The sequence below is a fragment of the Sapajus apella genome, unplaced genomic scaffold (genome assembly GCF_009761245.1).
Source record: "Sapajus apella isolate SASKATOON/1434 unplaced genomic scaffold, GSC_monkey_1.0 scaffold72, whole genome shotgun sequence".
Lineage (NCBI taxonomy): Eukaryota > Metazoa > Chordata > Mammalia > Primates > Cebidae > Sapajus > Sapajus apella.
This window is the reverse complement of record NW_022437012.1, coordinates 3,449,665-3,518,042: the sequence shown is the minus strand read 5'-3', so window position 1 is coordinate 3,518,042 and position 68,378 is coordinate 3,449,665. Positions and strand designations below refer to the sequence as shown.

Sequence of the window (68,378 nt, the reverse complement as noted above, 5' to 3'; positions counted from 1 at the left end):
TTGCTCTGTTGCCCAGGCTGGAGTGCAGTGGCACGTTCTTGGCTCACCACGACCTCCACCTTCCAGGTTCAAGTGATTCTCCTGCCTCAGCCTCCCAAGTAGCTGGGATTAAAGGTGTGCACCACTACACCCGGCTGATTTTTCTATTTTTAATAGAGACGGGGTTTCACCATGTTGGCCAGACTGGTCTTGAACTCCTAACCTACCTGCCTCACCCTTCCAAAGTGCTAGGATTGCAGGTGTGAGCCACCATGCCCGGCCAGCAGGAATCCTTAATAGCATACAAAAGACTCTATATTGGTAAGTGAAAAAAACCACAAAATTATCTTTAAAGTATGATTCCAATTCAGTTTAAAAACGCACAATCAAAACATGGAAGAAATATGTCCAAAAATTAAAAGTGGTTGCTTCTGTGTTGTAAAATTAAGGTGAAAATCAATCTTGATTTAATTCCCCTACATCCATCAACCTTTTCAAAAACTTTTGAGGATGCTCTAAACTGAATACCTATTTCACAACCAGGAAAGAAAATTACTCTGAGGTCATATCATTCTTTCTTCTTATTATTGTTTAATACTGCCACCAAATCTGAAAACAATATCTGGCTTTGGAGTGTCACGTTCTTAAAGGTTTTCCACCCCTTCAATTTCTAAAATGGAATTGAGAAAAAAAGAAATTACAATCATAAAGTGATCAAGACCTTTTATTCCATAAGAGATTTTCATTTCTTTCATTACCAAGATTGTTCTTTTCAGAGTAATCACCTTGGTAGACCACAACTTGGTAGACCACACATTTATTTATAAGATAAGCCAGTTTGGAATTCTGTTTCTGGAAAGACTCTGCAGGCAGTTCACAAAGCCACAAACACCAGACAGTATCAATCTTCACAGTGACACAAGGTATGTAACCCCTGCCATCTGTATAAGAAGTACATCTGATATTTCATTTGGGTGGCATATTAATACAAGAAACTATGCAACTATTAAAAACCAACTATATTAGTATAATATAATTTAGATGAAGTAAAAAGCATGCAAAACAACACAATAAATTATTTTCAGAAGAGAGAGAATGTGTACACAGGAACCTAGGCTTTGTTCCCCTCAGCTCAGGTAGGAAGGCTGGGGGTGGAGAGTGCAGCTGACAAGGTTCCAGAGCTCTGGCTCAGTGTTTTGTAAATGGTCAAAGGCTCCACTAACCTACGTGCTGGGAAAGTGGGCACACATGTGCAGACTCCCCGTGATTAAGACACCCTGTGAATGGGTACAAAGGCCCTCCCAGAGCTTCCCACACAAAGCTCAGAGGCTATTCTGTCTATGCAAAGCCATCATGGGGGTGGGGATAGTAACCTCAAGTTATCATCTCTATTCATCATCTACTCTTCAGAGCTATTCAAAGTTTACATCTGCCACTGGGATAAACTAAAAAGGGCTCTATGTTTGGCTATTTCTCCATTAAAACCGGAATTCAGAAGACAGAGCAGTAGTGTCAGGTTCTACCCGTGCATGCCGGTGTCCTGGCCCTGAGCAGGGAAGCACAGCCATCTGAGTCTAACTCCTAAGCAATCCCTGCAGACAAAAGCCTCAGGAGCAGCACTTTTGTGATTTAAATCTAAGAGCTGAGAATAAACAGGGCTCTGACAGAAGAATACAGCCAGGGAACTAACTTACTGAGAGGTCCACCACTGTCTTGATGGCCTTTTCTTTTCTCTTTATGAAGTCATCATCCTACAAGACAAAACAGAGAAATTAAAGAAATCCCATGGGAAAATTAAAACTCCAGTGAACCACTCAGAATCTGCCTTATAAATTGACTTCTCATCATTACTTTGCCTGAAGAAGTCTCAATTTTCTAACAAATTGGAATATATTATCCATAAGAAAACTAGGAACCCTGAAGATGGCTCCAACATAGATCCCTACACAGCCAGTAAGAAAAAGGGAGTCATAAGGAGTAGTGCTAAAACAAGAGTTCTCATTTCAAATCCTCTTAAGCACTGAAACCTCCGGTAAGTTACTTAACCTCTAAGCCTCAGTTTCTCTGTCTGTAAAACAGAGATAAAAACACCTATCTCAGGAGGCAGAAAGGATTAAAGAACAAAAGCCACAAGATGCGTTGAGACTGGCATGTAGTAAATACATGATGGCTATTAGCTATTACTGTGGTAATTATTATTATTATTAAATTGTTACTATAGAGATATTCTGGGCAAGTGGCCTCTCAAAAAAACTTTATACAAAAATCAACCATTGTTCTTAAGTTAATAAAACAAAGTTTTAGATCACATACTAAAAGTTTTAGATCAAATACTAAGTTAATAAAACAGTTTTAGATCAAACACTAAAACTCAGAGAAAATGATAAAATTATAGAGCTTTGCACTCAGTGGCTGTGAAAAGAGGCACTAATGATGCCAAGTAGGAGGTGGGATTATAGGGGAGCCTGAGGTTACTCGGCTCCTTGCAGGGGAGTCTCTAAGTGTGCACTCTGGTTCTCAGTGGAACAAGAAGAGAAAATCACAATACTGACCTCAGGGAGACTATAAGTCTTCTGGAACTGGGATACAGAGTAGGAGCGGATATAGTCACCCATCTCTTCTTTTGTTTCTATAGCTCGTTTCACCAGCCACTGGGGAAGAAAGTGAAAAGACCTGAGTTGCTAAGGAAAACATTCCACTGCAGTGAAGGCCAATTCAGACATGGCACAACTCATGAACTCAAATCAGCATAGCTGAGCTGAACAGGTGATAAGAAACTGTCACCACATTCTGTCCTATAGGAAAAGCAACCAGCTGGACATCCCAGATGTTAAGATCCAGTGGGACCTAGTGCTGAGTACTCATGCAGGAGCTTTAAAGCCTTAAGTAATATCGCTGAGCCTCAGTTTTCCTTTCTGTAAAAGTGTATCAGTTTCTTTCACCTCACAGAGCTACCATGGGAGCAAATGAAATCACAAGTAGAAGAGTGATTTGTAAATAAATGAAGCACAAAACAGAGTTATCTCCCAACTTCCTGGTCCTACTGGCAGATCTTCATATAAATCTTTTTCCTGTGCTCCTTACACCACAGACCAGGCAAAGGGGAGAGAACCACAGCAAATGCTAGTGTAACTTTCCATTTGACAGATGAAAACATGTCTAAAATACTCAGATTCAACAATGGTGCATACTGAGTACACAGCTAAAGGCATTGATTTATCCTGACATTCACAACATTCTCTCTTAATCTTCACAACTTTGGATAGTACTGGCTGAGTTTTACAGAAGCTGAAATGCCAGGAGACTATATAACTTACTCATGGATCCATAGCTAGCAAGCTGCAAAGCTGGGAGTCACAACTCAGAGACTATTCTACAAGGAAGATTGGACAAATGATTTTATGAAATGTTTCCCAGCTTTGTTAGGCTGATACACAGAAACAGCTGCTCTTCACTTCTCCCAATTTAAAACTCCAGTTATTATCATTAAAACACTACCCCACTAAAACCTGCAGAAGATCCAACTAGTCTGAGGGTAAGGTTGTAAAGTATAAAAAGAACCTTTGCTTTTCCTCCCCAGCTCTTCATTCATTCTCTTTATTACTGAAGAACATCACAGAGGGGTTCCACTCCCTCCTCAGAGAGAGCTACTACATCTCAAAAGCAGCTTTTGGATAGTAGTTGTGTTTCACCAAGCATAGCACACTTCGTGAGGGTTAGCCACCTAGGAAAGCAGGCACATGGCACATAACACAGTGCTGCATGGTGCTCCTGCAGGGATAGGAAGAGATGCTTGTTCATAAATCACAGCCAGCTCAAGTAAAGCACATGTTTAGGAAATAGCTGCACAGAACAGAGATGACTACAAATAACTCTATGAGGAATATTACTTGCTGTTAGTATCTTCCATATTTCTACCACTTCACACCCAAACAGTGACCTCTGGCACTAACTAAAATCCAGAACCAGATACAGACGATCAGAGAGCATTCAGAACAATTGTAGCCCCTCACCTATACTCCACCCCAGTACGATGGCCCAAGACAACTAAGGGCCAACTAAGGCCTTTAGGTCATTGCTTAACTCAACTTAGCTCTGCTTTCTTTTGAACTGGGAAACCCAGTTTCTGGCTTTTCACATCTGCTTCCCTTTCAGAGCTGCTTCCACTAATCCCAGATCTACCCTAAGTTACTGCTTGGCTGGATCCTGGAGATCATGATCCCACTAGGAAGGGAAAGCTTGTTGAGTCGTAACAGCTGTTTTGGAGTTTCCAGCATGAAAGTCTATACAGGGAAACTCTTGGACAGCCTAGCTCTGCCACAGGTTCCCTAGTACTCAAGAAAAATATCGACATTCACAGGACTCACATGTCCAACACAGGAGAAAAAAATATGACCTAGAACCACCAGGAACTAGAAGTTAGAGCTGTTTTCTGGCATTCAGATAACGTTACTACAGCTTTGCTAAAATGGCATGAACACGATCACACAAGAGAAGTAGGTCAATGGCTTCAACTGCCGGCCCATGATTATTCTTTCACTGGTGGTGGGGGCAGGGTGGGGGTGGGGGTGGGGGTGGAGGAGGATCAACAGGGAAAAACTACAAGCACATGGTGACTTTCATCATGTTAAACTTATTTAATTTGAGGAACTGCTTTTTTCTGAGCTTGATAATTAAATGGCCATTCTTTTAGGAAAAGATAAAAGAACATAGTAGTTATTTTTTTAAAAGTGTCCTTGCCTGGCAAACTACAGGTGGCAACCCAAGGCCAATTCATTCTTGCTTTAAAATTTTACAAGTCCATGAAATTAAGAAATTGTAACCACTAGCCTGGGGCCTCCCATCCAGACAAACCTTCTAGCTTTCCACTCACAAGGGAGAACATTCAGACCCTCAAAACACCTAAACTGACTGCAGAAGGTCACTTCCCATTCTTCTTCTTACAACCTGACTAGATTTTTTTGCCCCCCAAGTCCTAGTGTAGGATTAAAAAAAGGTCTAATCTCTAAAGATCCACGTTTTGAGGGAAAGGTAACAATGTCACAGTTTGATGATGTCGTAGGTTTCAATAATAATCAACACAGGGCCCCAACTTTCCACTTTCACAGAAACAATCAGGTAGTGTCCCCTTGTATCAGGAAAGACAAAAAGGCTAACATACAAATCAATTTTAAGGTAAAGTCTTGGCCTCAAATTTACAAATTTCATAGCAGTCGATTTGAAGTCTAGTGAAGGGGAAGATTCAACACGTAACAGTAGTAACAGAAACAAGTATATAGCACTTAGCACTTACTAAAACGGTCTTTCATCTACCTGCTTTAGACACAATCAACTTAATTCTCACCCTATCATGTAGGTGCTATTATTACTTCTATTTAACAGAGAGAAAGTTATTTACCCAAGGTCACATAGAGCTAGAAAGTGACAAATCTGAACCCAGGAAGTCTCCAGGGCCCATACTCTTGACCCCTACATTTCATAATCTTAACACAGAACTAGAAAACTTTTCTAACTTCTAGGGCTGTGTACCTTCCTTCTCAGTGGCTGCATGAATGGAGGAGTGGAAAAAGCACAGGCTTGGAGACACAGTTTAAACTGAAACCTTTGCTTGTCCACTCAATAGCTCTCTGCCCTTAAGCAAATCAATTACCTTCTCTCAGTCTCATTTTTCCCAAATGTAAGGAAATTACATTTCTCACTTTCCTCAAATGTAAGGGATTATAATAAATGCTTCAAAGAACTCTATTAGGATCAGACAGGAAGTAGTGTTCACACAGCTAGCAAAACATCTGAGTCCCTTTGCGCCTCCTCTTTCTGAGATGCCTAGAGAGGAAGCCCATATAGAATGGCACAGAATGCAGTTGTCCCAAGGAATCTGTGGGGTATTGGTTCCAAAACTCTCTAGATACTGATCCACAGATGCTCAAGTCCCTGATATAAAATGGTACAGTATTTGCATACAACCTAAACACATCCTCCCCTACATTTTAAATCATCTCTAGGTTATAATACCTAATACAACGTAAACAGTTGTTATACTGTATTTTTACATGTGTACTATTTTTTTTCCCAGCTTGTTAAATTTGTATTACTTTTTATTATTGTATTGTTATTTTTATTGTGTTTCTCCCCATCCCCAAACATTTTTGACGCATGGTTCACTGAATTTATGGATGTGGAACCATGAATATGAAGGGTCAACTGTTTGAGAGCTGTACAACATAAGCTACTTAATCATAGGGGTTTCGGAAACAGCTGGAGGCAAAGAGAAGTCTCCCTTTTAGGCATTTAGCCATACCGACTGAATATCTACACATTGTAAGACATTCTGGTAGGTACTGGAAACAAAACAAGCAAGACACCCATGCAGCCTTACTCTCATGCAGCTTTCAGTCTAATGAGAGAAGCAGATAAACAATCACACACATGGGTATACATGATTACAGACTGCAGTAAGGCAGATTCTGGTGAAGGAAGGGAATGTGGCCATAGGAATGCATACCATAAAGGAACATGCTGTGGATTAGGGGATGAGGGAAAGCTTTCTTGAAGAGGTTTGGTGGAACTGAGATCTGAAGGGTTGAATTAAGCCATATGAATTAAACAGGTAAGGAGAGAATGGAAGAGCATTCCAGCCCAAGGAACCAGCAAGGCAAACACACTGTGACAGGTGGAAGCATAATAAACCTGGGGAAATCTGAATGAACATCAGAGGGGGCTAGAACCAAAAGAACAAAGAAAAGCAAGGAATGAAATCAAGCTGGATAGGTCAAAAGGGAACACAGCATACCAGGCTGCAGAGTTGTCTTTACCAAAAGGGCAATGAATAGCCAGAGGAGAACATTCAAAGATCTTAACAGGTGACAGCAGGAAACTAGGGTATATGCAAAACCAGCAATCTTCTGAAGATGACTGCAAGGAACACTGCTATGTTCCACCATACCAAATCTATAACACAACCGTTAAATTCAGGATCCAGGACAGATGGGCCAATTACAGCACAAGCCAGGTCCATTATAGGAATTCTGATGTTTCAGAGGACAAGAAACCATACAGAAGCTCTCACCTGAACAACAGGAAATATGTGAATAAAATCCATCCCTTGAATCTGGTGGGGCTCCAGCTGATGTGGGCATTTCATCCTTGGCAGGACCGAGACAATTTTTTCTGATAGAGCTCTGTTCAGAAAAAGCAACAAGCAAAGAGTGAGACACACAAAGTAGCCATTATGGCATCTCTAAAGTCTGGGCAGCATTACAGAAGGATCTGGGCCTTCTCCATGCCAGGTTAATCCAGACCACGACAAGTTTCTCCTAGATGACAGCAAAATGAGAAAAATAAGCACAATTTAGTGGGGGGGGTGGGTTGTGTGTGTGTGTGTGTGTGTGTGTGTATGTGTGTCCATAAAACTGCTTTCATCCTTTATTCTATGATGTTTTTCTTCCTTTTTAGATATAAAATATTTTTTCTTTATGAAATGGTGATGTTAGAAGTAGTAACTATTTTTTTTAACATCCTTACGTAGTAAGGTAAAAAGTTATTAGTGCCCCGTATTCTTTTTACATTTCATTTTACTGAGCTACTCTTTCTAAAAGTTTGAAAAAAATATTCTAAATATCATTTAGGCAACAAATTACCAGACCTTACACCAGGTACCCAGAATACTAAGACGAAACATGGAGCCCCATTTCCAAAAGATATTTGGAGTTCTCTACTCTGGTACAAAAATATTTTTAAAATAAATAGAAATCTTTAATTTTTTGATACTCTAAAATAAATCCTAGAGTTGAAGAAATTGTGTAACCTCACCCTTATTTCCAAACAGAAGAGATATTTTCTGCGTCTCATGAGGGATACTGACCTTTCTCTAACACCTTGCCTCAGTCTTCTTCCTATGGAAGACGATAAGGCAGGACTGGAAAGGGAGGAACCAGGCTCCCTGAGGTCCCAGAGTGTTCTTCTCTGTAAGGCAGGTGGTAAGCATTCTCTCCTGCTAGGGAGGTTTCTCAGCTCAGCCTGAGCTGGGGCAGGACAGTTTATGGCAGCAGTGGCGGAGAGATTTGTATGCAAGTCTGTTTTATTGCAGCTTGAAGCCTCCTTCCTGAATCAGTTAGCATTTGATCTCTAGCTATGTGATTCCTGTTTCTTATACTATCTTAATTGGATCAGACTCAAGGGGAGAAAAATATATTATTCAGTAGTATGCCTAACCACAAAGCCACGGTATACAGCCTGGGAATGTTGAGAAGCAGTGACCAGGCATGGCCTTGTGGATATGTGGAGAAATAGAAGCTTCTGGCTCAGCCTACATGATAGGTTATATTGCCACACAAGAGCCTTTAAAAAAATCTTAGCCAGTCACAGGAGCTACTGTGGCCTTATAACCAAGTATAGTACTATGTTCTAATAGACAAAGGTCCAGGTTAAACAAGGGTCACTTAGAACTTCTAGGTGCTTCAAATCCAACAAGTTTTGGGTCTACCAAAGCGTTTCTTGTTCAAAGAAGTCTTGTCCACCTTTATCTTTCTGCATTTCAATAATCCTTCCCAGGAGGCAGATACCCCCAAGACCAACATCTGTCAGGCCTGGGTGAGAGTTATTATCTTACCTTTGTTTCCCTTAGTAGGTTTCACCCCTCAGTCTTAGTATTAATAGTAACTAGGTGACCTAGGAGCTAAAGTTAAGCAGCCCCACCAGGAAATGGTCATTAGAGAACACATTAAGAAACAGTGTCTGGTATCTGGAAAATAGCTTCACAAGTTGGGACCAAGGTTAAAACTGCTGAGAACAACAGTAACACCCCACTGATCATAAGACCAAATGTCAGGTCCAATGTGTTAATAGAAAAAAAAAATATGGAAGGGGGAAGATTAATACCTCACTGCACACATTCGTAGACGAGAGGGAATATCTACCTCCCAGGAGGGAAGCATATCAAAGAATTATTTGCTGCCTCTTCCCCGTCACCCTTCCTCCCCAACAGAAGCAGGCGTGAGGAGTGATTTATCCAAAAGTCCTAAGAGGGGCCAGGCCAGGTAGCTCATGTATGTAATCCCAGTGCTTTGGAAGGCCAAGGTGGGAGGTCACTTGAGGCCAGGTGTTTGAGACCAGCCTGGGCAACACATTGAGACCCTGTCTGTATAAAAAAATTTAAAAATTAGCCAGGCATGGTGGTGCACTCCTACAGTCCAAGCTACTCTAAAGTAGGAGGTGGGAAGATCACTTGAGCCTGAGTTTGAGGCTGCAGAGAGCTAAGATCATGCCACTGCACTCTAGGTTCTGCAACAAAGTAAAACTGCTCTTAAAATAAAACAAAACCAAAAGTCCTGAGAAGAAGAAGAAAACTGTCATGCAGCTCCCAGCCATTCCTGGTGCCCGTCCTTTCTGGGCAGCCTGTCTTTGGGATACACATATCTTTTCTGCCATAAGATGTGTTGCCTGCCCTACAGGAGAAGCCTGTGGTTGCAGGTCTGCTTGGGACTCACATGGGATAGGTTGGTAGTGAAGTACCAACAAACCCATTTGGCAACATATCCAAGGCACTCTCTCTGATAAGCTTTATTTTTTTAAATTTTGATCTCCATCAGACTCTCATGCTTATTTCTTAGTTTCCTTGAAACTTGTAAAATGAAGAAATGAGTGTTCAACTGGAACTGCTGCTTAAACTCCAAGCTTAGCAACTAAAAAAAGAGTATCAGTCCTGGTTTTGCTCAGTGCAGGTCTTAACTATCTATACAGGGGCACATGATCAATACAGCCTTTGCTTAGTTACATTTTGGTTCAGCAGGATGAGCGCTCCCTCTTGTGGTTACAGATATTTTGGTTTGTGTAGAGCTATCAATTGCCTAGAACCGTAGTAGCTTAAAAACAAGAGGCTAGGATCCACAACACCATCCAGCCTAACCCCCTGCCTTCAGACATAGCTGTCCCTGGCCACTCTACGGAGCCAGCCTACTCACCCAGTTCATAAAGGCCCAGAGAGTAGGCTATCACAGGTCATCCTAGGATTTACAACCCTCTTAAACCCGCCTCCCAGAAATTACTGCCAAGTCTGGATAGTCCTGGCAGTCAAGATAAGGACATAGAGGAAAATGCAGGCAAGCTGGGGGGCAGGGAAAGAAAGTGAGGAATACTTCCAGAAATCTAATAACCCCCATTCAGCTTCTCCCTGCAGCTCAAGGTGGATTCTTCAGATTTCCTAAAAAATCACAGAAAGTGACAACTGCAGAGGCAGGTTTCCTAGACTAAGATTTTAATACGCCCAGCTGTGATTAGTTTGATTCCTTTCATTTTTAAGAGTGTTCGGTACACTGTTTTCTTCTCCACTGCAAACAGTTTGAAAGACAGTGAATTAAACCTGGGTCTAAATTCAAGCTCCGCCACCAATTCTGAAACTTTTGGCAAGTAACTCGGTCCAGATCCAATACTCCGATCATAAAACTAGGTTTAATCCTGCTGTAGTGAAGGTAAAATAATAAAATACACATGCAAGTGCTTGTAACACAGGTGCCCAATAAATATTTGTTGTTGAAATAAACTCAGTTATAAATGTAAGATCTCATTATGGGCCTCCAGCCATAGGACCCTCTGTTAATGGGGCTTCAGAAGAGGATAGAGATGGAGGATAGGAGCTTATGGAACTCTCAGCAAAGAAGGATGACAGGGAACAAGGACTCAATTGGGCACATAAAGAAGACAGCTTGAGAGACAACCATGCCCTCAATAGGTAAGTGCACTCCTTGGATGTATGTCCAGCCCGCCCATCAAATTGACTAGATATACTGAGAAATTGCAAACATAGGGCTGTTTTAGTCTAAACCGCACCTAACCAGAAACTCTATGGGGGTGGGAAACTCCAAAAAAAAAAACACATTCCAAAGCCAAACGGAAGAGGCTTTTAGGTGACTCAGTACCCTGTAGCCATAACATGTCTTCTACAGATAATAAAGAATGAGCTCTGTGATGCACCGCTGAGTCTGGTGGGTCCTTAGCCACGTGAATCCATTTCCAGCTTTGTGCACAGTTACAGTTCATGGGTCTGCACTTAAGAGACACACATCAAGCACTTACCAGAGAAGGTAACACAACCTCAATCCTTTATCCAAACTCTTTGGGTTAGATGTGTTTCAGAATTCTGAATTTTTTACATTTAGTTCCTTAGAATACCTAAAGGATACATACTATATATTATGTAAGAACCCAGAAAAATCTAGAGCCACACTCTATAATAAAAAAAATATTTATTCGGCAAAACTTATGAATATTCACATAAGTGGGATCAATAAAGCTATAAATTCATTCAATTCAGGTCATATTTTGCTCCCAAATAAACTTTATATCTAAACTTTAAAAGAAGAAAAAGCAATTTTCAGCATCTTTTAAATTTCAGAAACATAGATGAAGAATGGAGAATACATATAAAAAATACTGTGTTCCATATCTATTAGAAATATAATGGAATGTTGCCACTGATGGGAGTCTACCATATCCCATAAGGATATCAAAATGAAAATAGGGCCTAACAACCACTGTAAAACTCAAGGGGGAATTTACAAAGAAAGCACATGTGGAATCCAAGAAATAGTAAAACCAGCATGGGAAAAAGTTAGTTCCCTTCTCCCTACCTTTAGGTTTTCCATAGAAAAACTTACATTTTTTGACCTATTGTAGAGTTTTCTTGAAAGAGCAAATCAACATCTACATCAAAGTTGCAAGTGGTGATACACCAAGTCATTCCTCCAACTACCTGCAAGACACAAAGAAAATATTTGTATTCTCTTTTTAGTTTGGGGAGAATGGAAGAAGTAGAAGGCAGGCAAATTATAAGTAGCTCGAATAGACTCAGTACACACACAAAATTATATATCTTGAGAGACAGAGAATGTGTCCTCCTTACCCCATCAACTATAATTAATCTAAAATGGCACCTCTGCAGAAAACTTTCTGCCGTGACAGAAATATTCTGTTATCTGCATGGACCAGTAGAGTAGCTACTAGCCACATGTGGCTGCTGAGCAGCTGAAATGTGGCTGGCATGACTGAGGAGCTGACATTGATTACTAAATGAACATAATGTACATAGATCCTCTTTACAGTCAAAAGGACAGACATTTATTCTGTGTTTTACAGACCAGAAACACAGGTAGCAAGGCTGACATTTTGTTGCCATACATCTTATTTTTCTTATCTACCTGAGATGAAAACCCCTGGCTCTACTTTTCCCTCAGGAATTCTCTGAGATGCAAATGACAGTAAGACTAAAAATCCATTTTAAAACAAAATTCTTTTCAGACACAGCTTGATATTAGAAAAAAACAACTATGAATCTTACCCCTGGCTGTTTTAGACTCTTATGAGTTGCCGGATAAAAATGTAGATTCCAGGGCCTGAACTCAGACCTACCTAATGAGAATTTCAATGAATGAGTCCTGGGTTCTGTATTATAAAATAACCCAGAGTGATTCTGTTATGCACAGCTGGGACTGTGACGCCCCTGGAGCACTCAGCACTGTCTTCCACAGCCTGCCCTGTCTGATTTGGATGTGTCCTTTCTGTACACAGTCTGCTGTGGAACTTTCTACAACATGCTATTTATTCTGTGGATGTTGATTTACTTGCCTCTCATCCCTATTCTACAGAAATTGGGCTCTTTGAGAACTGTGGCTTTGTTTTTTCTCTGTGTCCTATTACTATGATTTATGCATCATCATTCAAGGTTCTGCTGAATTAGAAGATTTCATTGCACAGCGATCTTTCTCACGTCCTAAATCAGAGCATTTACCATCTGCAGAATATCTGGCAACTGTCTGTGAGCATGCTGATTTGGGATAGCTCATTACTAACTGATTATTTTATTTTCTATAAGTTTTATAATCCCCACCCAAAACTGTAAATTCCTTGATAGAAGGAACTATTTATTTTGCTTCTTTGTATTTCCTAAAACTTTGTGCACATAAAAGGAACTGATGACATATTCACGATATATCATTTCTGTCTTTGAAAAGAAATTTGAACACTTTCATAATGAATGTGAATTAGGAAGAAATGGCAACACAGGCATGGAGGAAGTTAAAACATCATCTTTTCCTCCTTTCTTTGCCATGATTAACCACGTCATTCTGACAAAAACAGTCTAATGGTTAGAAAGATTTCCCCTTACCTTGTCAAAGGGTGACAAGCCTTTAATTCTTGCCCTGAAATACCCAGCTGCAACCAAGAGCTCCAGAATTTCAGTCAACTTGACATTTTGTTCTTCATCTTCTCTTGTTTCCACCTAAAACAAAAGGTCAAAGTTTGACTGGTAAAATCTATCTGAATAAAGGAACACCAGGTATATCCCCTGATGCCACAATCTCTTTGCCAAGGAGCAGATAACATGGGCTACATCACTGCAATAGATTCTCTGATAATTCAGCAAGCTTCACACAGAAGCATGAGTACAGTGTTGCCAGAGTCACAAACAGGTCCCCAACCCTCAATGGGCTGTTAGTCTTCATAGCTGAGGGAGACACATGCCCAGGTAGCATACACTACTCATCACATGCTGAAGGAATCCAGAAGAAGAAAGATTAGAGTAAAATACTTCCTTTTTCTCTAACCCATGGTTTACTTTGACAGTCTTCTCAAATAAATTATAACTCCTTAACAGACAGGAACAAAGTTTCATGATGTTTTCTAAAAAAAAAACTACACTTAAGGCCAGCGTGGTGGCTCATACCTGTAATCCCAGCATTTTGGGAGGCTGAGGTGGGTGGATCATTTGAGGTCAGGAATTTGAGACCAGCCTGGTCAACATAGTGAAGCCCTATCTCTACTAAAAATAAAAAACTTAGCCAGATGTGTGGCACATGCCTGCAGTCCCAGCTACTTAGGAGGCTGAGGCATAAGAATTGCTTGAACCCAGAAGGCAGAGATTGCAATGAGCTGAGATTGGGCCACTGCACTCCAGCCCGGGTGACACAGCAAGACCCTTTATCAAAAAACTATACTTCGCTGGGTGCAGTGGCTCAGGCCTGTAATCCCACCACTTTCGGAGGCCAAGGCGGGGCCGATCAGTTGAAGTCAGGAGTTTGAGACCAGCCTGGCCAACATGGCAAAACCCCATCTCTACTAAAAATAAAAAAATTAGCTGAGTGTGGTGGTGCATACCTGTAATCCCAGCTACTCAGGAGGCTTAAGCACAAGAATCACTTGAGCTCAGGAGGCAGAGGCTGCAGTGAGGCAAAACTGTGCCCTTGCACTCCAGCCTGGGCAACAGGGCAAGATTCTGTCTCCAAAAAACAAACAAAACATTTTATGCTCGTCCAGGTCCCAGAAGTTACTGAGAAGAGGCATAGAAATGAAGAAGGGAATTCAAATATGTATCCCTCTCTGCACTTTCTTTTTTGATCTCGAAAAATATATGAAAGGCTGCCAACCCAGATATACTAAACGGTGATTATTGCTACTTAATGGAATTGCCTTAAAAATAATAAATTCATCTAATATATTTAAATCAGTGTTTTGATTTAAAATTTTTAATTTATATCCTCCTTTTACCCCACAACTTTATCTAATACTTAAATCCATCTAAATAATCTAATACTCCTTCATCTATTTACTATCATGATGAACTACCTTGCCTCTCTTTCGTTGCTGCAAAAAATAAAAAACCATCTCTATACAAAGCACCAACAAGATACCCCGGTTCACATTCTCATACTCCTGACTACTCCCTTACCCAACAATGCCTGTTAAGTCTTCCTTTACTATGCATCTCACATTTATCCTCTCTTCCCTTGTACTCATACTTCATTCCAGGGCTCTTGCAAATGCTTTATCTTTCTTCCCTGTTAATTTGTTTTGCTTACCCCTTCCTAAATCACAGCTTTCATGTTAACCCTTTTTAGCTCACCCTCTCAGCCCTTATCAACAATCGGTCACACACACTGCCTCTTAGATAAACTCCAGATGTCTTAGTTTCACATTCAGATCTTTGGCCACCAATCTATCTTTTCAGCTTCATCCTTTAACTCCCCGCAAAACAACCAAGATGTTCATGGCTATGACATTGTCTAACTATTGAGAAATCACTGTCATATTCCAGCTCCCATTCAAAGCCATCTCTCACAAATCTAACCTGAAATGGTCACTCCTCTGCATTTCTATTTTATTTGTAGTCTATGCTGTATATATAATTAAATATCAACCTCTTCTAAGTGAGATATGTAGTGTTATGTACATGCTTCTCTTTCTAACTGGACTATTGGTTGGTTAAGGAGAGGACTGTATTATTATCAACTTGGGTTTACTCCTCTGTATCAAAATAGCATTAACTTCAAAGGACACACTTATTAATGATCTATTAATGCTTATGAAAAGTAAATGAACCTAAACCAGTCATGTATTAAAATGTTTTGGTAGTCACATCCTTGACAACAGAAAGTTTATTTTGATGTATAAACTGCCAGGAAAAGGAGTATACATATTAAAATACAGTTAATACAGAATTATTAAAGTGACTGATAATCCCCTGCAATAGAGTAGGAGTGGTGTGGGGGAGGTGACAGCACTGAGCTACATCCTTCTCTGAAATGAACCTGGTCCAGTCCTTTAAGGATCTTGAAGATTAGCATTCACTAGTTCCTAGTGGACATAAACATTTTCTTAAGTAATATAAATTATTCACACCTTCTATCCCTTCTGCAAAAAATCTGGGATGGTTGAGAAACATATGCAAGTGTAAGACTCTAAGGAAAGAGAAGCTAAAGCGCAGCTGTAGTTCAAAATGTTAGAGCAGAAAAAGAAAATGACGTAAGTACTTTCCTAAAACTTCTGGGGTGTGAAACAGGAACTCTTCATTTGTTCAGTCATTTACCATGAAAACATCACTTATCGTGAAAACACTTCCAAGAAGAGGACAAAAAACAAACAAAAATAGGAGGATCGACACTGCCTCAACACTTATCTAACGGCACTCACTGGCCACCCCACTACAGATGCATGGACCATGCTTCCATCCATTCACCCCTGGAATGGAGAAGTATACTTCTACAATATAATTTGTGAAGTAACTTTTTGGCACAAGACACCAAATGGGTATGTTTAACTCCAAATTCACTTACTAGTTCAACACAGAAACAAAATGGAAAAGGGCCACTGCCTGGCATGCATGGAATGAAAGAAGACCTTCTCTTGAAGACATAAAAAGCCACCAGCCTGGTTAATTACATCCAGATGTTAAAACTAAATTTCTGACAAAGATGAACAACAATGAGCTCTTAAACCAAGTCCAATAAATTTTCAATTTCCGTGCACTATAGTTCTTGTAAGCTGGAAGGCAGGGCCAAGTCTAGTTATCTTTGTAAAGGGTTAAAAAGAATGAATTTGGGCCAGGCAGTGGTTCATGTTTGTAATCCCAGCTACTGGGAAGGCTGAGGCACGAGAATTGCTTGAACCTGGGAGGCAAAGGTTGCAGTGAACTGAGATCACACCACTGCACTCGAGCCTGGGTGACAGAATGAGACTGTCTCAAAAAAAGGAAAAGAATGAATTTAATGAATTAACTAGTCTAGTGACAGCCTGATAACACAGACTATCCATATTTATATTTACAAGCTTCTGAACTAAAGGATAACAATTTGATTATATTCACCCTGACCTCATAATTGCCAGGAACTGTCTCAGGTTCTTCGAAAACAATTACCAATTAGACCTGGCCTCTTAGCAGTCAGTCAAAGTTTAAACAAATGACACACAGCAGCAGTTTGCCTTTTTTTTCTTCTTCAGAAGGACCTCCACTGATAGTGCTGTAGGATATTGGGTTGGAGGGATTTAAAGTAGAACCTGCGAGCCCAGAAAGGGGTCTACAGCAAAAAGCCAGGCAAAAACTTAATGAGAGCCTAGAATAAAGAAGCGGCAAAAAAGAAAACTTCAAATGTCACAGTGCAGATACTATTGTTCACTATCCTGAGTCACATCAAAGCAACATGCATGTAAGGTTTTAACTAATACAGGGGTTCTGACAACATTACGCTTGTTAGGCTTTCTTAAGACAACAAAATGGACTTGCATTCTGGGAGAACACACTGATAGACAAATCTGTCCTTTCACCACTATATTCCCAGCTTCTGGACACAGAACACAGTGATCTCTCAATTAGTGGATACTTGTGATATGAAAGAACTGAGGATTTGAGAGGAGTGCAGAGGAGCAAGATTGGTCACAGGCGGTTAAGTGTGAAGGGACCACTCACTACGTCAAGCAAGCAATCACTCTGCCCAATGCTTGCTCCAGAACCTTAGAAAAGGGGCACAGGTGCAGGGTGGATTCCATTTCTCTCCAGAATCCAGTAAACTAGACTAGGCTTTGAGTAAAATCAACTGAAAGGGACGACAGATGCAAACTACGTATGAAATGTTAAGTGACATCTGCAGCCAAAAGAAAATGAATGCATGTTCCTTGTATTCCCGGCAGACATGGGAATCCGGAAACCACTCATAACCCTCTCCCTAGTACTGAGTACTTAATAACAAACACCTCTGGAAAGGAACCCGGCCCTCTTCTGGAGAAGCTGCAACGTTTCCGCCCAGAGCTCCCCCGGCCACACAGCACCCCTGGAGTGCGTCCCACCCTGAACGCCGCGGCTCGCTGACCCTAAGGGACACTACCCTAGTGCGCGCAAGTCTCCCAAACTTCCTCCCGCCGCCCGGGCCCGGATCAACTCAAGGAGGGTGGCATTCCCTCCCGACAGCAAGGGAGGTGGCGCTGGCCGCCAGGACCCCGCAGGGTGGCGGTAGGCGTTCCAAGGTCACCGCCCTTCACACCACCCGAGGCCGGACCGCCTCGGAGCGCGGTCTCGTGACTCCTGCGTGCAGCAGCCTCGGCTCTCGGGGCCAGCCCTGCAGCGCTGGGTTGGGGAGCCTGTCCCGGACGAGGGGAGAGGTGGGAGCTCAGGGCCCCGCGGAGCGTGGGGCTGCGACAGGGCAGGTGTCGGGCTGGGAAGGCCACCTCCGCCCCCAGGAGACCCCGGAGCGGCTTGTTTGTCCCCTCCCGTCCGCTGCCCCCTGCCCACGCAGGGGCACCTGCTCCCCGACTCCGAGAAGAGGGTCGGCGCTTTCCCGAGGTGGATACACCTGAGGAAGGGGGCGGGGCGCCCCTAACGCACCCGGGGCCCGCTCTCCTCGCCGCCCCGCGGCTCGGCCCTCTCTTCAGCAACCCCGACCTGCCAGGGAAGGAGGCGTTCTTACCTCCGGGAAACCCTGGCCCTCCGGCCCCTTGGGTAACCCCATATTCCGACCCGGCTGCCGTACGGCGACAGCGAACCCCGCCAAGCGTCCGGAGGAAGCTGTCCCTGCAGCGAAGCTGCTACCGGGGTGGAGTGCAAAGCGGAAACTTCCTGCGGCGCTGCTGCTGCCGCCGGCCTGGAGCGCAGCAGCCGGGCGGAGCATGCGCGTTGGGGCCGCAGCGCGGCGCCACTGCGCCTGCGCCTCAGCAGCCCTGGGAGACGTGGGCTGGGCAGTGGGTCCTAGCGTTGTTCTGGACCTTTGGCCGGGTGCTCTGACGTTTCCTCCGAAGCGCCACAGGAGAGGGGTTCCTCCTGCATCTGGAGAACATTTTGCATTTCGGCGCCCTTCCCTTCTCGCTGGCATCGGATGCCCCAGGTGGGTCCCGTTTCTCCGTGAACCAGACTTGGAACACCCCCTCGCACAGGGTCCGAGTCCAAGCACAGATGAGCTTGAGAATTCCGAATCCATGCCCGGCTGTAGCCCTTATAAGCATACGCTTGGACAACCTTCTCCCTATACGGACCAGGAACGGACCCCCTGAGAAGGGGTTCTTCACGCTCGCAGCCCTCCCCAGCGTCCTGGCCAGTGCATCGCGTTCCCAGGCAACTTGGCTTAGGATTTTGCCTAGCACCCCGCCCCATTCAAGGTTTCTGGGTCCTCCTGGAGGAATGACATCTCAGAGAATGCGGACTCCTGTGTTCACGTCACTTTAGCGGCCGCGTCCCCTATTTGGTATACCCCTTGTCGGTCCCTGAGGGTGGCGGCTAGACAAAAGGTCACAGGCCCCCACGCCCACTCCATAACGGCTTCCTGGCTTTTTGTGTCTTTTAAGCGATGAGGAAACAGGTGACTTCCATGAAAACTTTTGCTGTAGAAGAGATCCTTCCCTCTGTATATGTGTGTGGGATGGAGAGTGTCAGACACTTAGCTCCTTGAGATCAAAAAGGTTTTGTTTGCTTTCCTCTCTTCTTTGCATCCCTAGCATCTTTAAAAGAGTAGGCAGGCACGGTGGCACATGCCTGTAATCCCAGCATTTTGGGGGCCGAGGTGAGAGGCTCACTTGAATCCAGGAGTTGGAGACCAACTTGGGCAACATAATGAGACCTCTATCTCTATAAAGTATAAGAAAAGTAACCCAGTGTCAGTGGTCCCAGCTAGCCGGTAGGCTGGGGTGGGAGCATCGCTTGAGCCAGGAAGGTTGAGGTTGCAGCGAGCTATGATGACACCACTGCACTCCAGCCTGGGTGACAGAGCAAGACTGTTTAAAAAAAAAAAAAAAAGTATGCAGTGATGTTTTCTTTTTGACTTTTTTGGCACCTTTTGTACTTCTGGAGTTTATCCTGACAGACAGAGGTTTGTCTGGAGCCAAAGCTCACAAGTAGTTGGAAGTGCCCTAAGAACATCATTTCATTCTTAAATATAACTAGCAGATATTACTCAAAGCTGTGCACGATCCCCGACCCCTGGTCGCCAATAATTTGAATAATTTAAATATGCAAGTTAAGGTGTTGAGATGGGAACCCTTCTGTGTGGTACATCTAGCTCTTACCCCTTGTGAAGCTAATAAAACTCAATTTCTATTCTCATAACTTCCCAAATGTGTTGTTTTTGTAGCTTTAGAACTGTCCTCCGCTGAAATGGTATAGGTTGAGGGGGAATGGAGGGTAATAATCATTTGTGGCCGCTATTGAGTAACCAGACAGATACTGATGCCTAGGAATGGGTAGCAAGATCTCACATAGCAGGCAAACCTAAACAGCTGTATGTAATAGCAGCCCGGAGTCTAGGGCTTGGAGAATAACAGGACTCGGACAGCCCACACCCCAAGTCCCCTGTTATAATGCTTTTGCAATGTTTTAAATAAGCATGTGTAGCTAACTTCCTCAGTAAGAGACTGTCCTATGTTACTATAGGTGTAGGGTGACAGTAACAGAGTTGAGGGCCATGGGGCATGCTTAGAAAAAAAAGAAAAAAACAGCTTAGTGAAACAGGCATGATAGCCATCAAGAAAGTTTGAGCAGGGCTAGGCAGTACCTGCTTGTAGTCCCTGCAACTCGGGAGGCTGAGGCAGGAAACTTGCTTGAGGCCAGGAGTTCTGGGCTTTAATAAGCTATGCCAGTCAGGTACCTGCACTAAGTTTGGCATCAATAAAGTGACTTCCGGGGAGGAAGTTTGCCTAAGGAGCAGTGAACTGGCCCAGGTCAGAAACAGCAGGTCAAAATTCCTGTGCTGGTCATTAGTAGGATCACGATCGTGATCCCACTGCACTTCAGCCTGGGCAATATAGCAAGACACTGTCTCTTAAAAAAAAAGTAAAAGAAAGTTTGAGCAGCCCATATTTGAGAGTGGAAACCCTTCACAGTCTTGAAGAAGACCTTGAACAGACAATACAGAGGAGACTTGTGAGGAAGCTCTCAGATAAATCCATCTCTCTCCCTTTCCCTTCACTCCAGGTACCCTCATACATTGCATCTCCCTAGTGTGATGTCTGAGGACCAGAAATCAGTCATTCTGTCTTTCTTCTGTACACTGAGTACAGAGTTGTGTGATGTTCTTCTAATTGCAAGATTTTTGGAGCCTCACAAATACTTTCCAGTTCCTAGATAAAGGAGTACCATAGTGATACAGTTTGGATATTTGTTTGCACCACCCAGATTAATCCTCAGTGTTGGAGGTGGGGCCTGATGGGAGGTGATTGGATCCCTCGGGTGGATTTCTCATGAATGGTTTGGCACCATCCCCTGGTGCTATCTTCGTGATACGTAGTAAGTCACTCATCATGAGATCTGGCTGTTTAAAAGTATAGCACCTTACCCTCTCTCTCTTGCTCTTGCTTTCGCCATGTGACGAGTCTGCTCCCCTTTCACCTTCTACCATGATTGTAAGCTTCCAGAAGCCTCCCCAGAAGCCAAGGAAATGCTGGCACCATGCTTTCTGAAAAGCCTGTAGAACTGTAAGTCAATTAAACCTCTTCTTTAAAAATTACCCAGTCTCAGGTATTTCTTTGTAGCAATGTGAGAATGGCCTAATTCACTTAGTAAAGAGCTTCCTGTTAGGCTTAGCTTTGTTCTGGAGGAAGTTTTCTATAAAGCCTCAATTATTCTGTCTCCAGGCTTCTCTCATTCCTTCTACTCTGGGCTCTTGCTATGACCAAAAAGGGGAATGATGAAATCGTAAAGCAAGAAGGGAAGTTAAAAAGACATGTAGTGCAACAGTGGGTGTTCAGTAAAGCAGAGTGACACAGCTTAGGTCACACAGCACATTTGAGGTAGTGCTGGAACTAGAGCCCCACGTTTCTCATTCCCCATGTTTTTTAACTCACCCATCCATCCATCCATCCATCCAACCTCCCATCTATCCATCCATCCATCCAACAAATATTGCAGAGTTACTTCTACATTAGTAGCTCTCAAATTTGGCTGTACATTGGAATCACCTGGAGTCTACCCTCAGCAATTCTGATTTAACTGGGCTGGGAGATGCATGAATATTGAATTTTTTACCTTGGAACATATTGTTTTATATACAGCACAGTAGTGAATAATGACTTCATTATGGGTTGGTTTATTTATAGATCACAGCAGCATACAAAATTCAAAATCCATAGACAAACTAAGAGCTCATAGGTTAAATGAGTTCTCCCTAAAAATTCTTAATGGCATGCTGGTCTATTCTTAAGCAGTACAATTTTATAATGCACCATCCTATATTTAGCATGTCACATTTCTACAGTAAAATAATGGAGGCACAAGCAGTGCAAACAGACTTAAACCCCTTCTACTTCCGAAGGTTTAAAAAAACACAGGGTGTACACACACAGACTTGGATGAGCTCTTTCAATACATTTTTCAAAAAAAATGATAGTTTTATCAAAAAATTTTAATGACTTCCATAGTTTATACAATCATGCTCTATTAGCTACATTTAGAAGAATTTGACAAGGACTAAACTACACAGTAGTGAATAAACAAGCTTGAGAATATCTGCTATATTCTCTGTCTCCAGGAGAAAATGATATTTACATTTTTGGGTAAAGTGATTTAATAATTAAACAATTCTGTTTTTTTGGTGGTGGGGAATAGGATTTTCAAACCTTCACAGGCTCCCAATGAACAGTCAATTTGAGAAGAGTTGCTCTGTGCCAGAAACTGTTCCTGGTGTTGGAGATATCGCGATCAACACACCAAATGGGATAATTACTCATAGAAATTAAACATTTAATTAATAAGATAATATCAGGGAGAAACAGGTGCTACTGAGGGGAGGGAAACAGTGTAGCTTGGGTGTGAAAGCTCACACCTGTAATCCCAGAGCTTTGGGAGGCCAATGCCAGCAGATTGCTTGAGCCCAGGAGTTGCAGACCAGCCTAGCAAACATGGCAAATATCTGTCTCTACAATTAAAACACACACACACACACAGACACACACACACACACAGTGTAATACAATAAAGAATAGCTAGAGTCAGAGTCGCTTTTAGATGAAGGGGCCAGGATTAGGCTTTCACTGTCATTTGAGAGGAGACTTAAATTCCAAAAAGGATGCCGTAGAAGAACCTCAGGGGAAAGCATTGCTGGCCAAAGGAGCATCTGAGGTGTTCTGCACACTTTCCCATTACCCTTCCAGTCCTGCTCCTAGTCCTCTTCTTGTTTGTTTCAGCATAAGGCTGACCAGTAAGGGCTTCAGCAGCAGGGCCTGGGGTATGAGGATCTGGGATGTGGATCTTGGGATGAAGGGATATCTGGGATGTGAGTCCTAGGGTTTGGGGAAACTGAGTTATAGGGTCTAGGGAGTAAGATTTCAATAGTAATTTGGCAAAATATATTAAGAACTTAAAAAATATCCTTTGATATGATGCTTCCACTTTTAGGGCTAATATAAGATCTTCATCACAATGTTACTGATAAGAAAAAAAACCTATAAACTGTATAAATAGCCCATAATAAGGGACTGGTTAAGTACATTACAGTCTGTCCATTTGATGCAACATCATATTGCCAGTGAAAATGTGTGCTTCAGCAGGCCATGAAAAAAACAGTGAGAGATGAGGCTGTATAAATATTAACAATGTCTGCCTGCCAAAAAACCATAAAAATATTTAAAAGGCAAACTGGAAAAATATTTGTTACCTGTGACAAGAATTCTTCCAAATGCGGAAGAAAAATTTAGTAGAAAAAATGAGCATAAGACTTGAATAGATAATTTCTAAAAGAATTGTCACTGAATGTCTAAAAGAAAAAAAAAAAAAAAAAACCTTATTCTGAAAAGTTAAAGTCTGGTATCTTTTTGTATGGAAAAAATAATGAATGTTTAAAGGACATTAAATGTTTAAAGGACAAATGTCAATAGCATTCCCTATTCAGTAAGTTTTTACAACAGTTATTGGAGGGCAGTTTGGCAAAGTTAATTTTTCACCAAATATTCATTCTGTGCCTCCTATGTGCCAGGCAAAGAGAAAGGTTCTCAATGGGGGTGAGGGTAGAGATTCAGCACCAAGGAGCAATTTAGAGTTTTCACAGAGCATGAGATATTGTCTTAGTGTCTTCAGGCTGCTATAACAAAATACTATGGAGTGGCTTGTAAACTATAAAAATTTATTTTCCTTACTTCTGGAGGCTGGAAAGGCCAAGGTTGAGGCACTTCCAAATATAATGTCTGGTGACGTTCCATTCTCATGGATGTATAGTTCCTCATTGTAATCTTACATGGTAGAAGGGTGAGAAGCCTCTCTCAGGCCTCTTTTATAAGGGCACTAATCCCATTTGTTATGGTAGAGTCTTAATCACCTCCCATCTTCTAATACTGTTACCTTGTGGGGGGTCAGGATTTCAACATATAAATTTTGGGGTTACCCAAACATTCAGACCACAGCAGACATATTACCAACATTTAGCACCCAATTTTTATGACCTAAAGTCATAAAATTGACTTTAGGTCATAAAAACTTCTTTGACCAGAGGAATGTGAGCAGATAGGAGATTGTGCCAATCCTGGGTGAGGTGTTAAGAATCATTCTATGTTCCCTCACTCTCCTCTGCTCATGCCATTCACCGGGAGAATGCATACTCAGGCAAACAGACCTCCCTGCACCTGGGCCCTCAAACCAGAAACACCAGTGAGAGAGCAGAGCAGACCGGAGCCCCGAGCCCAGCTGAGCACCGGGCCCATGAGGGAGATATCAATGTTTGTTGTGACCACTGAGGTTTGGAGACTGTTAAGCATCATTATCAGGCATAATCTAATAAACTGCACAAAGAACTGTTCCTCCAGACTTCATAAGTGCACCCAACCCTCTGCCTGAAAAACACTGGATACAGAAAAGAAGAAAATGGAGCTCTGGGATGAACATGCACAGTCAACAAATCATCACAGCACAAATGACACAATGCATGTTGAAATAAGTACGTTTAATAATGAGTTGAAAAGTATGATGAAAAAGAGGTACAGGAGGAACGGTTTTGAGTGGGAAGTCAATGAAAGTTTCTCCAGGGACACAGCATTTAAAACCTGAGATGAAAGAGGGTTAGATGAAAGAGTGAGATAAGGGCTTCCAACTGAGAGGGGGCCATGAACAGGGAGGAGCTTGCACCTGAGGGGCTGAAGCAGGAACACTAGATGCCAGCTGGATGGCCTAGTCCAAGCAGGACCTTGGGAGTCACCAGGAGGGGATTAGATTTTACCTAAGTACAATGAGAGCCATCAAATGGAGTTTTGTTGGTTTGTTTAAATCAAAATTTGTTTTGTAAACATATTAGTTTTACCACTAGTGTGATTTATCCTTGATCTATAGAAATGGAATTTGTGTTTCAAATGTCTCCAGTGACAGAACTACCCACATAGAATTCCTATGTGGGCATTCCCCATTCATGTTTTGGAGAAATGGTTAACACCACCAACTCAAGTACTATCGTTACACCGTCTAGAAATGAAAGGAAACAATTGACTTGGGAATTTCACTTCTAAATAGACTATATTTACATAAAATTATCCTTGGAATTATAGCTCCATTACGCTATCATGTGAAAACTAAATGAGAGAAAATGAAAATTACTTTAGAAGAGAGAATGATAAACACTGTTTTCTGGATTAATATGAGATACTTCCTATTAATAAGTAGCAATAAGAACACAACTTTCATTATCTTGAAATCAAATAAGATGAAAAGAATTTACTAAGATTAGCATATGTATTTGTGTGGATATATATATGGGAAAAACCTAAGTATATTTCCCTACTCTCTACTCACAATCACACAGTACTTCTGACACCAGTTGAGTGGGGGCTTTTCTCCACATGCCAATCAAGCAACTCTGCAGCAAACACCAGCTAGGTATCCTACTATTAGATTCAATTCTGATCCTGTTTACCTGGAGACAGCCAGGTAAAGTTGGGTTGAGGGCTCAGTCCTAGGAGCCTGACCCCATTTCACATGCCAATTACTAACTCAGATTTTGACCCGAGCTTCTGGCCCACTGACTGTAAACCAGGGTTCCCATGATTCCCTTCTTGGGTTGTGGCACTGGGTATTCTGGTGAGCTCTCCGTGTGATCCCCACATCAGGCATAAGACTTGATCCCTGAAACTTATGTCAGGTTGTCCAGCTTAGCAGTTTTTATTTTTGGTTGGAGAGTTGTAGCCAGATAATGAAGTAAATGATAGAAATTTAAGATCTTAAATTCCTATATAAATAATAAAATCCTAAATAAATAATAAAAACGACAACAATGAACAGGGATATGATCTAACAACATGTATACTATGGTTTTCTTCTGAAACATAATATTTCTCTCTATTGTCACCTCCGCTTTACTAAAAATAATCACAGTAACACCAATTTGTTTGTAAAATAAGCTTTCTCAAACTTGGTCTAATTATTTGTATAAGTACAGCAAGAATAACCATATAGGCTCCTTTTAAATTTGCTTTGCCAATAATTTTTACAAGAAATCTCAGACTGGACTTTTAAAAACCTCTTGATGCCAGGAAGTCAAGCCAAGGCAGACATCAGACTTTGCCCTTAAAGCCAGACATTCTCTGCATGTTTTCAAATGACATTCCAGTCAAGCCTTGGTAATATAGTCAGTGTTTTCAACTGTATCATGTTAAAGAGAACAGATTCTTGTTGAATTTATGCAAATAACCATATTGTCATAAATAAAAATAAGAATGCTCATGAATTATTTTCTGAGTTTTGGAGGAATCAGGTAGGGAACAAAAACAAATGTTTCAATTTTTGTTTACAAAAGTATGCATTAGCAAATTGCTATAAGCTATAGATAGCTTAAAAGAAAAAAGTTCCCTTAAGTCATGATAATAAAACATTAAAAAAATCAGAAATCTTTCCATTTTAAGAAACCATTAAGCCCCATTATTCTTTCTTGTCAGTTCATTCAGTCTCATGTAATAAATTTTTGTTCTGTTTGATCTTGGTTAGCAGTTTCATAAACCCATCAGTTTCTTCATTAGAGTTCTAGAAATTCTTACCCAGTCTAATGGTATCTAAAAAAATAAAAGATGAAAAACAAAAACTCTAAGTTATCAGACACCTGTGCTTGCCAGAGTTGTTTCTATCCTTTTTATGAACCTCCCTGAAGACATGCAAATATAACTCGATGAATATTAAATTGCATTTCTCATTTGACAAAGTTACTCATGTAATTTTATGAATCAAATAAGCTGCTTAATCTGTTTAGTATCTCTCTGTTGCATTTCCAGGGGCCCTCTGGACTGTCCAACAGCTGGCTCAAGGTCAAAAAGACTTAATTTTATAATTTGGTTTTAGGAAGTTTGTCAAAAATAAACTTTCAAAACAATAAAAAATAGGATCACAGGTCACTCTGAAATAATAATTATTCCTTCAACCAGAGTTTTAATTAAAAGAAGTTGCAAGGCTGGGGGAAGTGGCTCACACCTGTAATCCCAGCAATTTGGGAGGCCTAGGCAAAATGATTGCTCAAGTCAGAATTCGAGACCAGCCTAGGCAATATGGCAAAACCCTGTGATATTGTTTGGCTGTGTCCCTACCCAAATCTCATCTTGAATTCCCATGTGTATATGAGAGGGACCTGGTAGGAGGTAGTTGAATCACGGGGCAGGTCTTCCCTGTGCTGTTCTCATAATATTGAATAAGTCTCACAAATCTGAGGGTTTTAAAAAGGGGAGTTTCCCTGCACAAGTTCTCTTCTCTTGTCCTACTACCATGTGAGACGTACCTTTAACCTTCAGCCATGACTGTGAGACCTTCCCAGCCACGTGGAATTGTAAGTCCAACAAACGTCCTTCTTTTGTAAATTGCCCAGTCTCTTTATCAGCAGCGTGGAAACGGACTAATATACCCTGTCTCTACAAAGAAAACAACAACAAGAAAAAATTAGCCAGGCATGGCGGCTTGCTCCTGTAGTCGCAGCTTCTTGAAAGGCTGAAGTGGGAGGATGGCTTGAGTCTGGGAGAGAGAAGTTGCAGTGAGCTGAGATCATGCCACCACATTCCAGCCTGGGCAACAGAACCAGACCCTAAATGGAAAAACAAAACAACCAACCAAAAAGTTGCATGTGGAATTTTAATGTGGAATAGGACATATTTACTAACAAACATAAATACATTTTGTCTTTTTGTGCAATGTAAGAAGCCAAAAATAAACTTAAAACAGCAATTAATGTTTTAGTATTTTATCATAATTAGAAATGATTCAGACATTTCAAGTACAGGTTTCTGATAACTTAGAGGCTTTTTGTTTATTTTTAGATGCCATTGGACTGGGTAAGAATTTCCAGAACTCTAATGAAGAAACTGATGGGTTTATGAAACTGCTAACCAATATCAAACAGAACAAAAATTTTTTACATGAGACTGAATGAACTGACAAAAAAGAATAATGGGGCTTAATGGCTTCTTAAAATGGAAAGATTTCTGATTCTTTTAAAACAGTTAATCCTTTAACTCCATTTCCTTAAGTAATCAGAGACCTAATAAAGACAGTGTGTAGCATAGGAAATTATCTTGAGAAAACACAAAATCCCTCTTTCTGCTGCTTACTGATTCCCTCTTTCCTTGCTTCTATTTATTTCCTAAATCCATATTTTCAAACAATCGCTAAATCTCAAAATTAGACAAAATTACTTCTTTCCCAAAGAGAAAAAAGCATACCTTTATGCCTTCCTTATAAGTTTTCTCAATGAAAACACTCTCACTTTCCTACTTAGTATACAGTTGCTCTCTTTATTTTTAGTAGTTTTAATTATATATACTAATTATAATTTTTAATCCTTAGCAGTTGCAAATCAATTCTGTAGACAAGCACCATTTAATAATTTCTAGAAATATGTGCTTCCTGAAGGTACACTTTTTCTTTTTTTCTTTTTCTTTTAGAGATAGGGTCTCTGTTACACAAGCTGGGCTCAAATTCCTGGTCTCAAGTGATCCTCCTGCCTCGGCCTCCCAGGTAGCTGGGATTACAAGCATTTGCCATTCATTGTACCTGGCTAAAATACAATTTTTCTATGTGGAATAGGACATATTTACAAACAAGCCTAAATACATTTTGTCTTCTTATGCAATTTAAGAAGCCAAAAACAAACTTAAAACTTATGTGGAGCAATTAATGTTTTAGTATTTATCATACTTAGAAATGATTCAGACATTTCATGAGCATCTATTACTTAATTATAACACAACTTTAAGTTACTTAAAAAAGATTTTTGAAACCATGAAAATTTTATTCATAAACTTTTATCCTGTCTATATTCACCTAGTCTACTCATTCTTAACAATAATTCTTGAATTGCTCATTAAACAAGGCTAGCCATCATCTAAGTTATTTCCCTGTTAACTATTTTTATAGCATGCAAGTGTTAGGAAGCTGCTACCTAAGCACAAACTCTAAAGTTAAATACATGAATATTTTCCTGATCACAAGACACAGTTGCTTTTATTAAAACAATAGTAATAAACTAGTTCTATTTACCAATGATTTACTAAAATCACGTAAACTGAAAGGCATTCAAATATTTGGTCTAAATGCTTAGGTTTTCTTCAAGCAAATTAATCAGAGCGTTTTTCATATATTTTGGTAGAAAAATATCACATACACTTAATATATATAGACATATATATGTTATGAAGCAGATCTTACAGGTTTTTTAAAGATTCTTCTTGCCACGCATGGTGGCCCATGCCTGGGTAAACCAAACAGTATTGTAACTGGGGGAGCACATCCAACTCCCCATTCCAAAGAGGTTCTTAGCCTCACTAACCTCGAAGAATGGGGAAAGGGGCCCCGAAGGTGCAGTGAGTTTGGCATTCAAATAAATATTATGGACCCAAAGAGTTTTGTGGAAAAGCAATTTATTAGTCAGAGAGAGAGAAAGACAGCTCCCACGCTGTCATGGGAGGGGACCTAGAGAAAGAATCCATATAGGTAGAAGCAGCAGGAGTTTTAACCCTTGTTATTCCCTCCCCATTCATGTTCTTGTCCAATGAGAGGAATTCTTTCAAACTTCCTCTGATACTGGATTGGCTACTTGGTCCACAACTCTGAGTTACAGAGCCCCCTCCTCCCAGAGCTTTTGGTGGGTTTTCTTGGGACAAAGAAGCCCACCTGGCTTTCCTTACCTAGCCTGAGAGAGGGAAACCCAAAGAACTTCACATTTGAAACCCCTCTGGTTTCCAGATGGAGGCGTGGAGCCAGGAAACTCCTGCCTTTAAAACCACACCCCTCGCGGATCCTGGAAGAGAAGTCCCTCAGTACCCACTCTCAGCAGGAACATCCAACTGCTGTTGGGACGCGGGTGTCAATCGCTGTTTAACTACTTCCCACTGAATTGGGGCATGAAAGCGGCCCTGCAGTTGACGTTTCCTCTAGAGGGGAGTCTTCCAGGGGTGCAGGTTGATCCAGAAGTCCATGACAGAACTCACGAGCCAAGGAGTTCTTGGGGTTCCATTTGCAGGACCATTTGTAGCCTCATGGCCTTAATTCCAGAAGAAATGAATTTGACAAGAAGGTTAAAGATGAGAGGCCTGAAGACCAGCAATAGTAGAATGATTATAAACGGGCCTAGAAGAAGGTAGCGCCCGGTCAGCTAGTTAAACAAGCTCTGTGATCCTGTTTCTTGGAAGTCTTTAGCCCTGTGTTCGATTGATCCCTGAGTTCTTTAACTTTGGTTAAGGCAATACCTGATTGGCTTACAAAGTAGCATCATTCTTCTCCGAAAAAGAGACAGGTTCCTCCTTTCTCTGCTGTTAGCAGATCCAGGGCCCTTCTATTTTGAAGAGCCATGGCAGCTAGAGTTAAGCTGCTTCTGCAGAGAGAGCTGCCTCTGCAGAGAGAATTAGCAACCTTTTTCCATGTTATCATTTAGCTTCTGAGATAGCTTATAGTAAAACTGAGTAGAGGTAGTAATTCCTCCAATGCCAGTAATGAGTCCTTCTATTATTCCGCCACCCCCTACTATGAAAGGAATAATTGGGGTTCGAGTATGGTGTGGCCTTGTCAAGAGAAGACTCTGCACCTGAGAGTCGGTGTAAATTGTCATGGTGGGGGACAGGCACTAGGAAGGAGAGGAGAAGAGCTACTAGGCCAGTCCGTAAGGGCAACCACATAGAGTCTGGTCGCAAATAGTAAGGTTAAGAGTGATAGTCCTGTTAATGCCAGGATGTAAGTTAGACTCATGAGTAGTTACTTTCCTGGGGATCTTGTTGGAAGAGCAAAGGTAGATCCTCTAACGGCTTGCGGGTATACAAAGGGTCATTTCCTGGAACTTCAGGCTGTAGAGTGGAGGGCCTAAGATTTTCTTCAGGAGGTGTCCAAGGCTTCAGCCGAGTGTGATGAATCCACAAGTCAGTTCCCAGCACCTTAACTGCCATTGGGGTAGACGGAATAACTGAAAACGGTCCTTCCCAAGATGTGCCTAGAGAGGGAGAGAGTCTGAGGGGAGAGACTGAAGCACTAGGTCTCCAGAGCAGAACAACTCTTTCCCCTTTTCCCTAGGTTGTCCTTCAGGTAAGGTCTAAGAGCCTGTTGGTACTTCGCCAAGGAGGTTATATATTTTATTAGCTCTGCTGTTTCCTTGTCTAATTCAAGATCATTAGTAAGAAAGGGCCATCCATAAAGCATCTCATAAGGGCTGAGTCCTGTTTTCTGAAGAAAGTTTCGAGCCCTTAAGAGTGTTATTGGTAATACAGAAGGCCACAGGAGGTGGGTTTCTTGTGCCAGTTTCTTGAGGTGTCTCTGAAGAATTTCATTCAATTTCTCCACTTCCCCTGAGGACTAAGGCCTCTAAGCACAGTGGAGATGATACCGTATTCCTAACACTTGGGAAATTCCTTGGGTCACTGCAGCTTTGAAGGCAGGGCCGTTATCGCTTTGAAGACAGCGAGGGAGTCCGAATCTAGGGATTATTTCATTAATCAGGACTCTTATTACCTGTTTGGTTTTTTCTGTTCTACAGGGGAAAGCCTCGACCCAGTTTGTGTAGGTATCTACACATACTAACAGGTATTGATATCCCTGAGACTTAGGCATATGGGTAAAGCCCATTTGCCAGTCCTCACCTGGGTAATCACCAGTTCGCTGTTCCCCAGGAGGAACTTTGTGATGTGCCAAAGGATTATTTTTCTGGCATATTTCACATCCTTTGACTATTTGTTGGATAGCCTTGAAGAGACATTTTTCTATAAATGTAGATTTGGCCATTCAATGTATGTTCTCTATACCCATATGGAAGGTTTGATGCAGGGTTTTAAGTACTTCCCACTGGCTGGCAGCAGGTATGAGTACTTTTCCCTCCTCAGTAGCTAGCCATCCTGAAGGACAAATATTATGTCCCTGGGAGATTGCCCACTCTACCTCTTCTGGTGAGTACTGAGGTCTAGTTCCCTGGAGAGGGTTTTCCCATATTAAAGGTCCTTCTATAAAATCTTGTCTAGCTGCCCTTTTTGCCTCTAGGTCAGCTCGGCGATTTCCCTCTGCTTCTTTCTCATTTCCTTTCTGGTGACCTTGGCAGTGTAAGCCTGCTACCTCTTTGGGTTCTTGGACAGCTTGTAATAAGTTTAAAATTTCCTTATGATATTTAATGGGAGTTCCTGCCAAGGTAAGGAATTCCCTTTCCTTTCATATGGCAGCATGAGCATGGAGAACCAGGTAAGCACATTTGAAATCTGTATATATGTTTATTCTTTTTCCTTTTCCTAATTTTAGAGCTTGAGTGAGGGCTACTAGTTCTGCCAGCTGGGCACTAGTTCCAGGAGGAAGGGAATTACTTTGAAGCACTGTTTGATCACTGACTACTGCATATCCTGCCTTTCAAGCTCCATTTTCCATAGATGAACTTCCATGAGTGTACAGGTCAAGGTCAGGATTGGCTAGAGGAGTTTCTAAGAGATCCTCTCGAACTGCGTAGTTTTGGGCTATACCCTGCTGACAGTCATGTTCTTTGTCTACCCCTTCCTCAGGAAGAAGAGTAGCCGGACTGAGGGCTGCACATGTGCGCAGCTGAAGTACAGACCCCTTGAGCATTAAGGCCTGATATTTGAGTAAGCAGTTGTCAGACAGCCATGAGCCTCCTTTAGAGGCCAGAATTCCAGCTACATCATGTGAAGTCTATAAGTTAGAACTTTCCATTGCACTATTTTAACAGCTTCTGTGACCAGTATAGCCACCGTGGCTACGACCTGCAAGCGAAATGGCCAGCCTTTTGCTACTGCATCAATTTCCTTACTTAGGTATGCCACTGGTTATGGCGTGGTCCCCCAAGTCTGGGTGAGAACCCCCAGTGCCACTCCTGACTTTTCCATCACATATAGGGAGAAGTTGTTCCCTATAGGAAGGCTTAGAGCTGGAGCCTGCAGTAGTGCCTGCTTTAGGGTCTGAAAGGCTACCTCAACTATAGGATCCCATTGTATTGAATGGGTGTTAGCCTTTTGGGTTTCCTTAATCAGTGTATAGGGGTTTGGCTATTTCACCGTATCTGGGAATCCACAATCGGCAGAAACCAGTTATTCCTAAAAATCTCTGCAACTGTTTTAAGGTCTTTGGATGGTGGAAGACCAGTATGGATTGGAGATGTTCTCCATCAGAGGCCCAAGTGTCCTTAGACAAGACAAGTCCTAGGTATTTAACCTCTTGCCTACAAAGCTGGGCTTTTGATTTGGAAACCTTATATCCACAGGTGGCTAGAAAGTTTAGGAGGTCCTATGTGGACTGCTGACACTGGGCTTCTGAGTTAGCAGTTAAAAGTAAGTCATCCATACATTGAACAGCCAGGGTACCTGGATGTGAAAAATGACTAAGGTCCTGAGCTAGAGCCTGGCCAAATAGGTGGAGTCTATCTCAAAAGCCCTGGGGTAACACTGTCCAGGTGAGCTGAGATTTCTGGTCTAAAGGATCTTCAAAGTCTAACAGAAACTGTGAGTCAGGATGTAATGGAACACAGAAAAAGTTATCCTTAAGGTCCAGGACTGTAAACCATTGTGCCTCTCCTGGTATTTGAGAAAGCAAGGTGTATGGGTTGTATATGGCTGGGCATAAAGGGATCATAGCTTCACTAATAAGCCTGAGATCCTGTACCAGCCTCCATTGTCCATTAGGTTTTTGTACTCCTAAAATTGGAGTATTACAAGGGCTGTTACGGGACCATACTAGACCCTGAGCTTTTAGGTTCCTTACAATATCCTGTAGCCCCTTTTTGGCTTCCAGTCTTAGGGGATACTGTCTTTTGTAAGGAAAAGAGGTGGGATAGTTTAGTCTTATTCGAGTTGGGCAGGCATTCTTTTTTTTTTTTTTTTCATTTTTTTAAATTGCATTTTAGGTTTTGGGGTACATGTGAAGAACATGCAAGATTGTTGCGTAGGTACACATGTGGCAGTGTGATTTGCTGCCTTCCTCCCCTTCACCTATATCTGGCATTTCTCCCCATGCTATCTCTCCCCAACTCCCCACCCCCCACTGTCCCTCCCCAATTTCCCCCCAACAGACCCCAGTGTGTGATGCCCTCCCTGTGTCCATGTGTTCTCATTGTTCAACACCCACCTATGAGTGAGAACATGCAGTGTTTGATTTTCTGCTCTTGTGTCAGTTTGCTGAGAATGATGGTTTCCAGGTTCATCTATGTCCCTACAAAGGACACGAACTCATAATTTTTGATGGCTGCATAATATTCCGTGGTGTATATGTGCCACATTTTCCTGGGCAGGCATTCTTTGCCTGCCCAAATTGTCCCTCCATTGCCTGAACATTGGGATTAATCTTTAAATAATGGGCAGCAGAGAGGGATTTCCTTCCTGATGATGTTCATGTAGATAATGGCTCCTGCTGGGCTGACAGGTCCCACCCTAGTAAGGGAGTGGGACTTTCTGGCATGATGAGAAGACATGGGAAAAGAGCACATCTCCCCAGGTACAGCTTAGGGGCTGGGAGAAATATCGGGAGAATGCTTGTCCTAGGACTCCTCGGACAGTTACAGACTTGGAGGACAGACATCCAGGACAGGAAAGCAAAAGTGAGAAGGCCATGCCAGTGTCCAGGAGGAGATCGACTTCCTGGCCCTCTATAGTTAGCTTTACCTGGGGCTTGTTCAGGGTGATGGCTTGTGCTGGCACTTGCCCCGACCACCCTCAGTCCTGCTGTTGGGTCATCTGGTTAGCCACCTCAGGCCCTAGGAAGCTTCATCCCCCGGGACAGTGTGCCTTCCAGTGATCCCCTTGGCACAGTGGACAAGGACGAGGAGGTGGTCCATTCCCTGGGGATGATCTCTCTTAAAGTGTCCTGATAGGCCACAGTGGTAGGAAGCTGTGCCAGATTGGCAGCTAACCCAAGCCTTTCTCTCTTCCGAGCCCCTTGGGTCTGCCTGCCTGAAGGCCATGAGTAGGGCTGCGGCTTTCTCTTGTCCCTCCTGTCCCTTTCAACCTGTTCCTCCTGGTCTCTATTATAGAACACCAAGGTTGTGAGATTTAGTAATAATTCTAGACTCTGTTCTGGCCCCAGGGCCACCTTCTGGAGCTTCCTCCTAATGTCAGCTGCTGATTGCATAATAAATTTGTCTTTTAGTATTAGCTGACCCTCGATGGAGTCTAGTGACAGGGGAGTATACCTTCTTAAGACCTCCCAAATCCACTCAAGGAAGGCTGTTCCTTTCCTTGAGTTATGGTGGATAACAATGCATAATATGTGGGCTTTTTTCTAGTTCGCCTTAATCCCTCAAGTATGCAGGTCAACAAGTGCCTACAACTCCAGGCCCCATGTTCTGAATCAGGATCTCAGTGAGGGTCCATGGTAGGGACTGCTTGCTACCTGTAGGGAATCTATCCTTCTCTTCTGGCATCATTTGGTCATGTACTTGACTAAGGTACCAGGTGTCCCCAAACTCTTGAGCCACTGATAGAGCAGCCTCTCTCTCATTGCTGGCTAGGGTCTAGGCAATAACATGAACTCTTTCAAATCTAATTAGAAGGACTGACCCAGTCCCTGCAGAACATCTATGTACTTGTCCAGGTCATCTGAAAATTTTCCTAAGTCTGCCTTGATTTCTTTAAGTTAGAAAGTGAAAAGGGGGTACAGTATGTACTTTGGTTGGGCCAGATTCTCTTCTTACTGCCTGTAGGGGGCTGAGCTGGGGCATCCTAGTAGCCTGAGGTGACTTGGCTGCTTTGGCCTTCCCTGACTCCTCTTGGGTTATAGGAGCTGAGGAGGCCTGGTCAGCATCGGTGGAGGGGGAGCTACAGGGAGCCCTAAATATGGGGGTAGTTCTGAGGAGGGACCAGTAGGGCATAGATGATAAGCCTTACATAGCTGAGGATTATCTTTTAGAGAAAAGAAAACTTGCACATAGGGGACCTCAATCCATTTACCTTCCCTCTTACAGAACAGGTCTAATTGTAGAATGGTGTTATAATTTATGCTTCCCTTAGGAGGCCAGGTTTCTCCATTCAGCAGAGAGTATCGCAGCCACGGTGTTTGGCAGAAAACACTTCTTCTTCAAAGGTTCTGGGTCAAATTGGTCCCAGTTATCCAGGATACACTTTAAGGGTGATTTTGCCTTGGAAAGAGTAGCACCCATCTGAAATTGAACACTGGGATGCCCGCATCCCTGGTTATTCCTGGGAACTGCTGGCCCTGGTGTGTCCCCAGTTATAGCACCTTGTAGTTTCTTTGTGCCCTAGATATGTGATCATCTTCTGGCCCCCACCATGTGCTGGATTTAATCATGCTTACCGGCATCATGGGCACACCCTCACTGTCTAATGTCCTTATGGGCCACTATAAGGACATGGGGACTGCCGGGCTTAGTGGCCCTCTACTGTTGCATCCTTGAAGAACTAGGCCAGTGGGTCTTGGGTGATGGGTGCCAATATTCCCTAGCAAGAGTTCAATTAACATAGGCCTGACCATAAAACTTCCCTAGGAGGATAAACTCCTTGGGAGGGATGTCTAAGCACAACAATCTTAAAGAAGGTAATGGCTAGCTGCCTGGCCAGGGCTGGAACAATGCCCTCAGGACCCGGGCCTTCTCCCCCACCCCATTCTTCACTATAGGAATAAGCCCTAGGGTTGTGGGGCCTGTAATTAACTATTTGAGCCTCGGACCAGGCCAGACTATGGTATTCTAGATGGAGAAGTTCTGCCGTACAGAGAGCCAATCCTAGGCAAGAAAAATTATACATCATTGGATTCTGGCACCACTCAGTTGGATTGGGAAATTGTGGGTGACAAAAAAACACAATAGAATCTGGCTCTGTTAGGACATAACCTACCACTGTGAACTATGGGAACTGGTCTTGTGCATTTATCCTGTAGGAAGAGGTCTTCATAGGCATAAGCCTGAGGACACCACAGTCAAGGGTCCCTGAACTGCCACCCTAAGAGCCTCAAAGTCCTAGCAAGAAGGGTAATAGCCTCCTGTGTAGGAAATATCTTAGAGGAAAGAGCCAGGAAGAAATTTACCTTATGGAAATCTGGACCCAGGAGGTTGGGGTCTGAAAGGTTGGGTGTGGTTCGCATAGGCGGCTTTTTCTTAGGAGGTCTAAGTGGGCTGACCTCAACTGGACTGAACCAGGAGTTCAGGACCACCACCCTTTCCTCCAACCAGGCTGAACCGGGAGTTCCGAATGGCAGCTTGGTCCAGAGAAAGAAAGAACAGTAAGAAACGGAAGCTGGTTCAGGGCTGACCAACGCTCCCAGTCCCAAAGAGCCAAGATTAGAGAGTCCATTCCCAGAAAGCCTGACGCCCGTGTCTTTAGACCAACGGCCATGCTATTTGCAGTTAGATGGCTGACGGGCACCTGGTTTTTTACCTCCTTAACAAATCTAAAAGAAGGGAAAGGACAGATTAGCAAGCAAAAGGGGTCCAATATCACTCACCACTCCGAAGTCCAATGTTCTCCTGTCTGGCTCACCGAAAGATGTAACTGGGGGAGTGTATTCAACTGCCCATTCTGAAGAGGTTCTTAGCCTTGCTAATTCCAAAGAATGGGGAAAGGGACCCTGGAGGTGCGATGAGTTTGCCGTTCAAATAAACATCGTGGACCCAAAGAGTTTTGTGGAAAAGTGAATTATTAGACAGAGAGAGAGAGAGAGAGAAAGAAAGACAGCTCCTACGCTGTCGTGGGAGGGGACCCAGAGAAGGAATCCCTATAGGTAGGAACAGGTGGAGGTTTAACCCTTGAGTTATTTCCTCCCCATTCATGTTCTCGTCCAATGAGAGTTCTTTCAAACTTCCTCTGGAGTGATTGATCTTTGACACTGATACCAGATTGGCTACTTGGTCCACAACTCTGAGTTACAGAGGCCCCTCCTCCCAGAGCTTTCAGCGGGTTTTTTGGGACAAAGGTGCACACCTGGCTTTCCCCACTTAGCCTGTGCCTCCGGGAAACCCAGAGAAAGAACTTTACATTTGAAACCCCTTTGCTTCCCGGATGGAGGTGTGGAGCCGGGAAACTCCTGCCTTTGAAACCACACCCCTCTCGGACTGGGAAGAGAAGTCCCTCAGTTTCTAAGACAAGTGTCAATCAATTTACGAAGTTTATTTTGCAAAGGTTAAGGATGCAACCGCTGGGCATGGTGGCTCCTGCCTGTATGCCTAGGCAGGCGGATCATGAGGTCAGGAGTTCAAGACCAGCCTGACCAACATGGTGATACTTTGTCTCTACTAAAAATACAAAAATCAGCCAGGTGTGGTGGCGCAAACCTGTAGTCCCAGCCACTCAGGAGACTGAGACAGGAGAATTGCTTGAACCCAGGAGGTGGGGGTTGCAGTGAGCCAAGATCGCGCCACTGCACTCCAGTCTGGGTGACAGAGCTGAGACTCTGTCCCAAAAAATCAAACAAAAACAAACAAAAAGGATGCACCCATGATATAGCCTCAGAAGGTCCTAAAAACATTTGCCCAAGGTGGTTGGGACACAGCTTAGTTTTATATACTTTAGGATGACATGAGACATCAATCAATATATGTAAGGTGTACATTGATTAGGTCTGGAAAGGTGGGACAACTCAAAGTGGGGAGTGGGGCTTCCAGGTAGATTAAGGAACAAATGGTTGCATTATTTTGAGTTTTTGATTAGGTTTCCACTGAATCAAAAGAAGCAATCAGCTGTGCATTTGTCTCCTGTGAGCAGAGGGATGGCTTTGAGTTCTGTCTGTCCTTTGTCCACAAGGAATTTTTTTATGGACAAATTGTATGGGAAGTATGCAGCTTTTTTTTTTTTTTTTTTTTTTTTATCTTTGTAGCCATCTTATTTAGGAATAGAATGGGAGGCAGGTTTGCCCTTTGCAGTTCTCAGCCTGACTTTTCTCTTTGGCTTAGTGATTTTGGGGTCCTGAGATTTATTTTTTTTATACCTGTAATCTCAGCCATTTTGGAGGTTCAGGTTGGAGAATCGCTTGAGGCTGGGAGTTCAAAGCCAGCCTAGGCAACATAGTGAGGCCCCATCTCTACAAAAATAAAATTAGCTGGGCATGGTGGTGTGCTTCTGTAGTCCCCGCTACTCCAAGGCTGAAGTGAGAGACTTGCTTGAGCCTGGAAGTTCAAGGTTACGATTGTGCCACTGTACTCCAGCCTGGGTGACAGAGTGAGACATTGTTTCAAAAATAAATAATAAATGTTCTGCATTTTCCTGTTTTCAAAATCTCAATCTCCCCATTTTAGACTATCAATCTTGTGATTGCTTATTCCTTGCTCTAAACAATTGTTAGGTAGGTGGCCTTAAATTTGCATTTCCAAAGGCATGATATTTGTGTGAAACAAGGTGGAAAATTTATAGAACTTGTATGTCTAAATGGTGTTATTTGCTGAGATAAGGGCATAGTTAAAAGACTCAGTTAAGACAAGATGGCCAGGAAAAGTACCTTAAACAAGAGATTTGTTATATAAACTTCAAACCAACGTCTTTCCTATTGTGGTTTAGGTACAGAGAGGAAGATACCCTTACAAATGAAGATTTCATTTATAGATGTAAATTTTTTTTACAAAGATTTCAAAATAGCTAGCTAAATGAAGAAAGTTGTATTTTGGAGACCAAATTAGTTCAATGGGCAGTCTTTTCAATTTAGCTTATTTCTTAATTAGATTACTGACTTTAGGATGGAATTCTTTAATGAATAGGGCTAAACAAAAAGGTCAGCAGATTTAATTTTCTTATCAATCCCTTAAGCTTTTTATTTATTATTTTGTAAAAAGCCGTTCAAAATGTGGGAGATAAAGGTAAATGCAAGGCAATATACATCTATAGAAGGGTGTCTCCTGCATGCAAGGCAGAGGCAAGGGAGAGCGCCTTGAATAAAGGAGAGCAGCAGTTTTTACTCCCTAACATGGCCCTGTTCCTGTGTCCTCCCCTGTGGGCTGGGGTCAGATCACACAATCTAGGCTAACTCTGATTGGCTACTGTTGACATCATCAAGGGGCAAGGGTGGGCTTTTGAAGAGAAGGACAGTTACATAGGTGATGAGAAATGCTTGGGCGTGTTTGGTCACAGCAGAGATATGGAGGGCTGATAGATGAATGGGTAAGATTATTTTATAGAATAGAACAAAGAATCAAAAACCAAAACCCTTTGAAGAGAAGCTCTTTGTTCTTAACAACAAAAAGAAGCAATAAATTTTTTTTGAAATATTTTTAGAAGCTTCTGCACTATTGAAGGCACTATTAGAAGCTTATACCTACTGAAGGCATCCCTGGGTGGATCTAACCTGGGAGCCCTGTAGATCAGCTCTTTCAGAGCCAATCCCAGAAAACAGCCAAAAAAACCCAGAGACTCAAATAATGCCTTGAGAGCTGCAACAATTGAAGCAGCCTCATTGTCTGGAACGACACCTGAGGTTCATTGTCTTGTGGCCATGGAGATCAAGGATGCAGACACACAAAGAGTAAGGTTAAGAGGGAAAATTGAATAGGCAAAAGAAAGAGAATAGCTTTCTGCTACAGAGAGGCGTCCCGGAAAAATGGGTTGCCAATTCATGGTGAAATGCAGCGGTTTTTATAGATGAATTAATGGGGAGGCAATGTTTGATCTACATAAGACACAAAAAATCAGTTAGGACCAGGTATGTCATCTGCATAGGGTGCATATCTGCATAGGGTGCAAATCTCTGGCAGCCCCCACCCCAATCTTTTATTATGCAAGTGAGTTCTCTGTCTGAGCTTCTCCATGTTGCCCATTTCTTTCTTACTGTACATATGCTAACACAAATGGGAAAATGGAGCTTCCATGGCGGACATGCCTATCTCCCAGGTAGCCCTTTTCTATTGGTGCAGTTGCTGGCATTCCCCCGTGCAAGCTTCCAGCTTCCTTTTCTATGTTTTGCAGCTTGATCCTTCAGGCTGCTCTTTGTTAGAAAAGACATGATTTCTAGGGCTGCTTTTTGTTAAAAGGGAAGTTCTGCTGAGGACTCTGTCCTCATTTTCTGCCTAAATAATTCAGTCCTTCCTTCCTTCCTTCCTTCCTTCCTCCTTCCTTCTTCCTTCTTTTCTCTCTCTCCCTCCCCACCCCCCTTCTTTCTATTTTGAAATGGAGTTTACTCTTGTTGCCCAGGCTGGAGTGCAATGGTGCAATGTTGGCTCATTCCAACCTCTGCCTCCTGGGTTCAAGTGATTCTCCTGCCTCAGCCTCCCAAGTAGCTGAGATTACAGGTGCATGCCACCACGCCCAGCTAATTTTTGTATTTTTAGTAGAAATGGGGTTTCACTATGTTGGTCAGGCTGGTCTTAAACCCCTGACCTCAGGTAATCCACCTGCCTCAGCCTCCCAAAGTGCTGGGATTACAGGCGTGAGCCATCACACCTTGCCTCTAAATAATTTCTATCTCCTTTATCACAATCAGTCTAGCTGCAAATAAGGTGCAACTCACATTTCTGTCTGGCCATATTTTGCTAGCTGCAAATGGGATGCAGCTGCATTTCTGTCTAGCTATATTCTTGAGGCTCCTAGCCTTTTGATTAGCCACCTATATATACAGGCCTAGCGACCCATGTACTCCCAACAGATGAAAAGTGAAGCCAAGTTCTCAGGACAAGAAATGAGATTATCAGGAAAGCAAAAGCTACCCCTTCCATGGGCGTGGGTAGTTAGGCAGACAGGAGCAGGGCAGGAGAGGCCCCCCCTCCACCAGGAATGTCAGGCGACTATCAAGTAATGGTCAGGCAGTTGTTAAACTGTCTCGCTAACGTTATAATTGGTCACAGCTGGTGCCAGGGAAAGGCCATCTCCCAATAGATAGAAAACACCTGAAGCTGATGAGCAGCAGCTTCCCGATAAGGTCTTAGGAGTAGGGCGAGTGGGCCCAAGCATGCACACTAAAAGGCAAGATGGCAGAGTTTAACTGGTATATGACCCTCTTCTAGGAACACTTGACTGGTAAGGGGAAAATGCCTCAAATGAGCATGTGCAAATTCCGGCAAACACACTGTGTGTGCGTGTGCTCCCTCCCAGTCCTGGCAGGCCACTGCACATGTGGACAACCCACCCCAAGCGAAGAATCAGGGGAGAAGAAGCGCAAACCCTGGAATTATAGCAACATATAAACTCCAAGTCGAGGGGAGGCACTTAAATCTCTCAAGTTGCATGCCTGGCTTTTTTCCCAGTGTACTTTACTTCCTTTCATTTCTACTCTAAAACTTTTTAAATAAACTTTCACTCCTGCTGTGCCTTGTGCCCCTCAGGTAAATTCTTTCCTTTAAGGAGGCAGGAATGGAGTTGCTACAGACTTGTGTAGATTCACTGCTGCTGACACAATGTTGAACCAGGTGCAGTGTCTCTTGCCTGTAGTCCCAGCTATTCGGGAGGCCAAGGTGGGAGAATGGCTTCAGCCCAGGAGTTTGAGATCAACCTGAGCAACATAGAAAGACCTTATCTATATTAAAAAAAAATTTTAAAATTTAAAAAGTGTGGTATTGTTCATCAGGAGCATTCTATGTAATGGCCATTATAATTCTGAATTGTTTTTAGTGTTATTTTGTCACTGTTGTAAAATTTGCAGCTTTCAGAGCCATAATTCCCATACATGAAAGGCAGGTATAGCTGGAAGGCAGAGTAGTTAGAACTTTAGAAATTTAATACCATTTTTATATTGGATCTTGGGTCTCTTGGGGCTGAGATGGATTTAACCCTGACATCCTGATCTGCATGAAGAGAAGAAATAAAGAGGACCTTCAGTAATAACCACTTACTGCCATCAGTTACCTTAAAAACTGGCACCTTTTTTTTTTTTTTTTTTTTTTTTTGAGACGGAGTTTCGCTCTTGTTACCCAGGCTGGAGTGCAATGGTGCGATCTCGGCTCACCGCAACCTCCGCCTCCTGGGTTCAAGCAATTCTCCTGCCTCAGCCTCCCGAGTAGCTGGGACTACAGGCATGCGCCACCATGCCCAGCTAATTTTTGTATTTTTAGTAGAGACGGGGTTTCACCATGTTGACCAGGATGGTCTCGATCTCTTGACCTCATGATCCACCTGCCTCGGCCTCCCAAAGTGCTGGGATTACAAGCGTGAGCCACCACGCCCGGCAAAACTGGCACTTTTTGGCCAGTGACTTGTCCATCACTGTAATCCGAAAGACCACACATCCTACAATAACACAAACTAACCCTTGCTATCCCATGGTCGAATGTTCTCTCATAGTGCAAACTAACCTTTGATACCCCCTGAAAGCCAAAGGGATCAGGGCATCAAATGCAAAAGTGAGCAGAGCTCAGATCTGAGAGGGACTTAGGAGTCTTAGGGTTCCTTGGGCTCCTTGAGAAAGACAGAGGTCACCCCTCCTACTGCCCCCTGTTCAAAGGGGTTAGTAGTACCTTTTCTGTGTTCCTAATGGTGTCTCAGGTCATCAGCAGTCTCCTTCAGGTAACTTCATGGTCACCAGATCTGTCAAAAGACAAATGTAAACAAATTTAAAGATATCAATTGGCTTTATCGTGATTCTAGAATTGAGCAATACTTCATTCTGTAAAATAGAATAAGAGTTCCAATGAGCTGAACAGAGGTGGTTGGCTTTATAGCCAGAAAAAGGGGTCAAATAAAGCAGAAACAAAAAGCAAAAATTGGATTGGTCATTTCAAAGTTACTTTCTCTGTAAGGTGGGGACAGGGAAACAGCAATAAAAAGATAACTGATTAGTTAATATCGGGTTACTACATGTTACTCCTTGTTGCAGGGGTAAAACAGAGGGAGCTTTATTAGCATGCTGATTGAAGATTGAAACTGGCCTGTTTCGGGCATTACATTATCTCTCTGTATCCTGATTTCTTGGAAGGCCAGATGACAACTCAGTTTCCGTTCAGTAAGCATTGGTAATCGCCTTCTAATTTTTAGTCTGGTTTACTGGAGCCTAGTGTAGGAGTTTAGCCCAAAACAATGGCCTCCTATAGCTTTTTTTTTTTTCTAGCAATAGAGAGGAATAAATAGTCCTGCTGTGGTTCTGATTCTTCAGACATGTACTTATTACACGGTGGAATCACCTTAGGTGACTCACCGCTGTTACCAGGTTGTGTGGACAAAGGACAAAATGTAGTGCAAGAACAGGCACATTTCCTGTTGCTACTGGAAGATGTCATGGACCCTTGAATATCCTTTTCTTTTTTTTTTTTTTTTGGGACTAAGTCTCGCTCTGTCACCCAGGCTGGAGTGCATTGGCACGATCTCGGCTCACTGCAACCTCTGCCTCCTGTGTTCAAGCAAGTCTTTCTGCTTCAGCCTCCTGAGTAGCTGGGATTACAGGCATCCACCACCATGCCTGGCTAAATTTTGTATTTTTAGTAGACACAGGGTTTTGTCATGTTGGCCAAGCTAGTCTCTAACTCCTGACCTCAGGTGGTCCACCTGCCTTGGCCTCCCAAAGTGCTGGGATTACAGGCGTGAGCCATGGCACCCGCCTGCTATTGAAAATCCTTGATATAGAGAACTCCTGGGGGTAACACAGAAGGTCTACTGCTTAATAACTGCACATGTGGACAAGATGCCCATGATAGTGTTCATGGCAAGCATTATTTGAAATAGAAAAACACTAAATATGACCTAAAGATTCATCAAAAGAAGAATAGATATATATTATTTGTGATACCTTCATACAGTGGAATAATACACAGTTGTGAAAATGAACTAGAGTTTGTGTTTGAATATGGATAAACATGAAAAACTATAAATAGAAATTTGAGTTTTTAAAAAAGCAACATTCATAATGATTTGCCAAGTTTACAAACATTCATAATAATATCCACTGCTATGGATACATAAATGGGTAGCAAAAGTGTCAGCACATGCATGGAGTTATGGTCATGACCATGGTTTTCTCTGCAGAAAGAGAAGGGGAAGGAGCAGGAAGGGAGCAGAAAGGAGGAACTAAGAAAGTCACTATCTGTGATATTTTATTTCTTAGAGAAAAAAGATCTAAGGAAAAAAAAAGACATAATGTCTGATAAAAAGTAGATGATGAATACATAGGTAATTATATTATGCTTGTTTTCTGAATATTCTTAATTATTTTACAATAAAATATATTAAAAATAAAATAAAGAAACAGAACCACAAAAATGAGTTAGACACGAGGAAAGGATTTCAGAGGATGTAGAGTCCAGTTTGAAGAAACTTGGCTATGAATAAAAGGAAAGAAATAAGAAAATCGTTAGGGGTAGTATGATTTATAAACTGTTTGTTTTTTGGCTTTTTTCCCCTTTATTATTGCAAAGACTTAAGTATCTCATTAAATTACAGGGAAGAAGCCAGTTGAGATTTTTTTTTTCCAAATTTATAGGTCTTTTATTGCATCATTTAAATATCACGAGTAGGTCTGAGCTATGATAGGCATCTTGTTTCTGTAGCTGGCCAACTCTAAGGTCTTACTCATCAGCCTGCTGAACAGTTCCTTTTTCAGAGACATAGATACCATCCAAAAATTTCCGGATGTCCTTGTTTTTAACTGTTGCAGCTTGCTGAATCAAAGCCACTGAATTTGAAACAAGCTCAATGTCATTTCCTTCAAGGATTAATTCATCTTTCTGGGCTTGAGATACTAAACAAGCAACATGTGGTCTCATTCGAACCCTGTCGATGTATTTTTCACCCAAGAAATTTCGGATTTCAACAAGAGACCCATTCTCCTGGATAACGACGTTGATGGGGAAGTGAGCATACACAGACCTCATCTGGTAACGGAAGCCCAGCCTAACACCCTTGATCATGTTCTGTACATGACTACAAATAGTACAAACCATAGCCAGTTCCTTTCTGTTACCCCACCATTTGTCAACCCAGAGCCTCTTTTTATTTCTTTCCAAGAAGACTGAGTTCTACATTGATGTGATTGAAGTCCCTCCGCAGGGTTCCTCTGTGCGTCCCTTCAGAATGATGCCCACATTTTCTGGAATGTCGACAGTCTGATTGCTGAGAATGGTCTTCATTCTCGCAGTAAACGCAGCAAAGAAGGAACGTCTTTCCTCATTATGTACTTGTTTCCGAGATTTTTTTAAAGAAGGTTGAAACAAAGACTTGGACATCGGAGCCTTAGCTTTTAGAATCCTCCATCAAAGAAAAAAATACAAGTTTTTCTCCCCTACTAGATCATCAGTTCCTTGAGGAAGGATGAGGGCTCAATTTATTCTGTTTATCTGCATGCCTAGAGCCTGACCCAACCAAATAAGTGTACCATGCATGTATGTGTACACAGATGGATGAAGGCACGATGGATGGATGGGTGAGTGAATATGAATGATGGGTGGATGGATGGATGAAGGGATAATGGATGGATAGATGGATGGGTGAAGGAATGAATGATGGATGCAGGGATCAAGGATGAAAAGGTGTAGGCTAAGTATGGTAATATTAGCATAATGTGTGCATCAGAGTGGCCACTAGGTGGCAGATGTGACAGTCAATGATTATTCTTTCTGAGAAATTAGTTCAGATGGTTAGCTGCAAGGTAATGGACCACAGTTTTTCTTTTTTATTTGTTTTGTTTTCTTTCTTTCTTTTTTTTTTTTAATTGAGATAGGGTCCCACTCTGTCACTCACTTGGGAGTTCAGTGGCACAATCATGGCTCACTGCAGCTTCAATCTCCCAGGCTTCCAAGTAGCTGGGACCGTAAGTGTGCACCACCATGCTTGGCTAAAACTTTTCTCTTAGGTGAACTTATCTAAGTGGAATATGCCCACTATTGAAGTGGAAATTTGGACTTTCCTCCTATCTGTTGATTTCTCACTCAAATATCAGTAGGTCAACTTAGTTCTTTCCGGAGGAGTTTTTGGTCCAAAAATAAGAATAAATAAATAAGGCAGTTACACTGACTTGTGGTTCAAAAAGAGACTGAGCACATGTGGCCATCTTTCCACTCACCTGAAATACCACTGAAATGATGGAAAAAGCATGATTCTACAAGGACACAGAGAATGGAAAAGAAAACAAAAATGCTACTATAACCGATTTCTTAAATGGATTGTACTTGATAAGATACAAGCAGGAAACAACCTGGTCATCTTTAAATTTTCTGTCAGATTTCCTTTCTCCCACACCGGGATAACATCTTGTGCAGAGTCTAAGGCTTTTCTGGGCACTTTTGGAGACTGGAATAGTCTCATTTTGGGGTATTAAAAAGTCCACTCTCCTATAATCTTGAATGTATTATCTAATCTACATCTTCTCCCACTTCCTAGCTTGGGTTGATCCTGAATTCTGCCAGGTGGAAGTGGGGCTTCATGGTCTATTCTTTTTCTCTCCATCATAACCCTTCTTTCTGTCTTCACCAGCTGATGCTTCTACGACCTTCATAGTATTATGCCCAAGGAAAGCAGGAGTTTGAAGAGAAAAAGACAGTCCTATATTACTGGGCTGCTGTACCTGACATTGGTACCTCTGTGTGATAGGTACCCCAATGCTGACCCTTTCTGATGGGGGTGCTTTTGCATAGTTTTTTTGCTAACTCTCCCATAAGACTTTTGACTTCACACTGTTCTCCCCACACTTCACTTGGTGAAACCCTATGCAGCTGACCTCTCATGATTTCCCTTAATTCTCTTTACAAGTACTCTTGATGCAAGCTCATTCTGTTGGGCCAGAACTCTTGGGTGGAAACTCAAGCTCACTATTACTTTCCTGGTTTCCCATTTAGTTCTTAGGAAAACTCATGAATCTCTGTTCAATTCAATGACAGAAGTTTAGACCATTCCCATTGCAGTCCCTTCTTTGTTCTACACAAGCATCTCCAGGCAGTCTCAGGTGAATGAAAGGCACAAATCCTTCTGCCCCACCCCCATCTGACCCCCTAAATCCAGACGACATGGGTCTAGTTCTCCCAAGAATACTCTTACCCCACTCTTTGCTCAAGTAGAAGCACAGAGCAAGCCTACACATTTCTGCAGCTCAGCAGCAGCTGACTGGGGTCTGAGATGTTGGTCTCCACTCCTGGCAAGTAACTCAAGTCTCTTGAGTATGCACATGAATCCTCCCCTTGCTTGACCCAAGAGGTGGAGAGAAACTTCTACTTTAAATGTTCATATGCCTACATATGACACTCTTCAAAAAAAAAAACCTAACTCGCTGTAAGGAGTTTCTAGCCTTGTTATGGATTTTTCTTTCTTCACATATGGACAAAGTTTGGATGTAGGCTATGGGCACAAGACTTGTTTTACTGTAAATGCATGGTATGTTAGTACTTCATGAATGTCTAGCATCTTTTTTTTTTTTTTTTTTTAATACAGGCATACATGGCATTCTACGCTTTAAGCCTCAGCCACAACTCCAAATTTATTAAAAACCTCACTTAAAAGCTTGTTGTACTATAATTATAATTATTAATATAGTTAGTAATTATATTAGTTCATTCTCATGCTATGACGATATAGTTGCGACTGGTAATTTGTAAAGGAAAGAGGTTTAATTGACTCAGTTCCACGTGGCTGGGGAGACCTCAGGAATCTTACAATCATGGTGGAAGGGGAAGCAAACACATTGTTCACGTGGCAATGGCAAGAAGAATTGCTGATTGAAGTGGGGAAAAGCCCCTTATAAAACCATCAGATCTTGCAAGAACTCTCACTATCATGAGAACAGCGTGGAGATAACCACCCCCATGATTCAATTACTTCCCACTGGGTCCCTCCCACAACATGTCAGGATTATAGAAACTTTAATTCAAGATGAGATTTAGGTGGGGACATAGCGAAACCATATTAGTAATAATTAGAGAAAAAATAAGGGGCTCCTGGAAATTAAAAAATAATAGCTGAAATTTAAAAATTCAGTAGAAGAGTTGGAAGTAGAATAAAGAAAATGTCCAGAAGGTCAGACATCCTAATATAAAACAGTAGGGGAGAGGATTTTCAAAGAAATAATAAAGCAGTGTCATGATTGAAAAGATCCTCCAAATGCCATGGTTAAGAAATGGAAAAATGATCTACACAAAGCCACATTAGTATGACATTTCAGAACATTAGAGATAAAGAGAGGAAACTAAGATTTTACAGAAAGAATGACCAGGTCACATAACAAAGAAATGAGAATCAGAGTGTCATGATTTCTCAAGAGTAACACTGGAAGTTGGTACACAATGGAGCAATGCTTCAAAATTCTAGAAAAATTATTTTTAAACTCGAACTTATGCTCTAGGAAGCTGTTAATCAATGAGGAGGATATAGTAAAAATATATTTTTATTTATTTATTTATTTTTGAGACATGTTCTCTTGTTGCCCAGGCTGGAGTACAGTGGTACAATCACAGGTCACTGTAACCTTGAACTTCTGGGTTCAAGTGATCTTCCTACCTCTGCCTCCTAAATATCTAGGACTACAGGTGTGCACAACCATGATTGGCAAATTTTTCTTTTTCTTTTTGGTAGATCCAGGGTCTCACTATGTTGCCTGGGCCAGTCTTAAACTCCTGGTCTGTTTTGGCCTCCCAAGATGCCGAGATTATAGGCATGAGCCACCATGCCTGGCCAAAATATATTTAAATATGCATTTCTCTGGTATCACTGGTGATATCCGCCTTATCATTTCTGATTGCGTCTATTTGATTCTTTTCTCTTTTCTTCGTTAGTCTAGCCAGCAGTCTATCTATTTTTTTAATTTTTGCCAAAAACAAACAAGCTCCTGGATTTGTTAATTTTCTGAAGGGTTTTTCATGTCTCTATCTCCTTCAGTTCCCCTCTGATTTTGCTTATTTCTTGTCTTCTGCTAGCTTTGGGATTTGTTTGCTCTTGGTTCTCTAGTTTTTTTAGTTGTGATCTTAGGTAGTTGAAATGAGATCTTTTTAGCTTTTTGATGTAGGCATTTTAGTGCTATAAATTTCCCTCTTAACACTGCTTTAGCTGCATCCCAGAGATCCTGGTATGTTGTCTCCTTGTTCTCATTAGTTTCAAATAACTTCTTGATTTCTTAAAGTTCCAGGAGACATGTGTAGGATGTGCATTTTTGTTACAAAGGTAAACGTGTCATGGTGGTTTGCTGCATCCATCAACCTATCACCTTGGTATTAAGCCCTTCATGCATTAGCTATTTATCCTGATGTTCTTCCTCTCCCTACACCCAGCAGGTCTCAGTGTGTGTTGGTCCCCTCCCTGTGTCCATGTATTCTCATTAGAACTTCTTGATTTGTGTCTTAATTTTATTATTTGCCCAGTTGTCATTCAGGAACAGGTTGTTCAATTTCCACGTAGTTGTGTGGGTTTGAGTGAGTTTCTTAATCTTGAGATCTAATTTGATTGCTCTGTTATCTGAGAGACTGTTCTGATTTCAGTTCTTTTGAATTTGCTGAGGAGTGTTTTACTTCCAATTATGTGATCAATTTTAGAGTAAGTGTCATGTGATGATAAGAATAATGTATATTCTGTTGTTTAGGGGTGGAGAGTTCTGCAGATGTATAACAGATCCACTTGATCCAAAGCTGAGTTCAGGTCCTGAATATCTTTGTTAATTTTCTGTCTCAATCATCTGTCTAATATTATTAGTAGGTTGTTAAAGTCCTTCACTATTATTGAGATGGAGTCTAAGTCTCTTTGTAGGTCTCTTAAGAACTTGCTTTATGAATCTGGGTGCTCCTATATTGGGTGCACATATATTTAGGATAATTAACTCTACCTTGGGAAGAGCCTTTACCATCAAAATGTAGTTGCTATTTGCCTAAGCCATGTCTATTCTTTCTTGCTTCCTTTCCAGAATAACTTGATGGGCACAAAAACATACTCAGTTAAATTCTACATTTCTCATGCTTTCATGCAGACTAGGAACAGACATGTGACCCGTTCTGAAAAATAAAATGTAAGTGGATGACTTCTAAAAAACTCCTTCAAAAAAGGTTAAAGTTTAACATACGTATTGTTTGCCATTTTCCATTCTTGTCTTCCTGCCTGGAAAAGTGACATGAAGCTTGAGTAGGAGCAGCACCTTTTCCCATTTCTTTACAAATTCTCGTTGACTTGTATGTATTATTCTGAATTTCATTGACTTTCCACTTTTGAGGTCTGTTATCTAACCTTGAAACCCTTCCCTGCCTGAAGATAATACATTCTCTCTTTGATCAATGCTGTTGACTTAATGTGTCTTCTTGGTGTTTGCATCCCCAGTGCCTCAGCAGAGTAGGTTCTGAATTACAGGCCTTTGAATAAGTACATGAACCAAAGAGTGAACAAACATTATCCTCATCTATCAGCTTTCTAGACACCTCCGACTTCTTTCAAGTCTTTAGCACTTGATTCATTGTGTCTTTCTTCACCATCATTTGCTCACAACTTCCATGACTTCAACATCCACAAGATCCTTGTAACTCTTTGGCCTCTAAACTAAATGATTCCCAAGTTCTGTTTCTCCTTTCTTCCCTATTTTCCTCTCCTATAATTTTTGTTGCCTCTCACCAGGGAAATTGCAATATCTTCCGGTAATTCCCTCACCCTATGGCACTGCAACCAGATTTATCACCTGAACAACACAGCTTTCTGGCTTAAAACCCTATTTATTAAAAATTGTCAGTGCACTTTACATCTCTCCTTCACAATCCGATCCCAACACACCTCTCACAGCCAACCCAGACTTCTCATCTGTCCTCACACTCACTTGGAACTTTCCCAGCTCTTTGCAATTGTTTGCATATTTTCTCTTCCTCAAATTGCACTTGCATCCTCTCCAGCACACAGCCGTTCATCTCGCCCAATTGAAAAACCAACTCTCATGTCACTTTCTCCCATGAAGCATTCCCCAGTGATTTAAGCAGAATCAATCCCTGGAGCTGCTATGACTGCAAAAACACTTTCCAATTATGTCTATCATAGCATTTATTAGGACAGTTAATACCATACATGGCTACCTGCCCATGTAAACTCACTGAAGAAGCTCCCTTTCTATTACCTTCACAGACTTGGCACACGGTGCCTGGCACGTAGTACATTCTCAAAAATTGTTAGAGGAACTGAATTGAGATTCAAGGAGCTATCCCTGACTGTGAGTTAAGTCTACTGTCTTGTGGAAATAGACAAGGCAATGCATATCTACTCCCTTAGGAACACTGTCTCATAATTATTTTTAAAGTTTTCTATTTTATCAAAGAGCCTTAGAAACCGTTCCTTTTCAAAGCTCCACCAAAGTATTATTTTCCTAATTAATTATAGTAGAGGATAACTATTGCATAAATCAATTCCCAACTTAGTTTGATCGTGATCACTAATGAAATAGATTGGAGATCTGGAGACAGAAAGAGAATGTTTTCAGATGAATAATATATTTTATTTGTCAGCAGTCCTCAGGCTCAATTTATGGTGAAATTAACTGAAAGTGGATTGCAAATAATTGTCAGTTCATTGTCAGTCTGCATTTCCAAGGCCCTGAATAGATAGAATGACGAAAGGTAATTTCGTTTTTCTTCGTAATTGCTTCTGGATAATACCAGAGCCTTTGAAAGAGAGTGTGAGGCTGTGCATGTTGAAAATTGCAAAGAAAATGCAAAGCTTGACTTGAATACCAAAAATTCTCCGTATGTCAGATGTAGCAGAATTAACATTTCTAGGATTCTTTGCAGTCTATTCCACTAAAATTATCTACAACAGATACATGATTTTGGACTTAAGATATGAAAAACACTATTTTATGTGTCAACGATGATAGTTAGAATGGAGATCTGAGTCCCATTAGTTTTATAATAATTTCTGAAAGGGGTTAAAAAAAAAACAACACAATTTCTTTCACACAATATGAAGAGTCAGTGGGAGTGTTTTTAGCTACTTAAAATCACCAGAGAAGAAAGCAATCAATAGTCAATGAAGATGAATGAGCCTCTAAAGAACAGATGAAGAAAGTGAGCAGGTAATGGTGATGGAAGAAATAAGGCTTTGTGAAAGACAAAAATGAAAGAACAACCTCGGCTTTCTGTCATTTCTTTAATTTATTCTAAAAATGAATTAAGATAAAGGAGGCAAATCAGTAACTAGTAGAGATTACCTACTCACTGTGTTGTAAGTCTTCACATCAACATATCTTGGCTTGCAAATACTGTTCACCTCACAAAAGGGTCCCGTTGTTCAAATAAATTTGAGAATGTTGCATATAACATCCCCCTCTTAATGCACATTAACATAAGAAACTCTATGAGAAGTCCTGCAGTAGGAAAACTGTGTAACTTTGTCTGACCAAATATTTCCCAAGCATATTACACTGCAGTTACTAATCAGTGCCTCATGCAGCACTGTCTGAGCAATGGTCCACTGGAAGATCTGGCTGGCTGGTTCTGCAAAAGAGTCTTGGTCTAGATGTAGTCCATTCTTAGAGTTATGTCTGGGTGAGGTATATGGGCACTATCCTGTGTGTATGTCAGACACTGACTTCATGGCACTGTTGTCTTGAACAAAATAGATGGGAAAAATGAAGAGAGAAGTCATGATTTGTATTAGATTGTTTTTGTACTGCTATAAAGAAATACTTGAAACTGGGTAATTTATAAATAAAAGAGGTTTGATTGGCTCACAGTTATGCAGGCTGTAGAGGAAGCATGGTTGGGGATGCTTCAGGAAACTTAACAATCAAGGCAGAAGGTGAGAGGAGGCAGGCACATCTTCACATGGCCAGAGCAAGAGGAAGGGAGAGAGTGGGGAGGTGCTGCACACTTTTAAACAACCAGATTTCATGAGGACTGTACCAGGGGAACAGCACCAAAGGGGGAAATCTGTCCCCGTGGTCTAATCACCTCCCATCGGGCCCTAGCTCCAACACTGGGGATTACAATTTGACATGCGGTTTGGGTTGGGACACAAATCCAAAGCATATCATGATCTATATGAAATGAGTGTATGCCCTAAATGAAAATTGAAAAATAAAGTATTGCTTCAGAGACACACTCAGTTGCTAACTCAGTTAGTAAAAAAAGTACTTGAACATTCACTCTTCTGAAAGTAACCTATGACATGTCTCATGCTTGGAAGCCCCTCCATAGGTCTCAGAGATGAGTGCAATATCTTTATCGTGGGCTACAAGTGGGTGCCCACTCTGACCCATACCTGTTTCACACTACAGCCCCCAGTCACCTCCTGTGCCCAGCCTCTCTGGTGTTCTCTGAGATCCCACATGTCAGACCAGGCCCTCTTGTGGAACACTATAACTTAACTTTCTCCTTTCCTTTCCTTTCCTTTTTCTTTCTTTTTTTTCCCTCTTTCTTTCTTTCTCTCGCTCTCTCTCTCTTTCTTTCTTTCTTTCTTTATTCTTTTCTTTTTCTTTCTTTCTCTCTCTTTCTTTCTTTCTCTTTCTTCTTTCTTTTTCTTTTTCTTTCTTTCTTTTCTTTCCTTCTTTCTTTCCTTTCTCTCTCTCTTTTTCTCTTTCTCTTCCTTTCTCTTTCTCTCTTTCTCTTTTTCTTTCTTTCTTTCCCTCGTGATCCACCCACCTCTGCCTCCCAAAGTGCTGGGATTACAGGCGTGAACCACCGCGCCCGGCAGTGTTAATCCTTTTCTAGGCTAACACAATTTTTTCATTTTGTAGGTGAGGAATCAAGACCTGAAAAATAAAGTGAAGTTAATATTAAAGCAAATCCTCAAATTCAACCATAGTCATGCAGCTGCATGCCAGGAAATGAAAAAAACAAAAAAAGGCACCAGAAACTGGGAAGAGGTGGGGAAGAAATCTCCTACAGGTTTCAGAGGAGCATGGCTTGCTGACACCTTGATTCAGATTTCTGGCCTCCAGAGGTGTCAGAATACATTTCTGCTGTTTAAGCACTTAGTTTGTGGTACTCAAACGCCTAGTTAGTAGTTAGAGGTGTTCCTGCCACCACCATCTCCACCTCAACGATGCAGGTGACCTGCCAAGGAAGCCGGAGCATTTCCCAGCAGAGCTGAGCCATACCTGACCCGGAAGGCAAGGAGGTGAGGATGTCTGTGCGGGGGGCGCAGAGCTGTGGGTCTGGAAGCCCCTCTATAACACCAGAGTGAGCTAGCCACCAGTGACAATGTTCGGGGGCTGTGGTGGCACCTAGAACCCTACACCCACATTCAGAACATGGTGGAGGCTGCTTCCCTTTCCTGCTTTCCAAACTTCACCCAGATCTTCTTGTCATCCCAAGCAGAGCCACCCAGGGAAGGGGATTCTGCTAAACACAGTTTCCACTTAGCTAAGTTGCCACTGTACCAAACCACAGATCATTTCTGCAGAGAAGCTCTTTCATTGTCTTGTGTGGGGAGCACACACCAGGCTCCTGGTGCTCTGGTCAAAGATGAGACAGGATAGGGCTCTGACTGTGAGTATGTGTACCTTTACCAATCCTTCAGTTTGGGCACAGGACCTCATTCATGGCCTTGACTCTGCCACGTTCCAGAAGCAGGATTCTGGCCCTTTCGGAGTCTCCTGGGAATAAATTTCTGGTTGCTTATGAGAATCAGGGAGTTGGTAATGCAACTGTAAAGGATGGGAATGATCAGGGATGGGTCCAGTGGCTCTAACAGAGGCTTTCAGACTGTCTCCCTGTTTTCAGCTCTGTCTGCGCCTTACTCCTGCTCTCCAAGCTACCTGTGCCTTAGCCCTGAAGTTGTCAGAATTCTAAGCAATGAATCACTCTCTGCCACTACCCCCACTGGCTCCAAGGTGACTCTGCATTCTCCCCTCTGCAATGCCAGATACCAATTCTCCATCTTTTTTTTTTTCCCACTTTCAAAAATTCGTTGACATTTTCCACTTGCTGTTCAATTTTTGTCCATAGTGGTCTTTTCTCCCGTTCTCATTGTCCTTGCAGGTTAAATATATATTTTTAATTATTTTCCTCACACTTCAGCTGTGTCTCAGTAGGAAGTAGCAATCACTATGTATACCCAACCTACCATTTTAAACAAGACTTAAAATTTTTTTTCCATATGTTATTGGGGTACAGGTGGTGTTTGGTTACAATAAGTAAGTTCTTTACTGGTGATTTGTGAGATTTTGGTGCACTCATCACCTGAGCAGTACACATTGTACCCTATTTGTAGTCTTTTATTCCTTGCCCCCTCTCATCCTTCCCCCCAGTCTCCAAAATCCATTGTATCATTGTTATGCCTTTACATCCTCATAGCTTAGCTCCTACTTGTCAGAGAGAACATACAATGTTTGGTTTTCATTTCGTGAGTTACTTCACTTAGAATAATAGTCTCCAATCTCATCCAGGTTGCTGCAAATGCCGTTAATTCATTCCTTTTTATGGCTGAGTAGTATTGCACCATATATATATATACACACACACACACAAATATATGTATACATATATACACCACACACACACACACACACACACACACATATATCCACAGTTTACTTATCTACTTACTGATTTCTGGGCGTTTGGGTTGGGTCCACAATTTTGCAATTGCTAATTCTGCTGCTATAAACATGCGTGTGCAAGTATCTTTTTTTGTATAATGACTTTTTTCCTCTGGGTAGATACCCAGTAGTGGGATTGCTGGATCAAATGGTAGTTCTACTTTTAGTTCTTTAAGGAATCTCCACACTGTTTTCCATAGTGGCTTTACATTCCCACCAGCAGTATAGAATTGTTCCCTAATCACCACAACTACCTCAACATCTACTGTTTTTTGATTTTTTGATTACGGCCATTCTTGCAGGAATAAAGTGGTATTGCATTGTGGTTTTGATTTGCATTTCCCTGATCATCAGTGATGTTGAGCATTTTTTCATATGTTTTTTGGCCATTTGTATATCTTCTTTTGAGAATTGTCTATTCATGTCCTTACCCTACTTTTTGATGGTATTGTTTGTTTTTATTCTTACTGATTTGTTTGAGTTCGTTGTAGATTTTGGATATTAGTCTTTTGTCAGATGCACAAATTGTGAAGATTTTTTCTCACCCTGTGGGTTGTCTGTTTACTCTGCTGACTGTTCCTTTTGCTGTGCAAAAGTTCTTTAGTTTAATTAAGTCCCAGCTATTTATCTTTGTTTTTATCGAATTTGCCTTCGGGTTCTTGGACATGAAATCTTTGCCTAAGCCAATGTCTAGAAGAGTTTTTCCAATTTGGTCTTCTAGAATTTTTAGTTTCAGGTCTTAGATTTAAGTTCTTAATCATCTTAAGTTGATTTTTATATACAGTGAGAGAAGAAGATCCGGTTTCATTCTCCTACATGTGGCTAGCCAATTATCCCAGCACCATTTGTTGAAACAGGTGTCCTTTCCTCACTTTTATTTTTTGTTTGCTTTGTTGAAGATCAGTTGGCTGTAAGTATTTGGGTTCATTTCTGGGTTCTCTAATCTGTTCCATTGGTTTATGTGCTTATTTTTACACCAATACCATGCCGTTTTGTTGACTATAGCATTATAGTATAGTTTGAAATCAGGTAGTGTGATGCCGCCAGATTTGTTCTTTTTGCTTTGGCTATGTGGGCTCCTTTTTTGGTTCCAGATGAATTTTAGATTTTTTTTTTTTCTAAATTCATGAAGAATGATGTTGGTATTTTGATGGAGATTGCATTGAATTCGTAGATTGCTTTTGGCAGTATGGTCATTTTCACAATATCCCATCCATGAGCATAGGATGTGTTACCATTTGTTTGTGTCATTTATTATTTCTTTCAGCAGTGTTAAACACAAGACTTTTTCCACTTGTTTAACCCACAGCCCCTTGGCTTTGTTCCCAACAAAGTCCTGGTGCAAGTCTCCACTGACCTCTTAATTTCCCGGTCAGTAGACTCTTTCCAACCATCACTTTGCTTGAACTTTCTGTATACCAGGCCTTGCCCACACCCACACCCCTCTGCTCTTACCTGTTGGACACTGTCTCCTGTGCCATGTCTCCTGGAACCCCCTGATCACCCCCTCAGTTTTCTTTGTTGACTTTTCTTCCTTTGCTCTCTCCTTAAATGACATTCCCTATAGCTTAATCTTTGGATCTATTTGCATTCTCACCATGGTTTCAATGATCATATTTACAGAATGATTTCCAAACTTGTATCAGTCAGGACTCTTTGTTTCAAGTAACAGAAACTTGATTTTAGAAACAGAAACAGAAAGTTGCTTTGAATGCAGAAAGAAGGCCAAGACATTCCAAGAAACATGAATGATAGGAAAGCCTACCATATGCTCTCTTATGTTACTTCTCTGTGTTGGCCAACTACTTGTACTGAAAATGATGACACAGAAGGAAAGAGAATTGTAATTTTCTTGCTCATCAATAAGCCAAAGCTGAGCAGTGTTGGTAGAATGTGCACATATCAAGATAGTGAGCTGAAAACAGTCAAGTAACAGAAACCTGATTCAAATTTGATTAAAAAACAAAGGGGGAGTATATTAACTCATGTATGTAACTTAGGATTCAACTGAGATGCTCAAAATCTGTACTCCTTGAGGGGTTTGTTTTTTTGTTTTGTTTTTGAGTCGGAGTTTCGCTCTTGTTACCCAGGCTGGAGTACAATGGCGCAATCTCGGCTCACTGCAACCTCCGCCTCCTGGGTTCAGGCAGTTCTCCTGCCTCAGCCTCCTGAGTAGCTGGGATTACAGGCACGCGCCACCATGCCCAGCTAATTTTTTGTATTTTTAGTAGAGACAGGGTTTCACCATGTTGACCAGGATGGTCTTGATCTCTTGACCTCGTGATCCACCCGCCTCGGCCTCCCAAAGTGCTGGGATTACAGGCATGAGCCACCGCGCCCAGCCGAGGGGTTTGTTTTTGTCTGTGTATTTCAGCTCTGCTTTCTTCCATATTGGCCTCATTCTCAGGCAGTCCCTCTCTACCTGGTGACAAGTTCAGTGCTCTGTGATGTCATGTCTCATCATCCCAGAGGAAAAGGGTGTCTTTTTCCCCACAGCTGTAGCCAGGTTCCTGTGGAGAATAAGGCTTGTTAAGCCTGCTTGCATTCTGTGTCCTCCTCTGGGCCTGAGTGCAGAGAGTGAGAGTCCACTTCCCAGAACCATGGGGGCTGAATAGGATTACTGAACAGGGGCACCAAAGGAAGGATGGGTTGTGGAAGGGATGGAAAGGGGAAGGAGATATTACATTCATTTTGACAATCTGAGGAGGCCTGGATTCAGGACGCCAGGGCTGTCATCCTGGTTCTTTGGATTTCTTGTCTTTTGTCTATAAAATGAGAAAACTGGAATTCTAAGGTCCTCCGTTCACCATCATCTTTCTTTAATTCTACGAATAATGGACACATAAAGCAGAAGCTTTTGAAGGTGCCTCTGGGCACAGTCTAAGGGGCAGCAGAGCACAGTGGTTAGGAGTGTGAACTCTGGACACAGATCTGTCATTCTGCCTGTGTCCATCATCTCGGGGTCTGCTCAATGAATGTGGTCTCACAGGGCCCCAGGCTCAGAGAACCTCACACTTCTTACTTTAATGCTCTGTTGTCACTGTCTTGAAATTATTGATAATTTTATGTTTGAACTTATGCTTTGCAAGTGAATTCTGATGGGACATTGGAGCTTGCATGTGAGTAAAGAAGATAAGCACAATATGTTAATCAATAATAATAATGGGATGTCTGCTTTCCCTTGCTACCTCCTTACAGAGTACAGAACACCTTGTGAACACAATTCTGGTGGAACCACAATATGTGGGAGTTCAGTGAGACTCAAAGAGTAAAAAGGGAGCATGGCATATCTGCGTATCTACCACTGACTTTTTGCTTGAGACAGAATTTGCTTTGAATGCAGAAAGAAGGCCAGGGCATTCCAAGAAACATGAATGACAGGAAAGTCTATCATATGCTCTCTTATGTTACGTCTCTGTGTTGGCCAACTACTTGTACTGAAAATGATGACATATAAGGAAAGAGCATTGTAATTCCTTACTCATCAGTAAGCCGAAGATGAGCAGTGCTGGTAGAATGTGCACATATCAAGTGAGGTGAAAACAGTTGAGTTAGTTTTGTGAAGCATTTCTGCCATTCTGGTGACAGTGAAATATACACATGAGCTACAAAATAATGAATTATGAAATTTTGATTATTCTGCATGTGAGTTACACGCTCCTCTATTTGCATTTAAAACATATTGCACAATATAAAAATGAATGCTAAAATTCATACAATGACAAAATTAAATTTTTTCTTTACTTTAGATAACATTAAATGGCAAATTAAAAAATCGTAACAAGTTGAGAGAGAGACTGAGGAAGAAAGGAAAAAGCTTTATGTTTTAGTACCTTTAATGGCAATTCTTTCCCTACTTTTGGAACAAAAGGTCCCACATTTTCATTTTGCACTAAGCGCCACAAATTATTGGGCCTCCCACTGAATCAGCAATTGACTTTACTTCTTGGTGATTCTGTTTCCCTATTTGTAAAGTGGGCACAACCACAGTACTGTCTCCATTACTGGATTGTTGCAAGAATAAACAGCGCTTAGGATTCATTAGTTTCTCAATAAACATAAACTTTTATTATAAAAATGAGTTAGTATAAAACATATCTTTATGATTTGGAATATTCAATCTTTTGTTTGTTTGTTTTTGAGATGGGGCGGGGTGGGTTTCACTCCTGCTGCCCAGGCTGGAGTGCAATGGCATGATCATGGCTCACTGAAGCCTCGACTTTGGGGCTGAGGTGATTCTCCCACCTCAGCCTCCTGAGTAGCTGAGACGACAGGCATGCACCACCATGCCTGGCTAATTTTTTTTGTATTTTTAGTAGAGACCAGGCTTTCGCCACATTGCCTGGGCTAGTAGATTCTTACAACTTAAATTCCCCTCGATGATGACCTTTTGTAAACCAAACTTGATAGCTAACTCTCCTCTCTTATACTTTAACTACGTTGGAATAATTTGAAATTTTCACTGTAGTTTCATTAATAGGCTCACTTAATTTACTGCTTAAATGATGCCATTGGCCTTAGTCAGCAGAATATTTTATGTAGTCAGCAGCAGAACAAATAAAGTCAAGAAAAATCTTTTAGGAGGAGGATATTGTGGATCAATCTTTTTCAATTCAAATAAAAACAGGTAAGGATTAAGCTATTGTTTATGTGAAAAAGCAGGAAAGGACATTTTCTACTTCTCAACAACAGAGGGCGATGTAGCTAAGCAAATAGAGGACATTGTTCTCAGAGAAATTCTGTCTTCAAGTGCGAGGAAGCAAAGCTATAAACAACATATGGAAAACAATGAATATTTTAATTAGGTGTTAATAACTGAATATTGAATCTTTGTCTTCCACCTAACTCACAACAATGTTATGAAAGCTAATTAATAAGTGATTGTAAAGGAAATGATTAATTATTTACAGTAATAATTAGAATAGCTTACATGCTTGTAATTGTAAAATGATTTTAAAAGTAGACAGATGCAAAACAAGTTATTATTCTGTTGTTACAGGAATATTGCAGTGCCTCTTTCGGGATGATTCCTATTATCATTCTGCATTGTCTGGATTTTAGTAAATAGGCACCATCACACATTTTTTCCATCAAGTTTCATTTCGGCCATGGACTAGAAAATCGTGTATGTGTGTTTTTAAAGGATTTTCTGTCATACTTCTTTGAAAGTGTGTACATGGGATTAAGCATGAAGGCCTACCCATGTCGGGGGAACTTTTTGGAAAGTTATCAACCATAGAATGAACCAAAATAAAACACTGGACCAGAAGAATAAAGTCTCCCCCTAGAGTCTCGGTCTGTAGCGTCTGATTCTCATGTATAAAATCAAACTAAAAAGCAAGTGTATAATCGCAAACTTCTCCTCCTCCTCCTTCTCATTCCATATTTCAAATCTCTTTGAACTGTCTCATGTCTTCAGGATATAATGAAATCCCTTGCTCTGGAAGGAAGCCACAACAGATATATTTCAAGACCTTTCCCCTTCCTTTCTGCTGGTAGCAGAGCTAATGCAGTTTACTTATTAGATGAGTCACCATGGATACTGATACACTCAAGCCAAGTCTACCCTAGTGAGGGGAATTGGAGAACTGCGGCAATTATCTCATAATTTAAATAAACAAAGCTTCCCTCGTTTTTGTTTCGGTTACCTGGATTTTTCAAGTGAGTGTCTAATTTTAGTTTTGAATTATTAGATGTGGCTCTTGCCTCAACTCCCTTATTAGTTAGCAGAGCCCTGGACTGCTTTGTGGTGAAGTACTCTAAGAATGTGCACCTAAGGCAAATGTATTCTGTGCTTTCTATTTTATCATCCCAAGCATTTCTCCTTGACATTTGGAGAAACAACGTGAATAACTCAAGTCTGGGATGAAACATTTCTGGAAGGCAGACAATATTGAGATCTGGAAATGGTTGTTTGGAGAGACTAGATATTTCCAATCAGACAAAGACATTCATAATACCAAGTCCTTCTGGACAATATGGACCCCAAGTTGTTTTGTGTGAACCACATATTTCTTGGCTGGCCCTCGTCCAAGCCACAGCCTGTACTGAAACTTCCAGTTGGGAGTTTACGGCTGATCCTGGCTACCTCTCCTGATCCCGTCTTTCTCCTCAGACCATGTACCAACCTTGGCAATGTGAATTCCCCCGTCTTATTACCCCTCACTTAATGCAAGGGAACATTCTAGGGGGATAGAGGAGCTTTGCAAGTGTAAGGCATGGCTGTCATTTCTGGGTCCTAAAGTATCATAGTATTGTTATTTAATACCTATATTCAATGTCTTAATTATTCAGCACCTTTAAGCCACCATTGTTTGGCTTCAAATAGAACCTGGGTGATGGTAGTTGTGAAGGTGTGAACCCAGAATGACTGTGATCTGCATTTCTTTTCACACTGTGCATTTTTGAAGACTGACTCTCAACTTTCAGCTTTGCCACTGCCTGTGATATATCTTGCTCTGTGTGACTCAGCATCAAAGGCTTCTCTGGCAATCCCATCTAATTTCTTATCATTGGCCAGCAGGAGATAGCTATGTTGGCTGTTTGAAGGAGGATCTGTCTGATTGGACAGCAGGCTGTGGGTGGAAAGGCTAAATGTAGGTAGAACTGGATGTTGGCCACCTGATGGACCTGGGTTTGAATTCCATTTTTTCACTTCAGTCATGTGTATTATTTCTTACCTTTCGTGAACTTCAATTTTTATTTCTGTAAAACAGGGATAATAATACATATCTGGCAGAATAGCGATTAGAAATAACTTGTGTGAAGTCCTGGCAAGAAGCAAGAGGTGAATGCTGAATAATGGTAAGCATTGTTACGACTGCTCTTTATGCAACAGGAGCGAAGAGATTTCTATTCTATTGCTATTATGCCTCATTCTCCTTTCTCCACCGTTACAGAACTTTACCCCTCAGTACTTACTTTCTAAACGCATATTGTGAGCCCAGCACTGTAGAGAACACAAATAACATGTGCTGCTGTGACTCTGTCTTTAATGAATTACACTCTTGTGAAGAAAAGACAAAATGGATATGCATGAAACACAATAATAATAATGTCTAATATAGATTGAGAGTTTTACTCTGTGACATATTTGTGTTAACGCTTTACAAATTGTATCTCATATCAACATCACAATCATCCAGTAAACAAAACTATTGTGATCCCTATTTTGCAGAACAGAAAAACCTCAGAGAGGTTAGGAGTCCTCCCCAAGATCACACAGCTAATACTGGCAGATCAGGACTTAAACTTGCGCCACCTGACTCTGGAACCTGAGCCCTTAACCGTCCTGTTTAGTCATTCACATGGACAGTACAAAGTGGTACAAACAAAGGGTTATCAATTTGCAGCGACTGGACAGACCATAATAGGGTGGAATTTACCCAGAACATTTTTTTGGAGGGAGTGTAACTTCACCTGAGTCCCACAAAGCTTTCTTTAAAAGGGAATGGCTAGCAGTAAAATATAACAGTCACAGGAAGGTGAATTAGAAGTTCCCCTGAAACCACCTCTCCCTCATTTTTCTGCTTGGCTTAATGCCAGGGCCTGAATCTTCTCAAGTAATTCACGGTTGGTTCAGGTGTCTCCAGAATCCTGTGATCTCATTTCTCTTAATCATTTGGACACCATTGTTTAAGGAATCAAGGGATTTCTGTGCTGGAAGGAATGCCAAGAGTCCTGCCACGACCTCGAGGGAGAGGGTGGGAGCCGCCCAAGTGACACAGCTGACCCAGCTAGAAACTGAGTCTCTTGACTGCCATACTCATTCTCTTTCTGCGTTGCCACTTTGGGCCCCTGCCTTTGATGGCATCAAGGATGAGGGTATAGGTCTTACACATATTCTCTCAGTTCTGTTTCAAGTGCTTAGCTTACAGCTCTGTGCAATACTCATTTCCTCATTGGTACTTACCTTCTCTTTATCAAGGCAGTAAGAATTTCCCAAAAGACATTACTGGTCAGTCTGCATCTCCCTCATCAAAATGCTACTCTATTGTCTTTCTGAGAATCAAACACAATATGCTGGGGGCCCCTTCTCTCCTCTTGAGAAGTTGTGCTTCCCCCCAAACTGGAAGCAAAGCATGTTCCCAGTCAAAATCCTGAGCGTTTGATTAGATTTTAAACTTGGCTGTACACCCTCTTCCTGCCACCCAATGTGTTATGGGTTTGGCTGGAGTTTCTTTTGTTTTGAACTAATGTCTTTATTTGAAACAAAAATTCAGAGCCTGGTTCGACAAATGCATAAACAGGTATCCGATTTAGAGTGACTTCTTCGAGGAGGCAGCCTCTTGCCGGCTGTCAGTGGGTCCCTGCTGAGTTGTTTGATGCATTCACTGCATTTTATATTACTTAATGTGGCTTATATATCTGCCAATAAATCTGAAATACAGGTCACAGAATATGTAGCTCAAGGAAATCCATAAAAGTAGTACAGAGAGGCTTTACTAACTGCTTCAGATTGCCAAAAGCTGAGGTCATTTCCTCTTGCTAAAATCGTAGAGCTTCATAAATTATTTTTATCACCTCCAGAGTCAAGCAAACAGTTTTGCCCAGATGCCAAAAGGGTTTCATTGCCTTTTCTTCTCTTTAAGTTGAAAACATTTTTCTCAAGTCTTCTGCAAAGTGATTGTGCTTATTTTCCCCCCACCACCCCCAGCAGCATTTTTAACATCCTAATGTATTGCATGTAAGTCTAGGAACATAAACACAATTGCATCTGGCTAGGGTCTTCAGTGAAAGTGACACAAACACCTGAGCCTAGAAGATGGTTCTGACCTTGGTTGAAATATTCCCCATGATTGGGAGTTGACACTGTTTCCTTGAAGACATTTTTAAGGAGATGTTAGGTATGCAGGGACAGTAAAAATGAGCAGCGAACATTCAGTGGAGAACTTTATAGAAAACACTACTGAATTAACTTACAGTACATTTGTTAAACATGAGCACCTCTAATAATGACATTTCATTTAACAATGCCCTTTGTCTTTTCAGTTCATCAGTTACCTATTTCAGTAATGAACTGCAGTCATACCATTCTGATTTTCTCCTAATGTAAAGGCTCAGCTCACTTCACCGCCAGTGAAGCATGATGCTATTATTCAGTTCCTGGCTTAGGAAAAAAGCTGTAGAATATATCACAATTCTAATTGGCTAACAAATATTAAGCCCTACAATTGTTAAGGGCACCCAGTGATTCTGTTTTAGCTTTTGATGGGAATAAGTAAAATAAAGAAAGGGGAACGGTTTGAAGGAAAAAAAAGATTAGCGTGTATACTTTATGACCAGTAACCCAAGTATCCATTGAAAAAATATGGGCACACATTATATTTAATAGCTCAAATATTATCTTAATTCTTTATCAACAATTCATGCAGATAGCTTAATACCAAATATTTTAGTTAGGATTAACAATCTGTGAAACAGAAGGTGTAGCAAATGAGAGATGGAATTTGTTCTACCTGCAGCGGCACGAGGAAGCCAATGTAAGCTACTAGAAGGCTGGGCCATGCACGAGACATTCTTTTTCTGCCAAGGAAATGCAGGCAGATTTGGAAAATATTATGTCTCTCATCGCCCTGATTTACACTTCCTATGGAAGGTAATGAAGCCTGGGTCCAAACTTATTCTTGTCCCTTTAGCAAAGCTTTCCTCCAAGTGAAAGATAGGTCCCTTCCTTGTTTTCCTTTTTCCACGTGGCGGAATTCACTAAGGCATCTCTCCCTCTTTCTTTGGAACTCGCCACAACACCTCATTAGTAAAGGCAAGATTCAGCTCGCCATAATCTTTCCCCAGCTGAGGCAAAGCTGCACAATTTACAATAGATCTTTGGAAAACTGCTTTTAACAGAGTGCTGCTGCATCTATAGATCTCTCTCAATTACCCACAGTAAATTTAGGCATTGTACAAGAGCAAATTTTACAGTCCATGAAGAGATGAAGTGAAATCTAGATGAAATTCATTGTGACAGATTCCCAGTTAGTGCTCTGATGTGTCTGTATTACAGAAGATAGACATTCTATTAGCATGGAAGCTCCCATAATGGACTGTGAATCATCTCAGGTAATAGAGATGCCAAGCAGAATGACTGAAAAGCACTATTGAATTCCATTAGAGCTCTTTGTTTTTAAATCAGTCATTTCTTGTGAATAACCAACTATACACTTCTTGACCCTATTTCCAAATGATAATTGTGGACTAATATTACAATACATTAATCTGAGTTACTGTGCAATTAGCGTTTCAGCTGCAGGCTTATTTGGGGTCTCCTAAATACAAGCCCAGTCCTTTGGAAGCCAGAGCTTATATTTCAAATGCACGATTTCAGAAATGGGCTCTTCCATGATGCCATTTCTAGTTCTGTTTCCACATTCTGGAGTTGTTCCTTGGTCATCCTGTTTTCGGGGATTTTGTATTGTAACTTTGTGACTTCCTGCCTTTTTTTATTTAAAGATTTCTGCCTACACCAGGTCAGACATCAATGCAAAATAATTATCACAAAGATAAGTCTATAAGAAAACCATTTTAAATAAGCCAAGTCAGCAAGTCTTTTCTTCCTTTTTAAAATCTCAAATATGTAGCTAATCTTTAGGAAAATAAAGAACATCACATTCTACTGCATAAACAGCCCCACCTAATCTATCAATCAAATATGATTGATCAGACACAGTGATTACTTGGATAATTAGTACAGGGTTTAGGTTTCTGCAGTACTCTGAAGCCTTTGGGATGTCTGCATAATTACCATTTGTATAGTAAATCGAGTTATATGAATTCTGCTAGTCAATTATAAACATGAAGCACTTAGCATAGGCGACTCGAACTAACACACATTTATTTCTTAATGCATTGCATTGGATACTAATGCAATAGCTTGTTATGATGCAAAGCTTTATTTGGCCAAAAGCTCTGAAGTTAGCATATATACATTTATAAAACAACCAATCTCTTCTTGTGTGTAGTGTCTTCCACCTGATTTGCAAGGCAGGAGAGAGGTAATTTCACAAGGGGACTGTGGCATCCATAGCACACCAACTTGAGTCGCTTCAATATTCACCCATAAATTCCCTGGGACAACTTTAAAAAGAGTCGACTTTATATCTTCTGTCTACAATCATCTATTTTCACATCAAGATGAACAACATTATCCTCATCCGCAGAAGGATGTGAGAGTAGCGCCTCAACATGAGGTTTTCTACTTAATGTTGTAATGACAGGTGTAAGATTAACTTTGTTAGGTGTCTAGCCACTCATGCAAACTAAATTAAATTAATGGAACAAATTTCTCTCATAATTAAGATAAAAATTCATGTCAGCTGTAACCTTGCTGTACACTAATTATATACAAATGATTTATCATCTGCTTCGCCCAGAATATTAATCCTTACCTCATTGATAACTGCAGCCAGTGTTAAGAGATGAGAGTTGATTAACTATGACAGATTGGGCAACCACAGCCCTCAGTGCCGGCGCTACCAGTGAAACCAATAACACTCAAGTAGCTCTCTGTGTTTAAAATGCATTCCCATGGAAACAGATGCATGCTTAATGAAGGATACTGAGATTATTTTCAATAATGACTGATATTGGAACAGTGGGCAGAGCTGATCAATAACAATTAACCACTTAGTCTGCTAAAGACATGGTTAGAGAAAGCAGGTTATTTACACATTAGCAGAACCTTATTCGAAGCCGAGTGCTCCATAATGTCTCTATGCCGCACCGTTTCTCTTTTTCCCTGCCTGGGAGGGGCTCCATGGTGGAGAGATGGTATTGTGCCAAGCGCCCTCCTGTCGCCTCTTAGCGCCTGCTTATGAAATGAGTGATTGATGTTGCCAGCGGTTCTTTGGATGCTCTCAAGATAGCTGCCAAATGTATCAAGGAAAGTCTAAAAGCAACTGTGACCATG

At 41.5% G+C, this 68,378-nt stretch overlaps 1 protein-coding gene and 1 pseudogene across 8 annotated transcripts in view; both read right to left on the bottom strand.

Annotated features, from left to right (window-relative positions):
* Positions 1–18,407, bottom strand: part of CCDC93 (coiled-coil domain containing 93) — a 99,118-nt gene extending 80,711 nt beyond the window's left edge. For 5 of the 8 annotated variants that reach the window (XM_032250660.1, XM_032250661.1, XM_032250662.1 and 2 more), the window contains exons 1-6: positions 18,207–18,405; positions 13,139–13,252; positions 11,631–11,725; positions 7,046–7,157; positions 2,532–2,630; positions 1,674–1,730 (exon numbers count right to left, since the gene is read on the bottom strand). In XM_032250660.1, coding sequence (XP_032106551.1) covers positions 1,674–1,730; positions 2,532–2,630; positions 7,046–7,157; positions 11,631–11,725; positions 13,139–13,252; positions 18,207–18,248 — 519 coding nt within the window. In that variant the 5' untranslated portion in view covers positions 18,249–18,405. Of the gene's footprint in view, positions 1–1,673; positions 1,731–2,531; positions 2,631–7,045; positions 7,158–11,630; positions 11,726–13,138; positions 13,253–18,206 lie in introns of all 8 variants that reach the window. The other 3 variants (XM_032250665.1, XM_032250666.1, XR_004260562.1) reach the window with 2 other exon arrangements.
* A 27,101-nt stretch (positions 18,408–45,508) lies between these two features.
* LOC116531755 lies at positions 45,509–46,136 on the bottom strand (annotated as a pseudogene).
* Between the last annotated feature and the right edge of the window lie 22,242 nt (positions 46,137–68,378).